General features: G+C 40.2%; 2 long non-coding RNA genes across 3 annotated transcripts; both read right to left on the minus strand.

Annotated features, from left to right (window-relative positions):
* Positions 1-1,469: 1,469 nt before the first annotated feature.
* Positions 1,470-13,109, minus strand: LOC119243757 (uncharacterized). Its single transcript, XR_005124811.2, has 5 exons — positions 13,008-13,109; positions 11,950-12,043; positions 2,743-2,948; positions 2,295-2,448; positions 1,470-1,696 (listed from the first exon to the last, which is right to left on the minus strand). It is a non-coding gene; the product is annotated as an uncharacterized LOC119243757 (long non-coding RNA).
* Positions 13,110-41,351: 28,242 nt separating this feature from the next.
* On the minus strand, positions 41,352-49,937 carry LOC119243758 (uncharacterized). 2 transcript variants are annotated; one of them, XR_008551337.1, is made up of 3 exons: positions 49,788-49,937; positions 49,112-49,198; positions 41,352-41,385 (listed from the first exon to the last, which is right to left on the minus strand). It is a non-coding gene; the product is annotated as an uncharacterized LOC119243758 (long non-coding RNA). The 2 variants fall into 2 exon arrangements; XR_005124812.2 differs by lacking the exon at positions 41,352-41,385 and adding an exon at positions 46,366-46,456.
* Between the last annotated feature and the right edge of the window lie 22,152 nt (positions 49,938-72,089).

Raw genomic sequence — 72,089 nt, forward strand, 5'->3', positions numbered from 1 at the left:
GTTTCCAAATAATGGAAAAGATACATTCTCAAACTCTTGTAAGATTTATTATGAATTGATTAATTATCATGGTTATTTTATTTTATTTTATTTTATTTTTTTTAATAGAGGCATGCTTTATTTATTTGTTTGCTGGTTTGTTTGTTTGTTTTGTTTATACATGCACTGGGTACAGTCAGAAGCGCGGGAGGGTGAGAGAATTCACCAGAGCCAGAGCGGGGAGCAGACCAGGCAGAAGGACTGAAGTACACTGCTGAGGGGAGCAGCGGGCGGCAGGAGAGGTCTGCGCGCCATGTGGGACCCTCCTCTGGTGGCCGGGGAGCAGCCGGGGATCAAACCGGCGCCGCAAAGGCCGCGGGCAGCTTCGCAACCCAGCGCTCAACCGCTTCGCCACCGGGGAGGCCCTATCATGGTTATTTTAAAACAAAAAAAATATTTAGAATGATCTACCTTCATAACTGGGAAATGTGTGTGTTGGGGAGAGTAAGGGAGGGAGAGAGAGAGATTATTTATAATAGAGTCCAGGATTTATGAAATGGAGGGGAAATAATATGCTGAATTGAAGCACACAAATTAGCCGTGACCCACGTACTTTCTCTTTAGTCACCCCTCTATCCAAAGCAACGTTCCAGAAGGGAGACTAGAGACAGGTCAAGCTGCAAGAGCAGTTAAGCCAAGTATGATTTGTCTATGCCTGAGAAGCTTCTCATAGGATATTAACAATCATTACATAGGCATCGCAGCCACTTATTTTGGAAAACTCCTATAAAAAAGCAAGCCAATATGCAAAAAGTAGATTCAAAGTATCTCATGACAGAGTCCAGATCTGTCCTTCAGTACACATTCCTGGGGTGATTCTTCTCCCAGTCACATCTGAACTTATCCTAACTCCTTAAAAAAGTTTGTAAACAGATTTTTTTTATGGATTTTTTTCTGTATATTTTCTTGTCATCAATTCTTTACCCTGTGCCTAGAATAGTCTGTTTTAGATTTCCTAAAATCCTAGTGTATTTGGACTTTCTGTAAATGTTCTCAAAGTAACTCTCCCAGTCACAACTTCCTAAGAGTGATTTAAAGACGCCTACATCTAAAGAAAATCTGAAAATAAAGAATACAGTGGGAAACAAAAGTATACAAACTCTCAACTGCGAAATGTTGTCTCATTTTGCTTGCTGTTGATTTGTCTTTCTTACTTACAGTTGTACCTGGACCTTAAAGTTAGTTGTCATGAATGGAGGCATTTTCTTTTTCTCCAAGGCTCTCAAAACATCATGAGGTTTGCTTCCTTCCACTTCCAGGGTTGCAGCGAGTCTAAAAATGTTTCAATGGTATGCTAATCCAACTCACTGCAGAGCAGGGTGGTAGCAAGTTCAACAGAGTCTTCCACCTGCCTCATGCTGATGACTCAGGAACCTTCCAGTTGGGTTCACTCAAACACCACGCAGGACCAACCATACAAACTATTTCCATTTGACAGCCAGAAATACATATGATTCCACACAGTTAATTTTAGAATGTAATTCGTGGGGCTCTTTCCAGATCCCTCAGCACAGCATCTGTTCAGAGCTGGTCCATATGACATAGTCTGACAGTTTTTATTGCTTTCCCAAGAGAATCTCTTAATGATATCAACTTCTCCGTTGTCTTTTGAACAGATAAGCGCTGTCTCTGATGTCAAGCCTTGGAATTCCGGTTTCTGAATAATATTACACAAATACTTATCATCAGTTCTATTTTGTAAGACATTTATTCAACAAATGTTTGCTGGGGGTATACCTTTGCCTGGTGCCATCCTTTTGATTTTGAATAAAAGAAACAGAAAAAAAAAAAAAACATAGTTTCAGCCCCCATGAAAATTTAGACTGGTGGAGCTCAGAATTTTTAAAATGTGGAAAGTGGCCCACAAGTTCAGTATTTCAATCTTTGCAGGAGGTTATTCAGATTCACCTAGATCTGCTACTTTCCTAACATTATACAATAACCCAGGGACAGAACATGAGTAGAGCACAGCCTCATTTCCAGTGCCCTTTCTTTTACACAGCTGGCAATAAAATATATTCAACTACCAGGTAAATAAAAGTTTTTCTACTTTCATCCTGGTGTCAGACATCCTTAAGATGAAGAGACATAATACTTGTAAATAAAAAAAGACTGTGTAAAAAGAAATTTTATATATATATATATGTCTATATATGTGTGTGTGCACACACAGGCACACACTTTTTGTTTATGAACCAGAAAGCTCAGTTACTCAGAAGAAAACTGCAGACACACCTGTCCTCTAAGGAACTCACCATATTTTACAGATAATGTTCAGTTCTTCCTTGCAATATTCCTATGATGCATCGTTATGAGATTACTTGTATTATGTATAGCACCTTTCCTCTTTGGACCTTGAAGGTGCCTTTTACAGAATCCGACATAAAAGAAGGTAATTCTCATAGTGCTCTGGGGAGATGGAAAAAATATATTAAAAACCATAGAAAGACCAAATTACTATCGGTGACTAGGGAAATAAGAGTCACTGAGAGTTAAGGGGCTACATAACAACTATGGAGAAGAAAACCTTTGTTCCTACTTTTTTAAAGCAACAGATCCTCCTCCAGCATAGAGAGGCGACTGCGCACGGGGAGATGACAGGGCAGGGAAGCGGCTAAGGGGAAAGAGATGCGTGTATGGATGCAAAGACCTTGGGAGTCAGCACGAGCAGGGGAAGCGAGACACGTGCCCTGTGGCTCTCACCTTTGTCCGTGTATCATTCACAACTTCGTAAGTCTTTTCAGTGCATTGTGATAGAAAAGGAGGAGGCCAGAATGGAGTGTGATGGGGCCGGGAGGTCTTCAGATCTGCAAGTGCACAACCTTCTGTAACACGGTGACAACAAAGATCATGTGAATTGCACATCTGCAGTGATGTTTGCATCTGTGTCCTCGGTACCTGGAGGTTCGCTGTGGGCAATGCAAGAAATATTTCTGAATCAATGAAAAAGCCAGGCTGCTGAAAAGCCCTGATGAACTCCATTACGATTGAGAATTTAGTTTTCAATTTATGGAGATTTTTTTGTAACTTCACACACACAAACACACAAAACATGTGCCGTTTTGTAGATAGGAAAACAATTTTTAAAAACTTGCTCAAATTCACACAGGAAGTAGGGAGGAGACTTAGCTCAGCAAGATGGTGCCATCCCCATGGTTAGAGATTTCTGCACTAGAAGCAGTGATTGCAGAGTAAGACCTCTGTGCTCCTGTTTGTGCCCCTGCTCCCTGTGAATGGTCACTGGGTCAGTGTTTCCTTTTTTTTTTAAGGTTTATTCATTTATTTTACATGAGAACCGGGGTACAGGCCAGATTCACGGGAGGGTGAGAGGATTCACCAGAGACGGAGTGGGGAACAGAACAGGCAGACTGACTGATATACACTGCTGAGGGGAGCAGTGGGTACAACAGGAGAGGTCTGCCGCGCTATGTGGGACCCTCGCTGGCCGGCAGGGATCAAACCCGCGCTGCAGAGGCTGCAGACAGCTTCACAGCGTGGCGCCAACTGCCTGCGCCACCAGGGGAGGCCCAGGTCAGTGTATCTTATCAGAGTTATCGCAGACCACAAACAGGGCTTCTGGGCCATTGGCAGTTGTAGCTCTGCTCTTTCCCTCGTGCCTTCACATCTTCCATTCCTGCAGACAGAATGAACCATCACATCCATCTTCTTCCATGGAGCCCATCTAATTAGTGTCTGATGAGTCTTGGTGTCTTGGTGATATTTCATGCACTTAGGCACTGAGAATTTTAATTGATTTTCAGATCTGCAGTCTCCTTCTTTTTAATATATATTGGCTAGAAATGATTTCTTCTATTTTTTTTTTTGTCTTTCAGTCTTTCCTAATACATACCTGTCTTGTAGTTGCCACTGGGATTTATACAGTAAATCTCTTCCTTCTGTAACGGTTCTCACTTTGGCAAAGATAAATATTAACCTTCCTTCTGAAGCAACACTGCACAGCCATAGTATGTGAATTTCAAGGAAAAAAAATGTATCTTCAGACATTATCATTCCTAAACATATGGAAAATATAGTCACAGTACAGAAAAAAAGTGTCTGAGAATCTGTCAAAAACTTGTTCACAGAGGACTTATGGTCCAAGGAACTATTTTAAAATTTATGTTTTATATCACTGGTCCTGTTAATTCCTTTCATTTTTGAGGAATGAAAATAAATAACAGTTGAGGAAGAAAATAGCAAACCAACCATAAGGCCAGAGAAGACAGATGGGTCACCAGTACCATCTGAGTAGCTGGGGCAGCAAATGTCCATGTTGAACTTCCTTTAAGAAAACTTAAATGAAAAAATTTGCATAGATGTCTTATGAAAGAATGTTTGCCACAGTCTCTACATAAAGGATAAATACCATGTGCGATGGTTAATGTTATGTGTCTACCTGACTAGGTCATAGGGTACCCAGGTTTCTGAGTCAGTATTACTTCCAGGTGTGTCAGTGTGGATGTTTCTAGAAGAGATGACTGTTTGTTTGTTTGTTTTTTAAAATATTTATTTATTTATGCCTACATAGGCCAGAGGTAGGGGAAGGTGAGCGGATTCACCAGAGACACAGTGGGGAGCAGAACAGGCAGACTGACTGAAATACACTGCTGAGGGGAGCAGCAGGCGAGACAGGAGAGGTCTGCTGTGCAATGTGGGTCACCACCCTGGCCAGGGATCAAACTTGTACCACAGTGTCTGGGGATAGTGTCATAGTGCTGCAACTTAAACCCTTGTGCCTCCAGGATGTCCCGAAGAAATGACCTTTTGGAGTGGTCAACTGAATAAAGCAGAGGGCCTTCCCTAAGAGATGGGCATCGTCTCTCCTCCTGAGGGCCTCCAAAGAATAGAAGGGCAGGGTGAGTACACACACTGCCTCACTGTGAGCTGGGACATCTCTCTTTGCCTCATGTTTTCTCGTCCCTGGGCCTGCAGACTCAGACTGAAATCCACACCATCAGCTCCCCAGTTCTCAGGCCTTTGAGCTGCACTCGTGGCTTCCTTGCCCCCCCACCCAACTTGTAGATGCAGATAGAGGATGTCAGGATCCATATTCATAGGAGCCAATACTTTAATAAACATCTTTCTGTATCTCTTAATTCTGTTTCTCTAGAGAGCCCTGACTAATACAATAGGATTCAAGCTGTAAGAATAGATCTCTGTATTATTTCACTTTAGGAAGATTATCTGGGGAAAAACAGCAAACAGACCATAATAGCAGTCGAAACTCATGCATCTGTTTTGCATCTAGCAAACCTTATAGTAATAAAGCAAAACAAAGATAAATTGTGTGAGGTGTTTGAGTGTGTGTGTCTGTGTGTGTGTGTGTATTTGTAAGGGGTTGGGGGGAGAGAGAGGTTGATTAGAGATGACCAATGACATATTACAAATCTACTTGCAGTACAGGACATTTGTGTTAATTTCAATATGAAATGACTGTGAAAGCGGGATTCTAAAATAAAACATCTGTCCACAAACAGCTTTTTTGACAAAAGAAGAGGCACCTGGATATTGCTTAGTTACCTCTATTTCACAAGTATGTGTGTGGAAAGCATGTATGTGATTAAAAATACATATATGTTATCACAGAGATGACATTTCTGACAGTATAGAATAGAACGGGATCTTTCACTGGCATAGACTCAGGAGAGAGCACTGATGTGAAAAAATACAAGTACGCACAGTGGGAATGAAAATCGATGTTGCCAAATGTTATTTCTGAGGTAAGCTTATTGAAGACCTGGCAATAAAGATAGGAAGCTATAACCAATGTCAGATAAATAACTGGCTGCGTAGGAACCTGCATGGAGAAAGGGAAGAAGGAGTTTATGTCAGGAAGAAGGAAAAAGTGTGTTGGGAAGGAAATGAGTGAAACAGTGAATACTTAGAGTAATCCCTCCTCCCCACTCACAGCCCTATTTTTAAAGGACACATGGGACAGGTGAAGCCACTCTCTAAAGAGGGAGTTGGTACTTGAAAATCACAGATGATGAGACTAATCTGATGAGGAACAGTTGTCAAACTTTGGTGAAAAGGGTATTCACCAATCTCCTGAGGAGATGGGCAACAAAGCCAGACCCTCAGGGCCCCTAGCTGAGATTTACCTCAGACCTGGAACATTCTAGAGAGGGGAATAGATCCGGTCCCAGCAGTTAGTGTGTCCATGGTTTCGTGAGACCCGGTGGTGATCCCGTACATACTCTCCCACGTAGGAAAGCAGGCAGGGATTGAAGTTTGTTAAAGTCACACATTCCATAGTAGCAGGTTAGTGAGGTCTAATTGGCACACAGTAGCTGCACACGTTTGCAGCCATGGGACCACAAGACCCATCAAAATAGCATCCATCCCCCAATCATTACTCCATGGCCCATTGTAGTCCCCCCTCCAACTCCTCTGACCCTAAGTCCCCCTGAACCTACATTTTTTTTTCAATTCAGATTAGTTTGCATATTCTAGAATTTTGTAGACTCACACAATCTTTATTGGTTTTGGTCTGGCTTTTTTCACTCAGTTTAATAATTTTGGGACTGTTCACATTGTATCTGCAGTTTATTCCATTTTTCCTGCTCATTCAGTAGAGATTTATTGATTTTATTGACTTCCTCACAGAGGTAGCTTTATTGTGTTATTTGAGTCGTTATCGTAGGGTTTAACTTACTATCCTTAACTTAGCACAGCCCACATGCTGTCAAGCTAGTGGAAGAAACTTTCAGGAGTTCACGTCCCCTCCTGGCCTCTGTTCTCTGTGGTCAAACATTGTCCGTTCACATACAGTAAATAAAAATTGAGTTATGATCATTTGAAAAGTGACAAAGAATGTCTTCATATTTCTCCATGGTCACAGTTTCCATCTTGGATCCTTTCACTTTTGCTTGAGGGTTAGAGCTTTACAAGCTCTTACAGAGTGATAAATTCTTTCAGCTTTTGGGTGTCTGAGAAAAAGTTTTTATGTCACCTTCATTTTAAAGAAATTTCCCTGGATTATAAATTCTGAAGTAAAAGATTTTCCCCACGTTCATTACTTAAACATGTAGTCATACTTCCTTCTCACTCACGTGGCTTCCAATGGGAAAACTACTCTCCTCCTTGCTGAATCGAATGTGTTCTTTCCAGCTGCTTGGAGGCTTTTCCCCTTTTCACCGTTTCAAGGGATTTGATTGTAATGGGCACTGATCTGGGGGTTGACAGTTTAATCACATTTGGAACATTCTCACACTATTTCCTTTCTTTCCATTTTTGGAGATTTCTAGTGCACATATATTTAGCCTCTGAACTGGTCTCTCTGTTCATTGCTGCTTGGTTGATTGTTTTAGTCTTATTTTCTCTCTGTATTTTCATTTTCCATGGTGCCTGCTACTGTCTTTTAGAGTTCACACTTGTTTTTTCTTCTGATAGTCTGGTATTCCATGGTAATGTCCTCAGTGTGCTTTTAATCCTTAATCTTGAACTTTTCATTTCTAGAAATTCTATTTGGACCTTTTAAAAATTGGACATACCTCTTGCTCTCATGTTCAGCCTTTCTTCTAGCTTCTTGAATATATGGAATACACTCATAATTACTGTTGAAATGTTTTTGGCTACTAATTCTACCAGGGCTCAGTTTTGATTGATGGTTTGCTCTTCATTATGAATAGTGTTGCTCTGCCTTTTTATATCCCTCAGTATTTTTAAATGGCTAAAACCTTTTATATTTCTAAAATTGTTCCCGGTGTTTCTTTTGTAACATGGTTAAGTGACGTGGAAACAATTTGATCTTTCAGGTCTTGCTTTTAAGATTTGGTAGGTGGGGATTCAGGCAGCGTTCGGTCTAGGATTAAATTACCCATTACTGAAGAAAGACGTTCCTCAGTACTTTACCCTATGTCCTGTGAATTATGAGGTTTCAGTCTGGCTTCCGAGAACAGGCCCTGCCTGGGCGCCTGCTCCCTCCATTGCACCCTAGAAACATCTCCAACAGGAAGCAGGGGTAATCAGAGGGCTCACCTCATTTGTTTCTCTCAAGGATCACTGTCCTTTTTACTTGATGTCCAATTTCTTGAGAGCTATTGATTCATCTATTTTGTCCTCTTCATTAGTTGTTTTGGGTACTAGAATAAATCTTATCCTTCTTATTCTACCTCGACCAAAACTAGAAGCCCTGAGAGCTATACTTTTAGCTTTGATTTTATTTCATTGATTTTTCTTTGAAGAAAATTATATATTAGCCTTGGTACTTTTGCTGCTATTTGTAAAATGTCCTTCATAACAGACCATGACCTACCATATGCTACGGGAACACAAAACATGTATTGAATTAATATATCCTCCTGGGAGAAAACAGAGAGGTCAAGAGTGTCTCAGCACAAGTCAATTTTCATAGGGACATTAACACTGTAAGACTGAAAACAGAATTCTGATGGACAAGGCTACAATTTCTTGGAGGACTAAGAATCTTAAGGGCAGGGATGGATGAGTTGTCACCAAGGGACAGCTTCGCAAAGTCTCCCTGAATATATTTTGTTTCACCCTCTAAAGGTTTTGATTCTTTGTAGGCATGTTCACAAGGTGTTCTTGCAGGTTGCAGAGCAGGGGGAGCTTATGGGATGTGCAATTGGGCAGCCCAAGGCAAATCAAATATTCAAGTAGAATGGAAAACCATAACAACAGAGGAGGGGCATTCCAGAACTCTCCTGAGCAGTAGAATCTTTCCCAGACAGAACAATATTCTGTGTCCTTCCCACTCCAGCCTGAGGACCAGAGGTTACCTCAGAGAGCTCTTCAAGAAGGAAGGAGGGGAAATTTCAGTCAGTGATGAAGATGAGGCTAAGACTATGTCATCATGGCATCCCGTGGACTTTTCCTAAATGACTTCTAAGCAACAGAGCTGACTTCAGGGCGACGGTCTCCGGTTAGGGACAGGAAATGGTTAGTCTGTCATTTGCAGCCTGTGACCTCAGTGAGGACTGCTAACAAGATAGGCAGCAGATCCTTCAGGGATGCCTCTTTCTTGGGGACAGTTTCTCCATCTCACCCTCCTGCGTGGCTTTTAGGAAGTCCTGTTTCAGGCTTAGAGAGGGGTGGGTAGACAGCCCTGACGTGCCATACAACTTCTGGAGACAAGTCTTTGTCATAAAGAATTTGTATGAAGAGTTCTCCAGAGAGATCACAGGCTTGAAGACAGCTGAGCCACCTCCTTGAATTGATCTGAAGTGTAAACCCCACTAACGTAAGAGAGTTGGGAGTGAGCTTGCAAGTCATTGCAATGGAAAGGAAGAAAATAAAGAGACAAAAGCTACAATGTAAATTAAAGATTTTTGAAGGAAACCAAACTATTTCTGAAAGGAATTAGTCTCTGAAAATATGCTTTGCGGAGAATAAAATTGATCATAAAAAGAAGGATTAGGGTCAAAATAAGGGGGGGTGCAATTGTATGGGGAATATAACCAAAATGAAAATGCATATGTTGTGCAAAAATGAAAGATGATGTAAGAATTATATAAAATAAAATATTTAAAAAAAGAGTTAAGACAATGAATCCTGGTTCCCAGATTAGCAAATAAGTCTGTACAAGACAACTTTCACCATACAGGCCAGGCCAGGCCCACCTCCTCAACCCAGCTCCTTTGTTAGTAAAGGATATTTTGAATTAGAACTTTGGTCCTTGACTGAACCCCATTCCTGTACTTTTTATTGGAGTGATTGGTCAGCTGTGATGTAAAATATATCACAGAAATCTTGCTGCCATCTATTGTCTCTCTTCCCCTGGGAAAGAAGCACACAAAAAATTAAAATAAAAATAAATAACCACAAAACATCCAGCCAGGAAACCTTTCCCAGTCTTATTGACAAGATATGTGTGGACAACATCAGGCAGTTTTTGTGGTTTTGGCTTTTGGGTTTTTTTTTTTTTTTCCCAGAAAGAAAGAACTGACTTAATGGCAGGAGTGTCCTTTGCTTCACTTGCTGCTTCTCACCTACTTCCTGGAATGCTGATGTGATGAATGGTGTTCAAGCAGCCATCTTGAATCATGCAGCAGTCTTGAAGATTTGCTGATGATTACAGAGCCAAAAATGAATGGAGCCCTGTCTCTGACAATGCCATAAAGTTTCTGTGAGAACACTAGATTGCTTGCTTATTCTCTGATCTCAATTATGAAATAAACCCTTGGCTGTTCTTATTGCTTTTCTCCTTGGGCAGTTAAACCTATTCATGAATGATCCAAAGTACAGTGCAAGAGGAGGTCAATTGTCAAATTGCTGGAAAAGTACATATGACATAGTGAACCCAACTGACCAGAACAGAACAGAGCTATGCTGTGGCCAAGATTCCAGACCATGGTGAACAGATAATTTGGGCAGGTCCAGGATATAGGCCACTGCCCAAGGAATAACCTAGAATCAAAGGTGCAGAGAAGACCATGAAAAGAGTCCAAGAAAAACATGTTTTTGATCTGACTATTTAGAAGAATTTCAGATGAATATTAGTGGGAGCCCTGTGATCCATTTTCAGACAGGCAGTTCTGCCCTTAGGGCACAATTTAACCTGCTTTAAAAATCTTGATATTCTGAATCCAATATCTATGTTAAACTAAAAAAAAAAAAAAAAAAAAGAGAAAGAAAAAGAAAAAATTGAAACATTTTTTTCCTTACAGCAATGATATGCATAGTGAATAAATAAAGAAAAACATTAAGTTCTATGAATAAAAGCAATACCATACTTCTGCAGTGTGAATAAATGAAAGTGTGTGTGTGGACATGTGTGTGCCCTTGTGCAAGTGTGTTTCATTGTCAAGGTGATGTCAGAGGTGTTAAGAAACCCTAAGAATGGTCTGAAAATAGAAATGAAAATGAACAAAACCTCTATGGACAAGGCCAAGGCAGAAGCAGTAATAAGGCTGCTCATTAGCGGATTGGGAGCCAAGGAGTGGAATGTGGATGCAGGACGTAATGCAGGGAGAGGCTCAGTCAGGAGAATGGTGAGCTGAAACCATGACCTTGGCCAGGGCTGTGGTGGGGGTAATGGTTTTTCTTCACTATGCTAGTTAGAAGGTCTTTCAAAGCATAACATCCCTTATTTCAGGATTGTCTTTCCTCTGTGACAGGGGAACAGCAGCTGAAGAAAGCTGTACTGCCTCTTTACCTGCCCTTCCTCTGTGTGTGTGTGTGTGAGAGAGAGAGAGAGAGAGAGAGAGAGAGAGAGAGAGAGAGAGAGGAGCCATTATGTGATGGAGGGGCTGAAACATTGCCTTTGTTCTCAGAGGGTAGGTTTTTGTAGCCACCAGAACCCAAATAGTCCAGAAAACCACACCTCCTGATTTATGTTCTACATTTTTATCATAACCCTTTGAAAATGGATTGAAGATGGACATTGGCAACAATGTGTTCTTTTCTAAAATTAAAAAGAAGAAGCACATATTTGTTTATCTAGAATTCCTCAACGCTGTCCTCCTAAATCTGTAATCATTCAGCATTTATTAACTAAAGAAAAGACAGAGGCAAAACTAAAGGAAACGAAAGAAATATACTTGTTAGAGGAGTCCAGGGTGCTTGGCTACTCAACCAGCCAAAATTCGAGAGACAAGAATTAATGGAAGGAAATCAAGTTTAAGGAGGTTGTAGCTTAACCCTTGACTTACTTCTACCTCCATCTGGGTTTCAGCCAGTTTTGCCTGGTTTTCTGATTCTGTCAGCAAGAAAAGATAAATAGGAACCAAACAAGGAAGAATAGTGCAAAGTCAAGGAGCTCATGGCTACCAGGCTGGCGACGTACTGACTCTATTCCATTTTGAAAATTTTCTGAAGCTAATTGAACATCTAAAACTGGCTACTAAATATGGCAGATGGAAGGCAGGAGGTAGAGAGGGAGTGTGGGAGTAAGAGTAAGAACAAAGGAAAAACAGAAAAAAACCCTCAGACTTGCCCCATGGAACACACCTGGTAAATTCAGTTTCATCAACTTAGAAAGGAAAAGCCTGGCCATTCATTCAGTCGTCTGGTACATTCTTGACACAGTTGTACTTTGAGGCAACTGAAAAATTGTGAAAGAAAGAAGAAATCACAGAAATGCAATAATTTAAAATGTGAGTTGCAAATTATTGATAGAGTGCAAAGGTGGAAATGAATTTATAGAATTTTTTATCTGAAAAGAATGGAACATTTAATTGATATAATTTGTAGTGGGCACATGATCATATAACTGTCTGAATTATAATCATAATATACAGAAACTCTAAAAGTAGAATAGAGGACTATGATCCCTGATGTTTTTAACATTTCTGGGTCTATAGAAGTTGAGCAGAGAAAAAAAAAAATCAAATAGTAATCCATAGTTAAAACTTCCTTAGTAGATAAAAATTATTACTCTGGGCCATAAAAGCTAGGTTTTGGATAATAGAAGAGATTTAGCTATGGAAATGCAGGAAGCCATCATATTTTTTCCTTATGGTAAATTTTACTTTTTACTGAAATGATGGAAGAGAGACAGGATTCAGGAAACCAAAAGCCATATAATTGCAGTAAATTATTAACCATGCACCAGTACCAGTCTCATAAATTAATTAAAACATTCACATTCATCTTATTATAAGAACCCACTTTTCCTCCTAACAGACCATTTATTATTTTTCTAACTACAAGAATAAAAAAGCTTGAAATTACATTGAAAGGATTTTCACCTTCATAAAATACATCACTTTGTAGACTAAATGGTAAATTGGAGAAAATTTCACCTAATATAAAATCACCTGCTAATATTCTTATTCTATATTTCTTAATAAAACCAGGGACAATAGTCTATCGTCCAACAACCTCTTGCCTCAGAGTTCTGGGTGAAACAATAAGTTATCCAACTCATTTCAAATGATTTGTTCTATTTGAATTACTGCCTTCTGAGTCCCCAAACCTACACATAAATAGTAAATGACACCCAGGCATTGAGAGGGAAAAAGTCATGTCCGCATCTGCTCCCGTATTTGAGTCTCAATATTAGCTACCTGTGGAATGTGGCCAGGGAAAGGAAGAAAGGACTCCGTCACCTGTTTTTCCTAACAAAGATGAGAATTTTATGAGCTCTATGCTCCCCTTCCACCCCAAAGCGCACATGATTTAGCGGCCTGTGTGACATCAGCAAGATCAACATTCTCTGCTGGAGGCAGACAATTTCATAGCTGAGTAAGAACCCAGAAACTCAAGCTCAAGGGAGAGAAGCCCCTGGAAAAAAACAAAAAGAAACAAAAAACCTTGAAGGACCATCTCACTGAAAAGACAAAGAGAAAATATCGGTGCAGGAAATGACGCCTCCACGCACCGAGCGGCAGATGTCTGGACGGGATGTGATTGTGCAGGACTGGGCGTCTCTCAAGTCACCACCCACCTGGCCCACTTCCAGGCCTCTACAGGAGCAGCGCCTGTGACTGACCACACCGCCCCAATTTGCGTGGCTCCAGGGTTGCAGTCACCATCTGCAAGTGGCCTGACAGAGGATTAGCCGCTTGGAAAAGACTCCTCCTGCCCTGGCGCCCTCCCTCACCAAGAACCAGAGAACAATCACTCTTATCTCTGAACTACAGGGAGAGAAGTTGGGATGACTTCTGTGTTATTGTGAAAAGGTTGAGGGCTCCCGCAGAGATTTCAAGATGGGGCGCTGAGTAGAGTTTGGAGAGTTTTCCCTGTGAGGACATGGAGATTTTGTTACTTAATCTTTACTCTCTCTGCTTGATGGGGTTCAGATGTGGAGGTTCAGTGAGTACTTTGGGGCCCTCTGAGAAAGATTTCAACAGAGTTTCCCCTTCAGAGGCACAGGGCAAGTTTATTTAGGAGAAATACATCTGCATAAACACAGAGAGGCAAAGCCTGCATTTTAAAGGATTATTAGGAAGAAGGACACCTACATAGACACAGCCCGTAAAGAGCTGCACTGGGAAGGAGCAGGTTTAAGAAAGAGTCACCTGCACAGATGCAGGAGGGCAGCCTTAAGGAACAAGATAAGATGTGTGTTTGCCAGAGCAAGGGGTGTTCTTTTGTAGTGTTCATTGGGGGAAATTCCTTTGTGGAATTTTATATCTTTGGTGTCAGCTTGAGTTGGTTTTCTGTAACAGATAATCCTTTCTAAACGTGCCGCAGATTCCTGCAAAATTCCATAGCCTGTTTACCAGTGGGTTAGCTCAACATGGCTTCATGTTGTCCCTGTGAGATCTTCAGTCCTAAATAGCCTGCTCTAAGCTTCCATCATGCTCATTGCCTTCTGTCCCTTGACTTAACTCTATGCCAGCCTCCCACTCTCTCTCTAAAGGTGACAGGGAAATGAGAAGGGAGTCACTTCCTCAACATTCTTGCCTAGAACATCTGAATGTCCACAAAGGACCTAGCCCCACCCACACACAGTTTTAATTCATGCACACTGAGCATAATTTAACTTTGGGGGTCATAATCTTTGGGACAAAACTGTTCTGGCAAAGATCAGCCCAACCTAGTCCTGGCATCCTCTTGACAGGCACCGGCCTCTCATGATCAAAACGCACCTCATCTCTATGAAGCTCCCTGTGTCATGTTTATCATCATCCACGGAAATCAGGACACACATCTAAGTGTTTCAGAGCACATACTTAGGCTTTTATTTTTTTTTTAAATTCTGATACACATGAGTGTTCCTTTGTCTCCCTAAATCTCAGTGTTTGCAAACATATCAGTTCAGATACCAACACCAACTGTCCATGACCTGAACAACGGTGCAGTCTAGCAAGGCAAATGCAGCATGCACATGAGCAACTCTAAGACAGTACGGGATGTGTAAGCACATGGGAGATTTGTCTGCAAAATGCCATTATAATATAGAAGCTGCTAAAGTTGTGTCATCTTGAGGCTGAGGGAGCATGCCAAAAAAAGAAAGAAAAAGACTGGCAAAGAAACAAGTAGCATTTGAGGGCCTCCCTGGTGGTGCAAGGGGTTAAGTTACTGCAGCACTAGTTCAATCCCCAGCCAGGGAGCTGCCTACATGGCGCAGCAGACCTCTCCTGACTTGCCTGCTGCTCCCCTCAGCAGTGTATTTCAGTACAACTGCCTGTTCTGCTCCCCGCTCTATCCCTGGTGAATCTTCTCACCTTCCTGCACCTCTGGCCTACATCCCAGCTCTTGTATGCATAAATAAATAACTCTTAAAAAAAGAAAAAGAAACAAGTAGCATTTGAGCAAAGTCAGTGGTTTTTCAACCCTGTTAAGTGTTAAAAGCTGTGAAAAGATGCTAAAACCTAGACCCAGCCTCTGATTCCACTGGGTTATTATGCACAAAATCACTAGTTACAAGTGTGAATTGTAACTATTGTAAGTTTTCATTTTCAAATAAGATGAAAATATTTCTTCTCCAAAAAAATTATGGCATTTCAATATTTTTGGCTATTGTAAATCAAAAGAATCTGTTTTATTCCTTGACAGCTAGCTGAAATCAGCTCTATGACCATGAAAATAAAATGGGAAAAAATGGGAAAATAAAAAAAAATAGAGAGATTGCTGCATTTTGATAAAAAACATTTTCATATATTAAATAAAGTGTTTATTTTGTTAAAAAATACAGCCCCTGTTCTTTCAGAAATACAAATCCCAATAATAAATCAAAGTGAACACATTGCTTTAAGCAATCATATAGGCACATGTTTATCTACATACATATGCAGGCACAGATATGTCTATGTATATATAGATATATGAATTTCAGTTAAGTTTATGTGAATGCTTTTTAAAAAAAAGATATCAAGTGATTTTATGTAAACAAATCAAATGGATTTAAAGCATATTTGCTATGATGTCAATGCCTCTTTGAGATGTCAGTGCCATGGAAATTTAAGCTAAATCATACCCTTAGCATGGAGCATGCACATATTTTTTTAAAAATAAATAGTAATAGATGATGGAAGAAACACAAAGCGTTTAAGTGTTCTGAAAGTCAAGGAATTTGAACTATCATGTACTTAAAAAGCGTTAGCAAATAAAAGACAAATAGGGTCAATAACTTGTCTTTGAGCAGTTTTCTGACATCTTCTGTTATTTCCTCAGCTGAAGCTCAGTGGCTATTCAGTCCCTGTCTTTTTTAGAGGCATTTTAATCTTTCTGACCTGTTCTTTCCTTGTGCGAGGACAGCCAGGGAGTAGAAATTGTTTTTATTTTTCTGCAGAAAAAAAATCTCTGTCCCAGAAGACCTCCACTCGGCAAACCACATCATTTCCTGACCCGATCACATCTGAAGGGGTGTGGGGCGCAGTGGAGCATCTACACAAGCGGCTGGCATCGCCCTAATCCCAGTCACTGGGGCTCGCGGTGACAGAACCATGCTGCTACTAATCAGTTTCACACCAGGGAGAAGCATGGTGGAAACATGCAAATCAAGAACAGCACCAAAGTAGCTTGGAAATGTTTGAAAAACAGAGGTATCCAGCATCACTTTTCTGTGCCAAAAAAGCAGAAACATATGCTTCTCCCTTTTTCTTTTAAATTGGAGAATTTAGCTCCTGTTACACTGTTGTCTTCCCCGAGATCAGTGTCACTGGGTAACAGTGTTGAGTATTGCCGTTTCTAAGGAAAATTAAGAGAGAAGGAGACAACATCAGTCTATTGCTTATTACCAAAGCATATGAGAAAGTGTTCTCCGCCCTGGTTTCTTTCCTTCTTAAAATATACAGCTTTAGAATTAAACCAGCTCTCTGAATTATTGCAATTACTGACCTAAACTTATGCTGCTATTTTAGTTCCTAATAAAAAGATGCGTGCGGGAGGTGAAATGTTGTATCTCACAGTCAAGATGGAAAGCTGCATCTGTAGGATTTCTAGGCTAAATTGGTATCAATTTCATGTAACATGAAGAATTCAGGTCTTGGTTAGCTTCATTTACATGGATAAACATTAAGATCCCCCAAACCATTAGTCAAGATCAAACTGTAGTATTTGATCTGAGTTTAATATTTCAAGTAATTAATAAAATGAGAAGTCGGCAGACATGAGCTTCAGCATTTTTCAGGTGACTTTTTGGCAAAAAATTAGGGTAGAGCATCAGATTCACTTCTGTGCATTTATACCTAATCTGAAGATTCATTTTTCAGGGTATGGGAGGGTGAAAACTGAAATTAATGCCAAAGATATTCCACACACAAGACCAAAAATAGCCTGAAATAGCCACAAGCAGATATTTTCACCCAGGTGCAGCAGTAAGACAGGAAATGTGTATACCAGTATCAGTGAAATCAAAATCATCTAAGTCATCTCATTTAAAAAAGTAATGATATAATAGGCAAATCTCAATTGTGGGGTTTGATTTTCTTGGATGGTCTCCATCAAATAAATCAACAACAGTTTAATTATCCAATCTAGGAAGGAATAACCATCATGCACTAGGGTGCTGACAATGGTCTGATTAAGAAATAGATTCATCTCTTTGTCAGGGAATCACCAAGGACTGACCGCAGGAACTAACAAGGAGAGATCAGTTTCTCGCCACCCTATGTTACTGTCTATGCATGTGAATATCTACTTGACCGGACACTACAACTCATTGCTAGGTTTGAGTAGGGAGTAATAGGCAAGAGTGGCAACATAACTGCCTTTCTTCTTTCCAGGTAACTTTACCTGAGGTTACAGTCAGCATTTATGCCATGAAAACTATCCGGACTATTTTGAGAATCAAACTAGTAAAGTTAGGAATAGATCCTCTTCCTTGACACTTCCAGAAATTAATTTCCCCCTATCAAAACACAGGGGAGCATGTCCTGTTAGCCCCTGCTACTCTTGTTGAACCTCTATGTGCTATAGCAGTGCAAATCACAGCCCTTTTTTCCCACTGTATTTCAGAGTTTCCAGTGCCATGCACCCTCCATTCCAGAGACTTGTCACCCATCTAATCAATGCAGTGACTTCCAAGTCCATCTCTTTCTGCTACTGTGGGTGAGTCATTTGTGCTAAAGACAGAAAGATGTTGAATAGTTAGGAAATGTTTTCCCTGGACATCAGGAGAGTCCTTCATAGTTGTCATGGGAGAGGTGTAGTTGTCTACTGCCAGATAAATAATCTAATACAGAAATAGTAGTAACCTCTGGTCTTAATAATCCTTGAAATTGGATTTAAATGGACCATCAGTTACTTTGTTTTGTTTCATAGCAATTAAAAAAATGAATCCAGGAGACCAAAAATTATCTTGACTCTCATTGCTCAAGCAATTACTTTAAATAAAAATTGAAGTATATCCTTAAATTCCATAAAAAAGCAAAAGTTAAGACAACTCATTCAAGAATAATAATTCTGTCCCATCAGATTGAAAACCTTGTTTTCTACTTCATACAAAAGCATTTTGTCCTAACAGTTTCATAAATGCTCAAGATGTACCTGCTATTACTATGTGCCAGGGTCTCTAAATAGGTATAAAGGAGTAAGATTTGGTTGAGGACGGGTGATGATTTATTTGCAAAAATATTAATGGCTAAATCAAAGGAATTCATTTTATTCAGTGACTGTGCTTTTGAAAAGCTATGTCAGCAGATAGAATTTTAAAATGAGATTATAGTTCTGGCTTATCTTTCCTTAAAGAGTGGTGTGTGGGAGGAAGGATTTGCATCATAGAATAAGTAACTGAGAGTTATTCCCCTTCAGCCTTCAATTCCACAAGCTAACCATGGATCCCGTAAACACCATGTCAGATCTAGGATTACTAAGTAGCTACATACAGGCCCCTTGAATAATTTTTATTTTATTTTATCTTATTATTGATGAGTTAGGTCATCTTATGTTACATGCTGGGGGGTTTCCAATAAATTTACTGAACATATATTTAAATAAATTTCACTCCAAATTGTGTTATCGTCAGTTTGAATAGAAAAAAATGTTGTGATTCCAAAGTGTTAAAACACACAATAAGCTCTTGATTTGGGAATGGTATTTTCAGGGACATTGATCTTAAGTACTGTTAATGGAAATGTTATCTAAATCTCATTCATGTAATGAAAATTTCTCCAGCTGTTAAACCACTGAATCTTCTGTCACTTTGATATAGAGGTTAGACAACAAAATGGATTGCCTTGTCCATCAAATGTGCTAGGAGAGAATATTGTAGTCACATTTGGGAGAGGAATGACACTGAAATATGGCGCAAAGGTCACAAGGAATTTGAGGAATTCAGGAAAATTCTAATCACTTGTGAAGGGGAGAGAATAAGGACAATTTGATACTAAAGGCTCTGCTAGAATTTTAAAGAGAAAAATGATATAGGGTTGAGCTTTAACTCCAATACGATTTGTTGACTATGAGATGATAACGTTAAATTCTTTGGGGTATCTTTTATTCACTATTCAGTTAGAAATACCTGAGATTCTCTAAATTCAGAAATGGATCTGCCTAGCTTCCAGGGTGGATATCTATGAGCTCTTTTTGATATTGCTTGGATCTCAACATCATTGTCCAACTCTTGCTAGAGTTTTGTTCGCAAGGCAGTAAAAAAATGTAGGACAGTAGTCTCTTTAACAGAGACTGTGCCTACGGGAAGTTGAAAGCAAAGCTGGGGAGGATAAGTTTGTCCCTCATTTTTACAGAAATATGCAATGTCAATTTTCTCACCATGTAAGAGGTTAAGTTATTTTAAAGGACACCAATATAAAAGTATTTTCTCTGAAGGAAGAGGAAACAGTACTCTTTGCTTCCTCCTTTATGTAGATAATTAAAATGAAATGCTTTATAATTTTGTTTATATACATATATATGTATAATTTCTGGAGTTTTTCCAATTGATTATCCATTTTCTTTACTAAGAAAAGTTCTGTTTTCTCCCCTGAAGCTCTCTAACCACCCCATACACCTCGGAAGTTTGCAGATTCCAAAGGAAACTCATCTTTCTTCCCAATTACAGTTGGCCCTTGAACAACACCAAGTTAGGGAAGCTGACCCCCCTGCAATTGAGAGCCCATGTGAACTTTTCACTCCCCCAAATTCAAATTCTAATAGCCTGATATTGACTAGAGATTACCAATAACATAAACAGTCAATCGATACGTATTCTGTGTATATTCTATACTGTATTCTTTAAATAAAGGAAACCAGAGAAAAGAAAATGTTATTAAGAAAATCACAAGTGAATCACCATTATAAAGGTCTTTATCCTCATCTTGTTCATGCTGAGTATGTAAAGGGGAGGGGGAGAAGAGAGGTCCAGAGAAACTCATGTATACATCAGCCCATGCAGTTCAGACACTGTCGCCGAAGGGTGACGTGTACAGGAGCAGAGCGTGTCAGCTGAGTTAGGAACTGCTGCTTTTGCTCCTTCCAGCCACACCACATTGCTGTGAAAGCCTGGTCCCCTCCTGGGGTCACAGGGAACCACCATCGCATCTCCTTTATTTTTCATACCATACTCACCCATTGCTTCCCCAATGAGACAAGGCACTTCCATTTATTTCCCTCTGATTAGTTCAGTGACATCCATAGGGCTATTAGCTAGAATGAATATATATATTTTTTGAGACTAGAAAGCCAAAGTACTAAACAAGGAACACTGCACTTTCCTTTTTCAGGTAATACTTGGAAGGATTTGCACTTTGTAGAAAGGGGGAAAGTGAATAAGAATATTGTAGTGTGAGTATATAAGGATGGTGGCTTTAAAATACTTCTAAGTATTTCTTCCAGTATTAGAAAACCTAGCACTAGAATGCATTTGTTTTAAATATGAGACATAAAGTAAATTAAATTCAAAACAATAGCAGTACTATAAGGAAAAGTTGACAATTTATTATGTTTAGAGACTGTGTGTGCTATTAAACATAACCAGAAATAACTTTCCTCCACCAAAAGCCAAACCCCCAGGTACTTGTATTAATCTTGTTCCCTCAGCCCAGACCTCCCCCCTTCTTCCTTAGTGAGCTTTCCCCTGGAGTCCTTGGTGTGCTTTCCTTCACAGAGTTCTTAGTTCTTGTGAAAATAAGTTTTCAGGCCTACTCAACTAGCTTCACGAGATCAGGATTTGTAATTCTTCGATGTCAGGTGGGAAGTTTGAGGATCTTTGTACTAAATGTGGAGATGCAAATATATGTCCTTCTTAGGAAGGACTCGCTGCCAGCTCCAGCCCAGTTAGCAGATGGCCTCCAGCGCTTCCTGCTTCAGGATCTGTCCCAGGAGCAAGAGGCCACCTTGACCAAGGTCTCACCTGCCTGGAGCAGCCCCTTCTTGATGTCAGAGCCAAGCTGCAGTAATAAGATCAGACCACTTCAGGTGCCCCAATGGGAAGTGTTTTGTCCAATACTCCCTCTGGGGTTAGAGGAGACTTTGTCAGGCTGGCATAGAAGTTTACCTTCTTTATCAGCCTAGCCCTTCTTCCTTCCTCTATTATACATGTTAGCCCCTAATAATAGCTTGCACCCCAACTCTGTCTTCACGTCCAACTTTAGAGATGTTAGTCTGTGCCAGTTTTGCATTTTTCTGTCCCAGAAAAGAACATCCTTTGAAAATCGGTCTATCTCTCCTCTAACACTGTACATATGCATAGTCGTTGGCTGGGAATTCCCTAAGCAACTTACAAATGGTTGTATTTTAGCTTCCCTTGAGAGACCTATAAGCCATATCTAAAGGAAGAAATTCAAGTGACTCTCCTCTGATCAAAATATATGTTCCAAATGACATGTGAGATACAATTATGAAGAGAAGTAACTGCCATAATTCCTTTTAATTCTACATCATTGGATACACCATTATACGTAGTATAAAATAAACTCACTGTAAGTTGATGGGTGACCATAGAAAAGAATGGGAAACCTAAAAATATTTTACCAAAGTAGAAAATAATTCTAGTCTTCAAACTACATGTTGATTAAAAAATAAGTAGTTTTTAATGAGTGCCTACTCTGTAAAAATATTTTGCCCACATTGTTACCTATTTTTAAAGTTAATTGAGCTTAAGAAATATCCTCATGAGTACTTAACTAAATAAATGACCCAACTGGATTTAGTACCTGGGTCTGGTGCACATAGAAGCTCAATTCCTTGGCCATTTCTAATTCAAGTTCCTGGATTTGTAAACCTGTTCCTTCTCCTCTGCTTCTCTTCGCCTCCGGGCTCCTTGATATCAGTGAAACAGCTACAATAAGGAAAGAACTCAAAACAAAAAGCAGCTAGATATAAAGAAAACAAGCATACTGCAAACCCATATTATGGGTAACTAACAGGGAATTATTCATAAGCTTTAAGCACAAACATACCTTGTGTCTCAGAGTAGAGGTAAGTCACTAGAAAGTCTCTTTTATGTATTCTTCTTTTGTCCTGCTCAGGATTCTTCCCCAGTGACCTAAAATACTCTCTTGAACCTTGGAAGGGCTCTTTTCCAATGTTGTCAAACCATTGTCCTTCAGAAATGACTTCCTTGGAGACAATTTGTTTGGCTTGAATTAAAGGGTGTCACAGTGGCCAGATGGAAAGCTCAATTTACATTTAATTTTGTTTTCACTGATTTGTCAACTGTTCCATTGACAAAGAGAGGTGTGACTTCATGGAGTGAGAAAATGCTATTTTCTGCTCATAGTTATATTAAAAAAAAAAAATCAAACCACAGCATGTTCAAAGTTAGCGTTTGACAAAGCTTTTTAATCATGGGTGTCTGTCTTGTGAACACCTCCCTCCCCGGGTTCTAGCAGTTCATAGAAGGCGAATCCTGTTTGTAATTCATTATGTGACAATCTGCATGAGGGAGAAAAGAAAAAGAAAATCCTTCCTCTGTGTTTTCCCTGGATTGTAGAAAGAGATAGTTCTGTAAGGTGTGCTTAAATCCACATAATAGCTTTTCAACTTCTGCATTCCTTTCCTTCATTTCCCATAGTTCCCTAAGTTGAGCAGGTTGGGGAAAATCAAAACTGATTTCAAGGAAAAATGAAAAAATAACTCTATTTCAAAAAAAGCAAGTAATTCTCTGGCCAAAGAGTAGAATTTGCTACACATCTGAATAGGGTACTTGTATAACTTGCATCTTATTGAGTACACAAAGAGGTCCGAATGGCTCTGCAAGTTTTGAACTTTACATGATGTTCAAGATCTTAGGATTTTGGAAAGGAATCTAAAGTTTATTCAGAATGTGCTATGTATTAACAAATAAATACAATTAGGAGACATTACTAATAAGGAAGTTAATACTATTGAAGCTTAAATATTGTGCCTGCATTTTCACAGCTATTAAATGATAGAATAAGGTTTTGAACTTTAGATTCTGGTTTCAAAATCTGCACCTTTTCCATTGTACTGTATTGCTCAATAAAGAAGCTTTTGCCTCACCCTATAAAAACTGACGTGGATAATCTGGAACATGAAAGTTTAGGAAAGGAAAGACAAGGCTATATCTAGAGTCTGATCAGAATTTACTCTGAGGTGTCACTTCCTAAATAGAATTCCTACAAGAAGGTACAGGGTTGATTGTAAATACTTAGGTTTTTGAAATATGAATTTGAGGAATGTGGTTGCAGTAAAAAATATATATATATATAGATTCTCAATCTTAAATCCCCATGTAAAAAAGAAAGAGTAATTAGGTAACAAAGTCACAAATCTATGGCCAACATTTACATTGACACTAGGTTGCAAAGCTATCCATAGAAATCACAAAATTGAATAATAAATCAATTCCATATAATAGCAGGATACAAAATCAATTTGCAAAAATCAATTGCGTTTCTAAATGCAAACAAGATAGAAGAGAAAGTAATCAAGAAGACAATCCCATTCACTATCACAGCAAAATAGAATCAAATACCTTGGAGTAAACTTAACAAAGGAAGTAAAGGACCTATACAATGAAAACTTTAAGATTATTAAAAGATGGGCCTTCCCTGGTGGCGCAGGTGGTTGAGCGCAGCGCTTTGAAACTGTCTGCAGCCTCTGCAGCGTGGGTTCGATCCCAGCTGACCTGTGAGAATCCCACATGGTGCGGCAGACCTCTCCTGTCTCTCCCGCTGCTCCCCTCAGCAGTGTATTTCAGTCAGTCTGCCTGTTCTGTTCCCCACTCTGTCTCTGGTAAATCCTCTCACCATCTCGCACATCTGGCCTGTACCCCAGTTCTTGTATGTATGAATAAATAAATATTTTTTAAAAAAGAAAAAAAGATTATTAAAAGAAATAGAAGATTCCCAAAAAAATATGGAAAGCTATCTCTTTTTATAGATTGGAAGAATTAACATTATTAAAATGGCCATCTTATCCAAAGCAATATTTAGAGTCAATTAAAACCCTAACAAAACTCCAATAATATTCTTCAAAAAAATAGAACAAACAATACTGAAATTCACAAAAGAACCATATTAAATAGCCAAAATAATCCCAACCAAAAAAGAGGAAGAGTGGTGGTATCACACTCCCAGACTTCAAACTCTACTGCAAAGCTGTAGTAGTCAGAATGGTATGGTACTAGAACAAAAACAGACACACAGACCAATGGGATAAAATTGAGAGTCCAGAAATAAACCTGCACATCTTTGGACAGTTAACCAATGAAAAGGGAGCCATGAGTATGCACGAGAGTTTCTTCAACAAATGGTGTTGGGGTAATTGGACAGTCACATGCCAAAGAATGAAACTAAATCACCTTCTCATACCTTAGACAAAAAGTAACTCAAAATGGATGAAAACCATAGACATTAAAACCAAAGTGAAACACTACGTGATTTGCACATCAAAGACATCTTTACAGACACATCACCCAAAGCAGTGATAGTGAAGGCAAAGATAAACAGCTGGGACTACATCAAATTAAAGAGCTTTTGCACAGCAAAAGAGACAATAACAAAAACAAAGAGAAACCCCACCAACTGGGAGAACATTTTTGCACCCAACACTAATGATAAAGGACTGATCACAAAAATCTGCAAAGAGCTGATGAGACTCAACAACAACAAAGAAAATAATCCAGTCAAAAAATGGGCAGAAGAGCTTAAAAGAAACTTCTCTGAAGAGGAAATGCAAATGGCCAACAGGCATATGAAAAAATGTTCAACATCACTTGTCATCAGGGAAATGCAAATCAAAACTACCATGAGATACCATCTTACACCAGTGAGAATGGCACATATTAAAAAAACTAGCAACAACAAATGTTGGCGAGGGTGTGGAGAAAAAGGAACTCTTCTGCACTGTTGGTGGGAGTGCAAACTGGTCCAACCACTGTGGAAAGCTGTATGGAGATTTCTGGACCTACTAAACATAGAGCTTCCATATGATCCAGCAATTCCACTCCTAGGTATTTACCCAAAGGACACAGAAACATCAATTCCAAAGAACACCTGCACCCCTATGTTTATAGCAGCACTATTTACAATAGCTAAGCTTTGGAAACAACCCAAATGCCCAAAAATAGATGACTGGATCAAGAAGATGTGGTACATATATACCATGGAATATTACTCAGCATTCAAAAAAGATAAACACATGCAATTTGCAGCAACATGGATGGCGCTGGAAGGGATCATGCTCAGCGAAATAAGCCAAAAAGAAAAAGAAAAATACCGGATGGTCTCACTCATAGCAGGAATCTAGAAAACTTAAATAAGGGACCAGGAAAATGAATAACTACAAGAAAGTGAAAATCAAAATCAACAAAAAACTATGAACCAGAGACACTTTTAGGGGGGCGGGGTGGGAGGGGAGGGATTGGGGTCAGAATGGGGGGGCTGCAATTGTATGGGGAATATAACAATAAAATTTATTAAAAAAAATAAAAAAAAAAAATAAAAGTGTAAAGAAAAAAAAAAAAAACAAACCTGCAAAACCACAAAAAAAAAAAAAAAAAAAAAAAAACCAAAGTCATAAAATACATTGAAGAAAAATAGGTACAACACTCCATGACACTGGCTTCAGAGATATCTTTGGGGATTCACCTGCAACAGCAAGAAAAGCAAGAGAAAATGTAAACGTATGAATTACACCAAACTAAAAAGCTTCTGGAGAACAAAAGTAACTATCAGTAAAACAAAAAGACACCCCACTGATGGGAGAAAATATTTGCACACCGTACATCTGACACAAGGCTGCTGTCCAAAATATATTAAAAACTCACACAACTTGATTAAAAAATGGGCAGAAGAGCTAAATAGATACTTCTCTGAAGAACAAATGTAGATGGTCAATATGTACCTGAAAAAATGCCCATCATCACTTATGATAAGAGAAATACAGATCAAAACTGCAATGAGATACCACCTCACACCAGTGAGAATGAGCCATATCAAAAGGCCAGAAGCAAGTGTTGATAAGGACATGGAGAAAAAGGAATCCTTGCACTGATTCAAAGAAATATGCACTCCTATGTTCATTAAAGCCCTATTTACAACAGCCCAGTTATGGAAACAACCTAATTGCCCAAGTACTGAGGAGTGAAACAGAAAATTGTGGCATATATAAACAATGGAATACAACACAGCTATAAAAGAAAGTGAACTTTTGTCATTTGTGACAACATAGATGAACTGGAGAGAATAACAGAAAGCAAAATAAGTCAGGAGAAAGATAAATACAGAATGGGGTCTCTATGTGGAATATAGAAAAACAGAGGGTCTGAAAGAACCAAAACAATATCAAATCCTTGACATCTGACTGCAAAACTGAGGCAACGAGGAGAGGGTGTTGGGTGGAGCAGGGAAGAAGGACCCAGTGGAGCATGGTGGAGGGTTATAGGGACTTTGGTAGTGGGCATGGTGTGAAAATATGCATTTGTGAAGGGTTGAGCCTGTAGCCCCTAAAATGAAAAACATGTAAAATAAAACCAAGAAAACTAAGTAAATCCTTGCTCCCCACTTAATATCTGTGAGATTGACAAGTTCATATCTGAGCATTGGCTTCCTCTTTAATAAAATGTGAATAAAAATAGGTACACCCACCCTTTTGAGTTGTCCTAAGGAGGAAAGGTAGCACAAGTTTTACCAGAATCATCACTCCCTTCTCCCCCACACCCACCACATAATTCTCATTTTGCTTTGATATGTAGTTACCACCTATTACTGATACTTTTGTTTAACTGGACAATAAGCTCAGATACTGGCATAAATTGCATGCTTCCGCAGGCCTATTCTAAGTACCCAAGATCAGTCCTACCAATTGCAGCTAGGCCCCAAAGCATTGACTGGCGCCCTCATCACGGGGCAGGTTTCATACCCACTGTCAAATCCCAGAGCACTTCATAATAGGCAGTGACTCATAATTCTGCTTAAAAATAACAATGATGATTAATATTTTGTGGGGCAATAGGTGATAATTAAGTTTTTAATGATGGCATGCCATTTATCATAAACTGCATGTTCCTTCTATTGAGTAGGTACTCAATATGTTTTTTAAATGATTGATTATGTAGACTTGACTTTAATAGCCTCTTAGTATTGATGGAAGCAGTCTGATATAGAAGGTGATGTGAGCATAATTGGGGGAAGTTTTCTGCTCAGTGTCTCCCACTTATAAACTTATTCATCCTTGCAGTGACCCTGGGAGATGACTGTGTCCCCATCTTACAGATGGAGAAACAGCCTCGCAGAGATGGTCACTAGTAAAATAAAGGCCACACAATCTAGTAGAGTGGGGAGCTGGGAAATCATAGGCAATTTGGTCTGACTCTAAACTCTTAGATGTAATGAAGTGACCTCTGTGATCCCTTCCAATATGAACATTTTGTCATTCATGAAATCTCTTCTCCCAATGAATTTTTCATGAGCTATGAACCCAGCAGCTGCCTCCAGTGATACATGTCTTCTCTGGTTTTGTTTATTTCCTCTGCAAGTATCAAGATCAGAAAATCTCACTCAGGCTAGTCCTGGGAGAAGAAGGTCTCACCCACAGCCACAACATGCCACCACCAATGAGGGCGCAGGAACCTGACAAGCATGTTTATTCTCTAACTAGAGAACTTTCTCAAGCCCCTTTCTGTTTCTCAAAAATCAGGCTCTTTTTGAACTGGACTGTAATTTTTATACTGTTTACTTAAAAAAATGAAATATAAAGTATATTGCAGGAAGACAGAACAACAATTATATTTTAAATTAGTCACAGGCTGATCAGCTCATGCAACTTCTTGTAATGGAAAAATAACCCAGAGGACACTGTCATGTAACATTAGGATGACAGACTTTGAGCAAGTGACATGTTTACACTGCATGACAGAACTGTTTGATTTTCTTCATTATTTTCTGCATGGCCCTTTTGAACTTACCTGGAATTATTCTATCCAGCTTATGAGAAGGTCTCATATTTCTGTCTCCTGCTATCTAATAAAACCCTTATTTTCAGGGGTCAGGTCCTTATTACCACTTGCCTGAACTTTTAAAGTCTCTTAGCTGATAGTCTTCCTTCAACTTCCTTCAAACCTATTTTCTCCCTGATCCATCCAACTCATTACTGCCAAAGTTACCTGCCTGAGGAACAACTCTAACTGAGCCACCTGATAGAAAAACTTACAAAGTTTTTAGCAATAAAATTTCACAGTTACTAGTAGGGTCTTTAGAGTAACCTTGTCTGGGTTCAAACTCCCTTTCAGCCTTAGTTTTTCTTTACTACCTTCATGCAAGAGAGACCAAGTTGGCCAAATCTCTTGTATTAAAGTCAAACTTAGAGAGTTGCCACTATCCTCTCTTATGCTGTGATTTTGCCACATCTGCAAAAGCCAAAGCTCTATGCTTCTCTCGGAGCCTTGATCAATTTCCAAAATTACTGCATATGAGAAACCTCTGGGATTTGCAAAAAAATGTCAGCACAAATGCATTGGCCCATTACCACGTGTGTGAGAGCGCCGGTGATGTGGCCTGTGGGCTGTGAGTCACACCGACTTTGGTGAGATGATTCTGAACATCAGCCTAGAAAAGAGGGGCGTGACCTTGGACCATGGAAACCACAGCATTGGGCAATGACCCTGAAGAAGAGGGACCGCCATGATGTCTTGACTATACACAGGAAGGTCCACAGGTAACAGGCAAATTTACTGGACATTATTCCTGCCAACAAGCTTTCTTGCCTACATCTAAGAAGAAAGAAAAAAAAGATTAAACAAATAAGAATAGCATGCCATTTTTAGATGGTAAAAAAGAAAAGAAAATGAGAATATGATTCTTTAAGTCAGAGAGCAAAAGAGCTACAAAATAATCGTAATGTTCAACCATTTCTAGGTTCAGGACTGCTGTATAAATGATTCTTCTGAACTTAATTTCAATGACAGCATCTCCCCATTTTCTCAAGTCCTGTAGTCCATTTTTAAAAATAATTTTCTTCAAACATCATTGAACATAGGTGAGTGAAAGAAACATATCCACCTCCAAAACTTTACGTAGCTCTGGTTGCTTTCCAAGTTAGTTGTGTGGAACAATGTGGAAAGGAACCAACATGTCCTTGGAGCCCTTTGAGCATTTTTTAGAAGCAAGAGGTAAATAATACTGCTGTGAGGCCCCCAGCACACAGCATCCTGGGTCTGACATGGCTTTAATAATGTATTGCAAAAACATGGTGTGGGCCTAGGAGAAGCAATGGAGAGGGGGCATTTTTTAAGTGCAAAAAAAAAAAAGAAGATTTATAGATAAGTCACTAAAGAAGAGTTATAGTGAATCATGAGTTTGCTAACAAAAGGTGTTGAGAATATTTTTTTCTCTGCTTTGTCAACATATAATGCCCATTTATCTCCGTTACACGATTCATACATAGTTACAGTCACGCTATAAATTCATCACTGTGGATTGTAAAGCTTAAAACAAGGGCAGAAAGCTCAAAAAAAGGCGTCAGTGATCTGTCCCAAGAGGGCTGAGGAACATTCGCAGCAGTAACCTGGCGCGCAGGGACCTAGTTTCCATTACGAAAGTGACCAACCATCAGTCATCATCGCAGTAGGTCATCTGAAAAAAATGCCATGAACTTGGAATCGCTAGGAAAAAACACTTCACAGATCAAAACTGCTGGGCCAGAAAACAGTAGCTTCTAAAATGTGCTGGAACCCTGTGTGTGGGATTCCCAGGAGACTCCTAAGATGGGTTCCCGAGAGGACAGAGACCGGAGAAGCATTGTGGCTGCCAGCTGCCAGCTGTGTGGCCAGGCAGCACTTCAGAATGGGCTGCCCTTGTCTTTGTTTCCCATGGCCAGCATTATAACCTTCGGATGTAGCTCCACACTCTGTGACTTATGTTGCCGAAAAGTGTTTTCTAACGGTCTTATTGCTGAGGTCATTTTGCAAGATCAACAAACACCATTTTAACACATGGCATAAGATCCAGGACTCGATTTCAGATTTAATTTTCAAATTACATAACTTCAAAGCTTATCCCAAACCCCTATGGATTGTTCTTGGGCAGGATAAGTAATCAAAACAGCATCAGACAGGTTAGCAAAGGGGAAAATAATTTAATAACATGCATATGGAGAATTCACATGGTTGTAAATGCTAAAGCATAATGGAGCAGACCAGGAATGTTTATCCTGCGCTTTGAGACCTGAGGCATCAAAGACAGAGAGGAGGGAACTTCATATGACAGACTCTCTGAGAGTGAAGGTGAGATTCTTAGAGAGAACCTAGAACTGGATAAGACCCCCAAACTACATTCTTCTAGGTCATAAAAGAGAGACCAGTGATTCCTTTCTTCAGTTAGCAATAGGGCAGAAGCTTAGGACATATTGACTTCATGGTTAGGGAGGGGCAAAGGACTTAGGCAAGACCAGAAGTTTCTCTTAGACTTCAGTGTTCTCACTGTTCTCACAGGAAACAATCTGCTTGCTTTTATTATTTATTTATTTATTTATTTTTACATCATTGTTCATTTGTAAACAATATTTGCTTCCCACCACCCCCTCAGGTGTAGTCCCCATAGAGTTTCCTTCCCCAGTGCACCCGTGCACCATCACCTTAGTCCCCTGTGCTCCTCCCTCCCTCCCTCTGATCCCTCTCCCTCCTCCTCCCTGCAGGATGTCTCTGATTTATAATCAGAAGGAAAAAGAAAAATATCGGATGGTTTCGCTTATCGCAGGAGTATAGGGGAAGCCAATAAGACATCAGTGTAAAAAAATAGTAACACTGCAAAACACAACAAAGCAAAAACAGACAATTATAAAACAACCTGCTTTCTTTAAGGGATGGTCACGGACCTCTCCAGGCTCAAAGGGCTGTGACTGACCTCTAGTTCTCACACCTGCATCACAAGAGGCCTACTCAGTTCCTTTTGAGAAAGCCTATGTGACCCTTTGGGGGGATACTGAATCCACAGCCCCAAACTATGATCGTGATCCTTGCCATATTGTGATTTACGGGCAATACATATATATGTGGGTGAAGACCAAAAATATTTGGTCTTATACATTTGGTCTTCAACCACAGTTCCTGTCTCACAGCTTCCTCCAAACCATAGAATGTTCTTAGGGTTTCCAGGGAAGAAGTGTCTCCTGTTTTGTAAAGGAAGTGACTTTTGGAAAGCAGCTGAGAAAGGCAACTGATTGCCAGGGAAATCAACATGAACGGGGGGTAGGACTTTGCCATACCCCGTTTCCTGGGAGGAGGTGAGGGACTCGAGGTTGCGTTCAATTGTCAATGGCCAATGAATTAATCCATCACACCTGGATAATAAAGCCTCCATAAAAACCCGAGGGGAGAGGGCTTTAGAGATCATCCAGGCTGGTGAACACATGGAGATTAGGGAGAGGACAAGATAGCTCCACACCTTTCCCCCACACCTTGCCCGATGCATCTCTTCCATCAGACTGTTGTTTGTAGCCTCTGTCGTAAACAGCCATCTAGTTAGTAAAAGGTTTTCCTGAGTTCTGTTGTTCTAGCAAATTAATCCAACATCAGGAGGGTGTCCGAGGAGCCTCTGGTTTATAGCCAGTGAGTCAGGAGCACAGATAATAACCTCAGCTTGCAACAGGCACCTGAAGTCTGAGGAGGGGGTGGTAGGAACCTCCTTTCTATCACTGGTTGGTCAGAAGCCCTTTGGCAGCCTGGGCTTGTAGCCAGCAGCTGAGGAGCAAGGCAATCTTAGTGTGCTGAGCCGTTACCTCTGGGATCTGGCTGTCTTCAGGTAGATTGTGTCAGAATTGAGTTGAATTCTCAACACCAGCAGGGACCCAGCTGGACACCCTGCTGGTATCAGAAAATTGTGTTTTGGTCTGTGGAGGCCTCGCCACGCACACCCCTGCTGGGAACGGGGCTCAGGACACAACAAATACAGCCCTTTGTCTTTATTCTACACTGAGATGAAACAAGCTTTGCTCGAATTTTAAGTGGAAGGAAAATTAAATTCCACATCCAGATAGGATAGCAGCCGTCAAAGCCAGCCATTCATTGAGTGTCTCAGAAGGCCCTTTGGTGGTTACTTTTTCGGGGGCCTCATGTTCTGTCTCCTTTCTGCTACCTCCAGTCTCTCAACAAGACTATCTCATCTCCCCCTCCAATCCATTTTAAGAGCACCCCCAAAAAAGTCAGTTTCTGGGTCTCACTCAGTTAAAATCAACTAAATAATCAGTAATCACCACATCCAGAAAAAACAGTCATTTTACATTAATGTGCAGAAAAGTTTTATTACTGTTTTGTCCAGGATTTTCTCTTTTTCATACTTTTACCAGTGGCCCTTCTATATATCTTCTCCAAGTCAAAATCTCTAAAAGAAAGTGAATTCAAGTTTTTACGTATCAGTAGATGAAGAAGCAGCATCACCTTAGAAACAGTTCATCCAACTATTTCAGGATGAGTTCAAGGACCAGGCAGAGGTCTGATGAAGGAAACTGTTGCCGTCATCATACTGTTCTCTGAGTGAAGGAGAGTGATTTGGGGAGAGAAAGGGAAAAAAATGATTTCCTCTCTTCCACAACAAGTCTTATGGCTAAGTGTGTGTGTGTGTGTGTGTGTGTGTGTGTGTGTATCCCAGCTTTGCAAATGAGCCTTACTGTGTACATTAATTCTTTTATTCAGTATATTTATTGCACATCTATTTTATGTCAAGCGCCGTCTTAGCAGGATATAATAGTAAAGTAATAGAAAGAGGCAAGGGACATATTTTACATGACCTTGTAGATGATGTACACTGATACATGCTATAACATGGATGAACCTCAAGGACATTATACTAAATAAAACTCTTTATGAAAGACCATGTTATATGAGTCCATGGGTATGAGATGGTGAAAACAGGTAAAGTTCCAGAGACAGGATGAAAATTAATTATTAATTTATTGGTTTTATGGTTAGAAGAAAGGTGTACAACAGGTTAGTGAGTATAGAGTTTCTTTGGTCATGATGAAAATATTCTAAATTTAAATATTATGGCTGACTAAACAACTCTGTAATATACTAAGCACCACAGAATTGTACGTTTTATTTTTTTAATTTACTTTATTTATTCATGCATACAAGAGCTGAGTGTAGGTAGGCTGGAGGTGGGGGGTGGGGGAAAATGAGAGGATTCACCAATAACAGAGTGGGGAGTACAACAGGTGGATCTACTGAAATACACTGCTGAGGGGGGCAGCAGGTGAGACGGGAGAGTTCTGCTGCACCATGTGGGTCAGCTCCCTGGCCAGAGATCGAACTCAGGCCTCTGTCGCTGTGGATAGCTTCATAATGCTGAGACTTAACCCTTGAGCCAGCAGGGAGGGAGGCCCAGATTTGTGTGTTTGAAAGGGATGCGTTATATCATAGAGGGGTTATATCTCAATAAATTTGTTATCTTAAAAAGCATTCATAGTGGAGTTTAAAGAAAGAACTACATGTAAATTAGATTTCTAATCTCTCAAAATAAAAAAAAAAATGGAACAGAAAAACTCTTCTCACCATCTGTAAAGAAAAACTCATTTAAGTTAATATCATAGCTTTGTATTTTATCCTTTAATATAAAAGACATAGAGCCATTCATATGGAGTAAAAAGAAAATGAAAATATTCTGCTTAACAATGAAAAAGGAAAATAGGTAAGAGATTAGTACAATATCAAAATGGACCATCAACCATTTTTTCAACAGCTTCAAACTGCAGGAAATCTGGCAAGGACCATGAGCCATTTCAGAAAATATTGGTAATGTGTAGCAGAATATAACCAGGTCTGTATCCTTGAAAATGTATCATAATCCACACTTGTTTAGTGGGTGAGACACCATCTGTACATCGCTAATGTGTCATTAACTGTCAGGCTATAATAAATTACACAATTAAACAGTTTTGTCCAATGTAGTTTTGCTAAAAATGATCTCCACTGAGGAGGCCTAAAGATGCTACAGGATTGATTTTGGCAGGTGTTCTCAATGTTGATGAGCCCAGGCACAAAACAGCTCCCTCCTCCGTACTCTGGGTAGGCTGGGGTGAGGAAAACAAGAACCAAGGCCAGGTCTTGAAAAGACAAGCAGGAGATTCCGTGCTCCCTACTATACTCCAGTGTATAGAATCAGACTCCCCAATTATCCTCTATCCACCCAACGTAGCATCAGACTTATGTTCCAGCGCTAGGAGGAGAAAAACAACAGCATCAACCACTTACACACATTGAATCTAATGTTGCCCTTACTGGATTTATAATAAATTTGGTCAACTCTGGATTTCAACCCAGTTGTATCAGCATTCCTGCCTCTCTCCCACAGTGCTAATTTCTAAGCAGATGGGTAAAAGGAAGTCTCACTTAACACCTTGGCATTGCCTGTGGGGTCTCTGGCCTAAGTGACATCTTAGAGTTCTCACTGGCCTCCTTGGAGATAGAACTGTTCCCACCTAGTCCTGAGCATCTAAGAACCTCTGCCTCTACCTAGCGATCTGTCTTAGGTCTTTGTTCTTGGCACAAGCAATCTGCTGTAGCTCAAGGGCCACCCCCTCCCCACCAACCCTGACCTGACCAAACCTTCTCTGGTCTTGCTGTTATGATCCTCTAAGATCAGTTCTAGATTATAAGGGGTCCACACATGTGCCACCCAGTCCGCAGTCTCTCCATGGGACTCCCTCGTCCCTTCCCCCTCAACCAAGGTAGCCTAAGCGAGCACACCAGCACCAACATTCTCATCTATATTCTTGTTTCTCTGGTTGTGTGTGTATCTGGAAGGATTGGAAGGGCAAAGGATTCAGAAAACATAAGAAATGCTTTATCTTTTCCCATCCTGCAGAAATGAAGCAGCACATGATTGTGGCAGTGAACCACACTCTCAACCTGAGAGCAGAAAGGGTCCTGGTTTTACCCGGTAGCTTACTATGGTGGGGCATGGGTGGAACTACCCCAGCACATGCACAGAAGGGTTGCATACTTCATACATCACATCTCATTAGGATCTTGAGTCTCCACCCAAGGCTGTGCATTTTAGCATGGTCATGAGACCTGGGTCACTTCTTGGTCAGTCTTCTGCCATCTACAGCTGGGCTGTCATCAAGTCTCTGATGGTTCTGGTACCGTAGCCAGATGACAGGAAGTTTAGGCAGGGCGTAAAGTCTGATTCTCACTGGGACTTGGCTGAATTCCTTTTAGCCCGAGGACCCAATAACAAAGGTCAGGCATTGAAGACTAGATCCATGGGTCCTGTAACACTACCTGTTCTGGTCTACAGTAGTTAGTTGCCACAAGTTAACAAGGGAATTTTCAGAAAGTTATCTCGTATCAGAGTTGTCCATTAATTGATTTTGTTTTATATTAGTCCTGTTGTCTCCAAAATGCCAAAACACATAGGATCTCTCAAGATGCCAAATGTTGGGGAAAGAGTAACAAGATTAGCAGATAATAGGAACTAAATATTTTGTATTTTAACATAAAATCATGATATATTCTATTATACCTATCATTGCCTTGCAATTACTATTTTCATCATTATATTTGTTACTTCATGTTCTCATCTATCTCCTTCCCAGCCTGTAAACTGCCAGGTTAATCCACACAGACTCATTTCAGGGGTCATTAGTTCCCAGTGACACAGGGTGAGGAAGGACAGGGGCACTCACTGGCCACCCCTACTCTGTGAGAAACCGGATAGAGATAGGACACCAAGTCCTACATGGATGGGGAAAAAATAACCCCAATAGAGGGCTAAGTTAAAATAGTAACACTTGACTTACCTAAAGGTCGCATTTTGAAACTAGACAAAATAGAAAAAAAAATTTCTGTATGTGTGAAAAAAAGAGTCCATGAATTTTGCTCACAAGAAAATTGAAGTTCACCCCAGAAAAGGGATTTTGGGTTACTCACAATCATACTTCCCTTATCACATGATTTTCTCAAGGTTACAGAGGACAGTGAAAGATAGGTCTTGTGTTCTTCTAGGGTTCTTCAAACCTCCAACACGGCTGTTGGAATATGTTAAGTGTTTAGAAAATGTCCATGGTTTTGATTTTAATTGCATTTGAAACTTGGCAAGTTACACATAAGCATAGAAAGAGATAGAATATAGAAAACTCATTAACAGGAGACATTTAGGCCAAAGCCTTTTAATGTTGGAGGAAGCGGTTGTTCATAGTTTATACCATGTCATAGGCCTGTGCGGTAACTCACATCCATGGCCCTACTTGTGAGTCATCGAGAAAAAGCACAAATGACTGAGCTCTGAAGGGCAAGAGTGCATGAGAGAGTTTTCAAAGGTTCTTTGTTGTCATGGGTTTTAAATATACAGTGGCGAAAATAAAAAGGTTCAATTTCTGCAAGGCATGCTGTAGCTTTATGGAAATTGTATTTATGTGTGACAGTTCATTCTCCGAATAGACTAGATAAATGGAATCCAATAGTGTTTATCTGGAAGGTAATGCTAACACAAGTGGGAAATATTTTTTAAGAAACTCCCTTTTATAAGAACACTGATGACAATAGGTTTCCATGCCGTGCATAAGTCAACTACTTTAAATAAGCAATATTTTGTCATTTGTTCCTAACGAAGCACAATTCTGGTAGCTGCATGTACAGGAGGAAAAAAATTCCTTCTCTTTCACCACTTTGGCAAATAAACCTGGAGCTCTCAGATGCAGAGAGGGAGATGAATTACAAGTTTATGATTTTAACAAATTGAAACATATGGATGGTAAGTTCCAGTGTGAAATACAAAGGACGTATCACACACAAACTATCCACATATGTTTGTCAATGATCAGGAGATTGATGAACAAAATCAGAAACCAGCCAGGATTTTGTGATTCTCTGGAATATACATTAGATGACAAAAAGAACCTGGATGCTTTTCCTAAGATCATTAAAACAATTTAGCTTCATTTGCATATTAATGATTTTCATACATGTGCATTTGGTGCTGGCCTGTGATGGGCACCATATGTGGTGCTGCATACAAAACAGTGTACGAGACAGACATGGCCCATGACTACAGGACATCTAGACCACCTGACTGTCCCACGGGCATCAATTTGACAAGTGCCCGGAGTCCGAAGTACAGTAGATATCCCAAAGGAGGATTCTGGAGATTCTTAATAAGTCTCCAATGACTCAAAGTATGATTCAAATAAAGGAAAATGATCAATCCTGCAAATCAATCCGTGAGGCAAGACACGGGCATCCTCGCAGGCCTCCCAAATTTGCTAATATTATTTCTTCTTGCTACCAAGTTTGTTCCTCATTTTCTACTTGGCAAAGCCAACTAATCCTCCAAGGCTCTAATCAGCTGTCATTTCTTTCTGAAACCCTCCCCAGCACCCCCTTAACCAGAATTAATCACATCCTAATATACCTTCTTACAATATCCTGGATGTACCTTTATGAAAGCACTTAACAAATTACAATTATTGGATATTTGTTTATATTACATATAAGTTCATAGAAATTAAAAAGAGTGTCTTTTGTTCATTTCCATGTCACCAGCCACAAGAAAGAGTCCAGCTAATAAGAGATTCTCGATGATACTGAATCGAGTTGTAAGAATACTTCTCACCAGGGAACAGAGGCATCTGCTTAACTGAGTCAGTTCAAATTCTTTTCCCAGGTGCTCGATGTGATCAGCTTCACCTTGTTATCAGAGGATTGAACAGAGCCCCAAGGGTGATACGCTCTTCAGTAGGCAGGCGAGGGCTAGAAAAAGGCTATTTTGCCCTTGACCTACCCATATCCGTAAGACCCATAGAAAACCTCAGCATATGACAGATGTGAGTCTGAACACAGGGAGAGCTGTTCAACAGACTCTGAGGGCTCAGTGAGAGAGGAGCCCTAAGTCTTTGGATGTGAAAAGGTTGTGAGACTCAACAGGATGGGGCTCTGGCTGAAGAAAGGCACTTTGACCCCAAGTCCCTCTGTGCCATGTTGGACCGAGTGGTACAGAGAGACAAGCACCACAATTGTAGTCAACTCAAATATTAACAATTTTTAAAAATTTGTTTCAAATCCTTTTTTTTTTTTGTAATTTATTTTATAAGTAGTTGGGGCAGATCATTTCCATCTCAAAGACTTATTTTCTCTCAAAACTGTTAAGGATCATAGGCATGATTTTTGTAAGTATTAAATTAATATGTCTGAATATTCTTGGTGTGCACACACAGTAATAATACAATGCATGTTGGTTGGAGCTGAGTGAATTGAAATGATGAGAATTTTTTTTAAAAAAATCATATGGAGACCATATTAAAATGAACATCAATTCCAAAGAACACCTGCACCCCTATGTTTATAGCAGCACTGTTTACAATAGCTAAGCTTTGGAAACAACCCAAATGCCCAAAAATAGATGACTGGATCAAGAAGATGTGGTACATATATACCATGGAATATTACTCAGCATTCAAAAAAGATAAACACATGCAATTTGCAGCAACATGGATGGCGCTGGAAGGGATCATGCTCAGCGAAATAAGCCAAAAAGAAAAAGAAAAATACCGGATGGTCTCACTCATAGCAGGAATCTAGAAAACTTAAATAAGAGACCAGGAAAATGAATAACTATAAGAAAGTGAAAATCAAAATCAACAAAAAACTATGAACCAGAGACACTTTTAGGGGGGCAGGGGCGGGAGGGGAGGGACTGGGGTCAGAATGGGGGGCTGCAATTGTATGGGGAATATAACAATAAAATTTATAAAAAAAATAAATAAATAAATAAATAAAAAATAAAATAAAATGAGAGAACCAGAAACTTAGGAAAGAATTTAAAATGCCTCCCGAGACCTTGAAGCGAGCCAGGTCTTCAGAGTCAGGTAACACCACACAGAGTAAAAGCCAGAGCACAGAGCAATCTTGAAGATGATGTGGCCCCTACTTAGTTGATGCTAACTAATCTTTTATTTTAAATATAACTAAAGAAACAGTTACTGAGAGCATCCAGTTCTTTGCAGTGATCTGCTTTCACCACTTTATGATGAGATTAGCCAGCCATGTCCCCTGTCTTTCTCTCTTGCTGTTGGAAATGTTCCTAAAATACATTAGTCCTCTTTTTAGCCTTAGCAGATGCTGTCCAACAAATATAATTGAATCTTTCTGTGATGAGTGAGCATCTTACACTGCCTTGGGGAGATCATTTGGAGTCTCCGGAATTGAGGTACAGTGTTGTAGTTGTAAATATAAAGAATAAAGGTTGGTCTGAGTCACTTTGACCTCAGGACACACCTTAAAAAATACCTTCTTACAGCTTCTTGTGAGTGTCCTCCTAACTAAAATTAATCACAGAAAAAGACACTCCTAGTTAGTTGAAGCTTTATTCGATTCCATTGATGGGTATCTTAATGTACCTTATTTTTTGAATTATATATTTGGATGAGACTGTGGATAACCATCTTGAAAATGAACCCCTGCATTCTTTATCACAGGAAGAAATTTCATATAAACCTTTTGCACTAACTCTTAAAGGCTTGGAAACATAAAGTTGCTGTAGTTTTGATGAACATCTCTCTCAAATGTTTCTGCAAATCCCTTGTCTTCTATAAAGGGAAGCATCTTCTCCTTGTTCAGAAATTCTTTGCTTCAGAATATGAAACTGCCTACCCACACTTCATTTATCTCAGCCTATTGTCTACTAAGTGTGACTTGATAATTGGAAAGCTCTTGATCTTTAATGATTAGTCTGATACCTTATGTGCTTCACACATCCCCTCTGAGCTCACCGCAGTCCAGAAAGCATTAAATATAAGCAGCAGGGCTATTTTAATAGAAATGCTTTGCTACAGTGGTTTTGTAATGTGAACACATTTTTACTTAAAAAACGAGGCAGTTCAAAATGATTGCATTTGCCTGAAAATGAATCTGGCATGTACAGTGTTCCACAGTTTCAGCGCTGCAATTAGTAAATATAAGTCTGGCATCTCTTCCATGGTGACAGGTAACCACCATTTTGATTGATTGATTGATTGGTTGATTGATTGATTTGCTACACAGAAAGAATCTAGATAAGAGTTCTAGAAACTACATTAACTTTAAGTACTGTACCCCCACCTGATCCTCCTCATGAATCATTTAGTTTGCTAATGGTTATGCACTTGATTAAATTATGCACTTGATTAAATGCTATTCTCTAGGTCTGAAAGTTTTAATACAAAAGTGCCTAACTTGCTGGAACACAACTTTCTCAAACAAAAATAAGACTCTGACCTCAGCTATCACTCCCATTGAGGAGGATGCTAATCTCCTCCTACCCTTCCAGGTCCTTAAGGCTAGAAAATAATTAAAATGACACAAGACAGATTAAAGGTAGAAAAAAAGACCAAATTTAATTTCATGCGCATGGAGGTGCCATTATGGATATGCAACTACTGAATGACTGAAACAGCCAGTTTATGTAGCTTTTAGATAAAGAAGCAATAAATCTATGAAGAACAGATAGGACCAAGGAATTTTTAAAAGTTTGATTTTAGACACTAAATTAGCAGGAAACAAGCCTAAAAACTAGAGATATAATGATATCTCCTCCCCTCCTGGTACAGTAAGTCTTCACTTAATTCATCCATAGTTTCTTGGAAACTAACTTTAAGTGAAACGAACTAGAAGGAAATCCATGTGACCTTAGACTAATAGATGGAAACAAGAATTAAGTTCCTATGGCATCTTTCTGGTCACAAAGTATCACCGAACTTCTAAATAAGGACCCCAAACATTTCTAATGTGGACGTCACTTATAATTATTCCTTCATCCATTCATTTCCCAAACTGCTTATTCTGTCCTGGCAGTTCAGGGCATGAGGTGGGACCCTCCCTGAATGGGACATTCCTCTATCCCTGTGTACATCACAGACACACCCACACTCACTGTGATGGGATGATCAAGACATACCAGTGGACCCAGAATGCACATCTTTGAGGTGTGTGGAGAAACCAGGGTCCCCAGGGAAAACCCAAGCAGACGTCGGAGAATGTGCCAGCTCCACGCAGACAGGGACCATGGCCAAGAAGGAAATCAAGTGCTTTTCTTCATGCACATTATAATAAAAGAGTTTCACAAAATGATGTCACTGGAGGACTTGGTGTACAGGAGAGCACTTGTCATCAAGATTCATTTCCTGGGAAACACAGGGAGAGGTCAGAAATAATCTCTGCTTTTAGGGGGAAGGGAGATTATGAGTATCATTTATTCATCATAGGTTGCTTTAAGTCAAAATAATCAATAGACCATTTTGTCACCTCTTGGGGTACTTGATCTGGTGCCTGACACTCCACTAAAACATAATGCATTAGATGCTCCTTCTGGATCTTTCCTGGCATCAGAAAGAGGGACTCTGTTGTTAAAATTCTACTGAACATGGTGCTGCCACTTTGTGCCTTCACTTCACTCATGTCCCATTAGGGGATGTATTTAACTCACATTCCTGGAATAAGGGTTATTTTCTGAAATCCTGATTCCTCCCAAGGTAGGTCTGGCCTGGTAGGCTCAGAGGGAGGTTCCACAAAAGGCTGATGGTGTATGGTGCACTTAGGTGAGTTCCTTTGCACACATCACGCACAGGAGGGGTCCCGTGTAGAGAGGTGGAAATCTGACCTGCTTTCCAGCCACTTCTTCATGACTCCATGTGTTAGCACCCCCAAGTGAAAGAGCGATTGTATCATACACTGGCCCCAAATCGCCTCACTCCCCTGCTACCTCACAAGAGGTATGTCATGGTGGATGACTGCCCCCATCCCCAGAGCAATCAGAATTAATTAGCAGCTCTTTGGAACTGTTGAAATTCTAGATTTCCCTACTATTTCCCACTCATAAAATAGGAACAGTGGGGAAATGTGGCATTTGGTAGCGTTTTTAGGCCACTGGCTATTTTAAGAGTTTAGGATAGTCAACCGTTGTATGAAAACTTACCTCCTTCCACAGCAGGTTACTTACAAAAGGAGAAGACTTTCGTCTCAGAATCAAAGCTAAGATTATCAGAGTGAGAAAGAACATTCTTCCTGCAGTCAGATTTTACTCACTATTCTAGATCTTGAGTTGGCAAAGGGCCCTGTGAGGTTTGTTCTGTGATGAACCCTTTTGTGAAGGCGCAGGTAAATTAAAAGAGGATTAATTGCCAAGTGAAAATTTTCCATATCAACCTGGCCTTCGACGTAGCCTAGGGCCGTGGTTCTCAAAGAATGGGGCCACAGTCCAGTCGCAGGATTAGCATCCCATAGGAATTGGCAGAAGGCCACAGACCAATAGATTTTTAAATGCTGGAGGTGGGTCCTAGTGATGCACGTTTAACAAGCTCTCCAGGGGCTTCCAAAGTAAGCTAAAGTGGCAGAGCCAAAGGCCTGGTGAAAATTCTTTGCAATGTTCTATAGCAACGCTGCTCATTTAGCTTTAGGGAAGACCATCAGGATCCTCAGCTCCCTGAAGTGCCCCGTTGAGGAGATTTAGAGGATTCTCTAACAGATGAGTTGTTGACAAGCTGTTGCCTTAAAAGGCTTAGGGGGCGTGTAGAGAATTAAGTTCAACGTCTGCAAGTAGGAGTAACTAATTTAAATTTAAGACTATTGTTTTCTCTAAGAAGGATGAAAATAAAATAAAGATATCACAAATTCAGAATTAAATCAAATACATCTTTTTACATTGTCGTGAACCATATCTATGTACTATTTCTTCCAGTAGAGATATTTAGAGAAATGTTGAGCTAGGTGAGAAAGTAAGTGCTTTCCTTTGAAATGCCCTAACTAATAATCTTACCTATGTAGAGTGATTCCAAAATGACTTCAGTATGGGGAATTTGAGTCCCCTTGGGAGTCTCTTCTTGATATAATAGAGACTAGAGAATGTTCTGGCTTTAATTCGAGCCTGTGGAACAAAATTTCTAAGAAGTCATTTTATATTCTAGAACTCTGAATTCTTCCTTGAATTTATTTCATCTGGTGAAAAGCTCTCTCTTCACAACTCTTATAATCTGTTCCTTGATTATAATCACAACGCATCTAAGTGCAACGAAACTTTGGAGAAAGGACCAATTACTATTAAATCTGAAAATTGTGTTAAAATTAAGAGTTTAATCTGAGAGATTAGATCTTGTGTAGAATGTCAGGAGCCTTTGCCTGTTGGAGAAAACAAATGCATACAACCACAGTGCTCTAATTGTTCATGCATCATTAAAGAAATATTTATTGATAATTGACTTTGGGAAGCTGTTTTAGCCCTCAAAACACAGCAGTAAACAAAACAGATATATTCTCCAACCTCTTGGAAGTTAATTCTAGTGAGTAAATGCATAATATGATATCAACGAGTGATGAATATGTTAGCATGCATCCAAGGACCGTACCCAGGGACCCCAAAGGGTTGATTTGAAGTGGAGTCCATGAGGCCAAAAAGCTTGGCACAAGTCAAAGGCACCTTCTGGTGGAAAACTATAGAGAAGGAGGGAAAGTGGCCAAGCAAGTCTAAGATGAAAGGAGTGAAATTAAAGTGCAAAGCGCGTGTCAGCCTCCCTACTGGCCCCTCACCCACGTGTCTTCCCCATAGAGCGTTCAAATGTCTCTGCGTCACTCTTCCACGTATCTCCTTCCATGTCTCCTTTCCAGCAGTACCAGGGTACCAGTCAGGCAGCAGCAGCAAGAGCTCTTTTTCTCACCTACTTTCTGTGTTATTGTAGCCACTGGCCACTCAGCTCTATCCCCTAGCTCCCAGTAGCTAGTCCAAGGTGGCTGCCTGTAAGTGGGGGCAGTTAACTTGGCACCTCTCCCTTTTATGGTGATGTTTCTGTAACAATCCCCGCTTTTCATTTTTGCCACCATTTTCTGATTTGGGCACTGTCATCCTTAACTTTCATTTTACTCTCATCACACTGGAATAACCTCTATGTCTATACTCGCCACCTGCTGTATTTCAATGCATTCTCCTGTGTTATTAGTCTCATATTTCCTGTTCTCGGTGTAATTCCTAGAAGATAGTAGGTGCTTAATAAATGCATGTTGAATATATTGAAATCTATTTAAAATAGATTGAATTAAATGTGGAGTTTGCTATTTTTTTTAATAAAGATTATCTCTTTCATTTTCCATTTTTTCTCTCAAAATGGAAAAGTGGAAGCATTGGGTTAGTATCTAAATGCACTGGGGTGTTTACAGTAAATATTCCAAATAGGAACTGTGGTTGGAATAAAGAATTGTTTTAGGCTGCTCGATGCAAATTGTTGTCTAGCTTTTATATTCCTCTATATTCTTTATTTCCTCTACCTCCTTCATTTACCTGCACATATTTTAAAGGTACTTACATTTCTCACAAGATGAGCCCTGATATTTATGCAGTGGATATGCTAAAATTAGATTTAGAAACAATTTCTCCAACACTGGAGTAGAGTAGTGCCAATATATAAGGCATAGAAATGGGAACCAAAGCAAAAAAATACTACACTGCAATCATCCGATTTAGGAACCAGATAGCACAGGAAGAGAAAAGGACTGTAACCTTTCTCTAAAAGAGAATAACCTCTTACATTCACACCTTTCCTTAAATTTCAGAACAAATGCAGTATAGCTTTCCCTTGTAATTTTCTCAAAAAACGTTATATAGAGAAAAACCATCTGCGTACTGGATGACATTCTTTTTAGGGACCAATGTGCATTAGAAAACATAAACTAATAGAAGTGGGTGTTTTTCATGACTATTTCTAGATTCTTGGGTTACAAATTGTTGGCAATATTTAGCATGGATCCCACACAATGCACGTGTGTCAGGAGCAGGAAGCCACAACGCTGTGTCCCACGACTTCTGATGTGAGCTGCTACAGGGACAGAAGGCAACTGAATGCCAATCGCAAGGCCTGCATTTAACCTGCATGTGGGAACCACACCCATCCCAAAGGCACAGGGATTTTGATAAGTTCCAGTTGGTGATGTTTCATTAATACATTTTCAACTGAATGACATAGATAATGCCGGATGGGGATTTCACAAGATTGCCATTTAAAAGTGGTAGTTTTACTCATGCCAATGTAAAAGTAGCCTGCAGATGCTTCCCACTATTAGCCTTTCTTAAGGGTTACCTCTTGCAGATGTGCATTTTCAGTATGTCAAATCCATCTCCCCCACCTCGCCTCCCCTGCTAGGTGGTGGAGACTATGAGGATGTAGAACGCCGCCCATTGGAACCGGAGAGCTCATGATAACAACAGAGCTGATTATATTCTCTGATTCCTAGACTCATTCTCTTCTATAGGATGAGTGATTGCAAAGGATGAGAATGTGAAGAGATAGTCTATGCTGAGCTGAGCAGTAACAACCAAGGTTAGATGCCCCCGGTTCTGTGTCACCACCTCCTCTCTAATTTCTGCTCCAGATATACATTGGAGTAATACCTGCATGGACGAGACAGTCCAACAAAAAGTCAAAGCTACAGTCACCATAACAAGTGCATGGACTTATTATGAGCTGAATTATGTTCCTCTAAAATCCATAAATTAGAGACCTAACCCTCCATGTGACTGTGTTTGGAGATAGGGCCTTTATGGGGGTAATTAAGATGAAGTAAGTCAGATGGGCAGGGCCCTGATCCAATAGGACCCAGGTCATAAGAAGAAGAAGAAACACAAGGGACATGTGTGCACAGAGAAAACACCAGGTGAGGACTCAGTGAGAAGACGACCTTCTGCTAGCCAAGGAGGGAGACCTAAGACAAACCAAACCTGTGGACACTGGACACCTTTACCTTGGCTTTCCAGGCTCCAGAACTATGGAAAATAGAATTGTCTAGGCCACCTAAGCTGTGATATTTGGTTATGGCTGTCCAAGCCAACTGTTGCATACCCAGCCCTCTTCTCCACCATGATGACACTCTTGTTGCTTCAGAAACTCCTCAAATTCCTGGCTCTTCTTGTCATTGCTCATTTCCTCACCCCTATTCCCCCTGCTACAGGCTTGCTAACTCTGCTAACTCTTGCCACTGTCTCTTCTCTGCCAGTCAGCCCCCACTCCATGCCAGCCTTCCCAACCTGGTGCCTTATCTTGGCTTCTAAGTTTGCTCTGTAGACAAAGACCTGCAACGCTCTGAGTAGAACTCAAGAAATTATTTTTTTTTTCCTCCTTCTTCAACTTTCCTCAATTAGTCATTTCCATATTCAGTTGATGCTGCTGAAGTGGATACAACTTCACAGTGTCTGTCCATGTAAGTTTAGGAGCCCTAAAATAAGAAGTAAGATCTATTAAATTACTGATCTGTATGCAAACTATTTTAGGAGAATACCTATATTAAGTCTCTGGGTCCTGGTAAGCATCCCATGATGTACATGATTGATCAACATGGAAAAGTAAAGCACAAAGAAGTTAAGTACTTTGCCCAAAGTCACACAGCAAGGAAGATCCCTGACAGTCGGGAAACTATGTACAAGACCTGCTCCTAGTCTGGAATCATCTCTTGCTAAAACCTAAATCTAGATTTTAACCACCATTTTAACTTGTGCTAGGAAGATCTATGACCTGCAGGAACAGCATATATTACACTTGAAAGGCTTAATTCTGAGTATCAGTTTTATTCCTTATTATTTATCAAATCTTAGGGGAAAGCAAAGAGGTATTACTTGTAAATAGACTTATGTAAAACTTCCCTGGGAGTTGCTCAAAGATGAATAATAACAGAGTTCAAGAGCAAAATATAGGTATTTCTGCATGAAACCAAATCTGAATGTCTGTCCTCTCTTTCTAGGTTACTCTTCACAATTAAAATTGGTAGAGTTGAATTGAACTGCTTGCTGACTATTTTATGTAATTTTGCTCTATCTAATAAATACCTTGAAGATTAACACCAAAGCCCTTGATAACTCTGGCATAATTGTGAAAACATAAGTCATCAATTCAATATTCTCAAAATTTCAGTTGTCAAAATCTGAGCTGCAACTTAATACTCAGTTGTGTAGGTACCTGATCACTCATAGCTGCTAGTGAGAAATCTAATATCTATAAAATCTTTCTTTTTTTTTTTACTGCAACAAACTGTAAGAAAGGTCACAACAGTGACAGACAAGCAGAAAGTTTCTAGCAAATCACAAAAAAAAAAAAAAAAAAGGAAAAAGCTTTCAAGGATATTTCTATCATTAAAAAATCCCCAAGGGGAAAGGAACCCCACTTTCATGTTTCAGAGCAAACACTCAAAAGACAAAGCAAAATACACATAAAATGCTTTTAAATCATTACGTAGACCTGATAAGTATTCCAAATGCAATTTAATAACAGAGTTTCCAGAAGAAAAATCCTATTTTCAAGCAAATTCTATTTGTGCCTATTGATGGCAGATCTGATCATCGTGGAGTTAAGCAAGTGACAAGTGATGGTAAAATGGACAGAGGCTCGCAATTGAGCCAGAATCGCTTCATAGCTACAAGTGCGGCATTAGGCAATAAAATAGATTTAAGTGCATCTTAACATGTCTTTATTGTAAATTCATTCCCTTCTCTTTTGCCAATTAACAAAGCAATGAACTTTGTGCCCCCTGGTGAGCTTGGTGAAGACAATTGGGACAGGTCTAGTCATAAGGTGTTTGCAATAGTGACAGTTCTCTCATGGTGTGTTTTACTTTCTATAAAGACAGGTACATAAATTCACATAAAAATAATGGTGAAGGCCTATATGCCTTACTACACAATGGACTCACATACCTACAGGTATATCTTTCTTTTCCCTTAGGAATATAGCACATTGGGAAGCTGAGATTCAAGTAAGGCTGAAAATGAAGGTTATTTTTTTCCACCTTTTCAACTAGGACAGTAAAAGTATTAGTGAATATTTCCTATTAAAAAGCATCAGAGTCTAGCACTTACAATTTATCCACTTTCAGCTTGGTTTGGAACTAATTTCACTCTCCTGTGATGACAAAAAGATCCTAATTTTAAATCAGTGTACAGTTAAGAGAGAGGCATTCTTATTTTTGTGGAGGGAATTCTGAGTCCAAGAAGAAAAATGACTTTCCTGTTTGTAAGCTAACCCTCAAGAGCACTCAGGGTGTAAACTAAAACCTTCCTTTAGCCCAACCCAGTCCCTAAACCCCTGCTATTCAGAGTTCTCCTAGCCAGTTCCCTTAAGCAATGATGCCTTTACAACTGCCTTATTTTCTGCTTCTGAACACACAGATTTTCTAAAATGAAGACCTTTCCCCCCTTGGCAGTAATTCCTCTGGTTTTAACGATAGGGATTCTCCAGGATCAGAACACTCTTGGGAGATTCAGGCAGATTGGGACTCTGGCTGCAGCTCTGCTCTTGCTTTTATGGCTTCTTGCAAGTTGCAGTTGAATATCGACAGGAAATACATCCTCGTTCTGTGGTCCCTACTGTAATATGCCCTTTTACATCGGAAATCAAATACTTGAATTTCCTGCACAAATCACAGCTGTGTTCTGAAAGTCGGTCTTCCTTCTGGATATTATCAATTGAAGTTACAAGCCCTCAATAAGATAAAGTCAAGTGTTATTTAGAATAGTGTAATTTCAAACACTATGTTGCCTTAAATATTGTGTTAAATAGACCTCTATTTTTAGAAATGGAACTTCGCAACCATTATGTTTAAAGATAGACTGACAGTTGGGATGTGACTGTATGTTTGTGAAGTTTGCATTGTCTGTCCACATATAAATTTACCAATATACACATTTTGTATAAACATATTGATGCCCTGTCACTGACTCCACGGGGCAAGCTTAAGCTCGCCTTTACTTTGACATCGGTGAATATCCAGATCTCGTCCTGGCAGGGCTGCCTCTAATTGGAACAACAACCTTAGAAATTTAACTTAGAGCATTTACCTTTGTTTCTTTGAGTAGCTAGTGGGGGTGCAAAGTGAACTTACCTCAATGTCTTCTGTGGCCAAGGACCGTATGGAATTTTTTTCTTTCTCCAGGGAGGGAAGATCCATAATCCTCAAATACAGAGAAACCTCAAAGTGAAATAATTTGTAAATTTCAGCCACCGTCACTGTAAAAACATTTTTCTTGCCCATTTATCTCGCTCTTCATAGACACGTGTTTTCCTGTTCCGTTTTATTTCAAGTCAAATCCAAATAAATTATTGAAGGGAGAAATGTTTGGAAATTTGGGTTCCTATTAACTCTGGCAATGTCTGGCTTGTCACTGTGTCTTTCTTGGTGGTCAATAGAAATGAGAATCTTAAAAATTAATGAAAGTCCAAGACCTGAATCTGTACTAGGTCCTCTAGCATGCCCCTAATTTTGAACAACAATCACAGAGGAAATGATTGGTGAGTTCCCTCCTGTGTATATGGAGATAGTGCTGTAAAAACACAAAGCCAGAGTTGTCTACCTAGGACAGTTTTTTTGGAATGAAAGGCCAGTCTCCAGAGGACTCATGATGACAGTGTCTGGCACAGCCCCTCCTCCTGCATGGTCACTTGTGTTCATACCCAAAAGACCACTGACCCAATACAGAGGTTTGAGGACCATGAACACCCTGTTCATTTGAGGAGAATCCGTCGCTCTGGAGAATCGATATCAGGCCAACATCACTTACCTTCAGGGGCTGCTTTCTGGACACTCAGTCGAGGGGCAGAGACTCTGCCGGGCCTGGTCGGGGTTCTGCAGTACTTTCCTTATACATCGACTAATTCTGAGCCTCTTGTCACACCTCACCACACGGATAGACCTGTAGAAGTACTTGTTCCCACAGAAACTGAAATCCCTGACAGAATAAAGGCAAATAAAAAACATAATTGATTATTTAAACCATTCTCACCATTGCAAGAAAGTTCTCTCCCTATTATGAAATCAGTTCCTCAAACTAAGAGAGATGGCAGTAGCCACTGCTTGGCTGCAAGGTGTCTACCTTGACAGCCTCATCCAGAGTCCTTAGTGGACTGTCTGCCTTCTCCTAACCATTAAGAATGTGCTAATAGGGGGAGATGGGATGACTTGGAAACTAGGAAATATGGCATGGTTTAAATCCACCCAGGTTATTACCGAATGAAAAGTTTCATCATCTGACAACTGTTAAGGAGTTTAAAAAGAGCTAGTGGCTGCTTTCCAAGTCAAATATTATTGAGAATACATACAGAAATGTCAGCCTAATGGAATTTCTAAGGACAGTCTTAGTGCAATATAGCTCCAGGCCATGAGTGCAGGTCCCTGATGATGCAATAATGGGTGCTGCAAACACTGCCAATCAAGCCAGACCCCAGTTCTTCTCGCAGTGCCACCCAGAGGCTGGGTCCACCCCCAGACCCAGGATCCTGTGGGTGGGTGAATCCAAGCATCCTCCACCACATTGTGGGTAGGAAGCCAGCCCATGTGCGTCCGCCGACCACACTTACTGTTGATCTGAGGCAGAAGTAGGTGCCAGAGTGGATGCAGCTTTCCCTGCAGGCCTCTGGTATTACTCTGGGAAGGCAGAATATATGACTTCAGAACCTCTGGGTTCACAAATAACTTCTCAGTCCTTGCTGCTTCTAAAGGTTTGACCAGATGCCTCTACAAAGCCTAGTTCCAGATGCCCATAAACCTTGCAGATCTCTGGCCAGTGTCCCATCTGGTTTTTTGGTTCTATCCTGAGAGCAGGGCAGCTGCTTCTGAACAAGCATTCTGGTAGGCAAATACCCCTCTGCAGATATTTAAAATAAGTTCTCTCTTTATAAATAATGGGAATCTGTGGCCTAGTGGATAGTAGGTTTGTGTTGCTCACACATGAAGCCTCAAGTCCTCAAAGGCAGAGTTAGCACATCCACAATCTCAAACATTCTTAAACCCTCCCAGCACTTGGTACAATGTTCTGGCCCAAGAGGTGCCTGACGCACGAGTCCATGCTTTATGTGCCTACCTGCCCCAATGACTAGATCTGGTGGTATATCCCCAAAATTAGCATGAAGTTAGATTAGGTTAGCAGTCAACTATATGGGGGAAGCCACTAGTCTAGATAATGTGAGAAAACAAATGAACTTATTCAGCCAGCCTTCTGAAAACATAAGAGGACTCTAGGTTTTTTCCCCAGCTGTGATTTAGCCTCCAGAACAGTCTTACACTGAGAGCTAATCATTCAAACATAGGTGGACAGTCCCCAGCCCCTCAGAGGATTCATCAACACTGTCATCATTTTAAGCCATACGTAATAAACCCTTCCAGAGTGTACCCACCCACCCCACCAGCGTTATTTGAGAAGAGTATCTCTTCTGTTCTCTAGAGCTTCTGATGTGTTTCCAAAGTGGTTCAACCAAACCATCAGTTTTAATCAAAGATTGAACCTTGAAACAAACAAAAGCTGTGTCATGTTCACATTTGACACTCAGTCAAGAGAAAACGAGAGGGGTGTGGTGTGACTTTGGAGAAAAATGTGTGTATTGTATGCTTTTCTCCAGTATTAAAAGAAAACGGGTCATAAAATAGTCATGAGTCGCTGATGATCTGAAACCCCGCAGCCCCCCGTGACCCAGGAAAGAGAAACATCGAATTTGCATGTTATCCTAAACTCTGCTTTGTTCATCCACATAGGAAAATGCTTTTGAATGCATCGTCGCCAGTGATTGGCAGAGAATAATTATATCGTCCCTGTACAGTTCTGAAAGATTAAAAGGTAGATTAAAAAATAATTTAAAGGTAATAGTGTGCACAGTTATTTCTCTTCCATTTGTGTAAATAATCAGTAATCAGAATAGGAAAAAAAGCAAAAAAAAAATCTCTTTGAAAATATGCATTGTTATGCAGAGTGGCTGTCATCTCAGCATAATCAGATGAATTTTTGTTTGCAAATTATAAATTATTCAGAAAGCTGCTTATTACAGTTATGTGGCTGTTTACCGTGGGAGGGAGGGAGACCGCACTTCATTTTCCTCATGTACACTCTAAAAACGGAGACCAAAATAAAGTGTTTGGCACATTTAGTGGGAGTGCCTGGTCCAGGGCAAACACAAAGGGAAGACAGGACTGCAATTGCTGAGTTGCATTCGGGAATCCAAAATATAATTGCATTTGGGGATTTTGCAGCAGCTTCTTCACGTGTAACAGTCTTCGCAGCACAGACTCCAGGCTGGTGTGTCACATACTCTGAGCTTGCTGGTGAGTGTCCTTATTGAAGGTCACAATAGGAATCTGACAGGAACAAGTACGGTGTCCAAAGCGAACTGCTACTTTGAGAAGCAATCAGGCTGTCTCCACCGGGCTGATTGCCTCCAACTCCACCTCAAGGCATTTAGCAAAGCGGCAGCCAGGCCTTGATTAATCAGCAGAGGCGCTAATGAACCAGCCTTGCCTGAGGTGTCCCGAGCCCTCTGATTCCTAGCTGCCTCTGTAGTGGGTGGCTCAGCCCCACTTCTGCTGGGCACAGACATTTGATGACAGAGAAAAAGTCCCGCTAAGGGATGCATTCATGTGGGTGGCTGTGTCTCAGTGCTTCGATGTAAATATTTTGTACTTGGAGGGTGAGATGCAGGGAGATTGGAGTCAGATTTGGGCTGAGATCTTGACCTGAGTGAGTCCCATAGTGGCAGAACTTAGGGGTCAGAAGCACTGTATGTGCAGTGCTGTCTGGGCCCCCAAAAGGCACCCAGGGTGTGAGAGCGAGCACCTCAGTGCACCTTCACCCCTTTCTGAACCTGACAAGGCTACAGAGTGCAGAGGGCTGATGACTCAGACTGGACACTCCAGGAGCCCGGTCTGGTGCAACATTCATGTATAGTGTGTATTTTTTTTTAATATTTATTTATTTGTACAAGAGCTGGGGTACAGGTCAGAGGCGTGGGAGGGTGAGAGGATTCACCAGAGTGGAGAGCAGAACAGGCAGACGGACCGAAAGCACTGCTGAAGGGAGCAGCGGGCAAGACAGGAGAGGTCTGCCGTGCCATGTGGGAATCTGCCTGGCCGGCTGGGAATCGAACCCGAGCTGCAGAGGCTGTGGACAGCTTCACAGTGCTGCGCTCAACCTGCTGTGCCTCGGGGGCGGCCCCCTCATGTCCAGTGTGTATTTGAGAATCTGGTCCCCAAAGCCTTAGGAAAGGAGCGGGGAAGGGAGACGGAGGGAAAGTTTGCATCATCAACCCAGTGTCTCTGGAGACACTGAAGCTTAAGCACACTGGGAAGCTTAGAACTCTGGGGGGGGAGGGGAGGGGCCGGGAATGCCCTGCACAATGTTCCCCAAATGCACGACTGCAGGGGCTGGTTGCCTGGGGGAAGAGGCAGGGATCCATCTCTTCACCTGCGGGTCTGCCATATGCATGGGCCATGCAGGCTCTGTCACCAGAGCAAGACCTCCGGCAAAACGTCACAGATGCTGGGAGTTGAGCAGCACAAGGGGATACAGGCACAAACCCATCTGCTTCACCTACAAAGCCAACATGCCCGCATTGCAAAAATGTGTATGTCTCAATATTTCCCAACCCCTTGGGCTAGAATTCTTAATTAGTTTGCATCCCCTGAATGCTCTCTGAGTGGTAACCAGGTCCATGGTCCAGGAGCCTACTGGGTGGGCAGAGCAAGTCGTATGTTATTTAAAAAACCTTCCTTGGCTATTCCACAAAGTAGACTCCTGCCCCCAGGTACGAGAGACAGATGACGAGGGCTTCTGTATCCTGCCGCGTCTTACTGGTGCTGGTACTGGCCTCCACAGATCACTTTCTGGTAGAGGGGCCCAGGCCAAGTCTACATAAGCCAATAGGTTCTCCCAGCTGGACTCAGACCTCTTGGTCTCTGCTTAGACCCGACATGCATAAGGGTCGTGGTGGACAGACCTGAACCTTCCATGGACACAGCCGTGTCCAGCCAGACAAAAGCAACCACAAGTGCAGCCTCCCTGTGCAGATGAACACTTCAAGTATCAGTGATGAAGAGACCCCCCAAGTTCTCAGCCAGCATCCTATTGCTTGCCATAGTTGTTCCTTATTTATCAAATTATTTCTCTTTAACCTGGTGAAAGATTTCACAGGAAACCATAACTTGCTGTCATTCCAGACATACTATAGTATTTTCTACTGCATCACATTTTACAAACAATGCTCATGCTGTACACTTAGTGTCAAAGCTGTGCATTGAAATAAATTACAAGATGCACAACGAATAGCCAACTGATGTCAGTCATCAGAACCCCCAGAAGATGCAGAAATGAGCAAAGCCTCATATGGAGAAGCTTCTCATTTTTTTTTTGCCTTTGCAGTTGCAATTAGACTCAGTACTTTTCACTTCCTGTTCTTAATCGTTGTTTAGCGTTGCCGAGGGCAACTGAAGAGCTCTGGCTTTTCATCCTAGAAGAGGCTGGATTTGGTGGCAGTTAAAATGTCAGGATCCCTTAAACAAAGAGCTTCCTGTTTGGGTCCCATCAGGACACTATCCCGAGTCTAAATCTATAAAGATCTTGGTGGTGGATATCCTAGCTGCCTAATTGACTATCTCTCTCCATATGCTGCAGGCAAATAATTAGAACAAACAAAACATGTAATGTTTTTACCTCTAAGCCACCTGCTTTCTGAGCCTCCCCAAGTCTTCCTAGAGCAGTTGGATATAAGAAATACTGAGAAATTGAGGGCTTTCCAGGATCAAAGAGGTTAAAAAAGTTCCTGCCACAAAGGCTAAAAGGAGAACTAGGGCTATTTTCTCAACCATTTAGGCACCCCCTACTTCTGCCTAAATTGTCCATGTAAATTACTTACAAAATGGGGTTGCTTTGTACCTCCCTTGGAACTGTTTAGATAAAAGGTGGATTTCTCAGAAAATGTGTACCTCAAACAGTCTTCATTTCCTCTCTTAAAGGGCTCATGAGTACAGATGTGTCATATATTCTGCAGCTCTCCCAACCCTGATGTTCGGGGCGCCCACCTGCCTCGCTCATGAAAAGTTCAGTCTTTTGCAGGTTTTCTCTTCCCAGATGTTGCTATGGGTTCCAAGAGCAGGGTCCAGGGAAGTAACTGAATGTCTCAAGGCATTCAGAGAATGCACACATATTGTGTGCAGAGAATGCTCTCACCCCTAGGGAAGCGCTTCTCCCATGCAGTCATCCTAGATTTATCCATGTTCCCACAGAGAGCAGTCTAGTGTTGTGAAGGACTCATTTGTACTACTAGTGGGATATGCTGTGGGCTCTGGGTTTGTTGAAATGTTCTTTGTCCTGTGTGTGGCTGGCTCTAGATCCCAGTTCTCACCATAGACTCTTGAAGTGTCCAGGTGTGTTTCCCAAATATTCTTACTTGAAAATAAGTGTGTGACCTTATTTAGAAATAAGATGTTTGCAGCTGTAATTAGAGGTTGAGATGCGGTGATACTGAGCTCTAAATCAAATAGCTGGTGTCCTTATATGAGGAAAGGACATGGAAGGAAGAAAGCCATGTAAAAATGAAGGCAAAGTCTGGAGCATTGCATCCACCAGCCAAAGAATCGAAGGCAGGCCCAGGAGCTACTGGAAGCATCTAGAGGCAAAGATCAATTCTTTGCCTCCAGGGAGCAAGACTTGAACACATTTAATTGGGAGTTTCTAGACTCCAAGAGCCTCTCAGTTTCTAGTCATTCTTAGGAGATTGAATAATATAAAAGAATTTATCATAACCAAATTGCTGTTATTTTTCTTACGCAGTAATCTTTTGAAAAAGTACAGAAAAGCCAAGAGTTTGCAATAATTCAAGATAGATAAAAGCAAAGAAAAAGACAAAACAAAATAGACAAATGCTGAACGTCTAGATTCCTTTTCAATGAGAGTCAAATATCCACATCGATTAAGGATAATCAATAGAATAGAATACTGACAATCTGGTGAATTTATTTTCATTTTCTTACTTTGGTGGGGAAAGCCCAAAAGACCACCATCATGTTCCACCAAGTGACCTCTTGGGTTCCAACTTTTGTGCTTCTGCTGCTCTTTCAAGAGAAGAAACTAGCAGGCCTTTCACATTTTTTGAAGGCTGCATCAGCCAGGGTCCATAGAAGAAGTAATGGCTTAGAAACCTTGATGAATGCTAGTTCTCCTAGGGCATATCAACTCTAAGTGCGCCTGTGTGTGCACGGGGAAAATGGCAGATTTGGATAAACATCCTGAAACATTTTGGTAGAGTTCCAGGATCCATTGTCTAGCCACATTTATTTATCTCAAGTTTTATTTGTGCTTGGTCTAGCTCTTCCACAAAGACGTTAACCCTTTAACTCACTGTGTAAAAAGAAAAGTCTCCGTATCACAATGTCCCAATTACGTTCATTCAAAAATGACTTATTCGGTCCTTCCTTTGTGCAAATCATGACATAGACCCAGAAGTGGATGCAGAAATTATTCCCTGCTCTCCATGACTTTATATAGTGACAAAAAAGACACATATACACACAATAAATCATAACGGAGTGCTACAAGGAGTCAGAAAGTAAGCCTGAGGGCAGCCCACTTTTCGTGGATGCCTGGACTTAAGTTGAAGACCAGAGGACGGTTTTGCCAGGAATGTAGTCACATGTGTGGCTGAGAAGCATTTAGCAAAGTAACTCAAATCTCAGGGAAAGGGGTCAAAACATAGCAACTTGATCTGAGAACAAAGCCTGAGGATCAATTTATTTTGAGAAAAGCTCAAAGAATGTGGTTCAAATGATCACGCAGTCTGTTCCCTATGAACTTGTGCCTGATCTTAGGGTCAGAGGAACTGTTACCAAAAATTGAAAGACTTACAGTACCTGATTCTTTCTGAAGGACTCGAGTCTTCTGGAAGCAGAGGTTACAAGTTCAGGCACTGTTGCCTTTAGAGAGAGTAAAACAGAGATGGGCAAGCTTCAGCAGGCGACCACGAGAAGAACTCCTTTACAATATAGCAAAGATGTCATCAGACAGCACCCGGAGCAGTACTGATGGGGAGTTTGCTGCTTTGCATTATCTTCAGATCCTCCATTCCATATCTCTGCAGACTTGATGGCCAAGACAAAAAGGGGTGGCTGCTGCAGGGATGGCAGAGATTATTTATAGGAATGGATATTGGGCAGCCTCATGTCTTCCAGAAATGTTGGAAGAGAGGAAATTTCAAAGGGCTAGAGATGCTACAATTGCAATAAGCATAGAGTCACATGGATTTTCTGTGGCTCTGTTATTGTAGTCATGGCCTGGAAACAATGATCACGACTGATATAAACATAGTGAACTACCACAAGCTGGAATCGCCATCAACAGCATACTGAATTGAGCCATTGGTCATTCCCAATGGATGACACAATGGTTGAAGACTCTTTTTCAGTGCAGATGTGCAGGAAGTAAAATTTCAAGACACAGAATATATAGCTCTGTAGAAATGCCTGGGGCTATATAGACCTAGAGGCTCAGTTACAATTATTCCCTCATTTGCTTGCTGTCTGACATTTGAAAAGTTCCTTAAACAATCTGTTTTCTTATCAATAAAATGGAATACTTTCTAGACTAGCAGTTATTGGATAGATTATGTAATCTATTGTTTGCAAAACCCTTAACCCAGTCCTTCTCATTGAATAATACAAAACTAAATGGCTATGATTGTTGTTATGTATTTATTTATTTACTTAGAGATCCTTGTGGTGGTCATAAATAAGTAAATATATTATAATACAGTGATAAAGAGAAAAATGCTTAGGGAAACAATTACAAGAGGAGGGGAAAATTTATCCTAAGTAAAGCATTGATTTTTTTTAACATTTGTAGTTTTACGGTACTCAACAGAATATTAAATTGAATTAATATTTATTTAAATATTTAATATTTAAATATTTAAAATATTTAAATATTTTGGTCACTGAAAAATATCTTTCTATATATTCTTCTTTTATTTTTAAACTCAGTTTGATTTCAGCCATTGTCCTGTTGTGCACAATTTATAAGATTGAAAATATGAAACAAGGGAAATGCAAATCAAAACTACCATGAGATACCATCTCACACCAGTGAGAATGGCACATATTAAAAAAACTAGCAACAACAAATGTTGGTGAGGGTGTGGAGAAAAAGGAACTCTCCTGCACTGTTGGTGGGAGTGCAGACTGGTCCAACCACTATGGAGAGCTGTGTGGAGATTTCTGGACCTACTAAACATAGAGCTTCCATATGATCCAGCAATTCCACTCCTAGGTATTTACCCAAAGGACACAGAAACATCAATTCCAAAGAGCACCTGCACCCCTATGTTTATAGCAGCACTGTTTACAATAGCTAAGCTTTGGAAACAACCCAAATGCCCAAAAATAGATGACTGGATCAAGAAGATGTGGTACATATATACCATGGAATATTACTCAGCATTCAAAAAAGATAAACACATGCAATTTGCAGCAACATGGATGGCGCTGGAAGGGATCATGCTCAGCGAAATAAGCCAAAAAGAAAAAGAAAAATACCGGATGGTCTCACTCATAGCAGGAATCTAGAAAACTTAAATAAGGGACCAGGAAAATGAATATAAGAAAGTGAAAATCAAAATCAACAAAAAACTATGAACCAGAGACACTTTTTGGGGGGGGGGGCGGGAGGGGAAGGATTGGGGTCAGAATGGGGCGTTTGCAATTGTATGGGGGAATATAAAAATAAAATTTATTATTTAAAAAAAAATGAACACTGATGTAAAAAAATGTAAAAAAATAAAAAAATAATAAAAAAATAAACTTTAAAAAATTAATAAAAGAGTGTTACCCAATGGAAAGAAAAAAAAAAAAAAAAAGAAAATATGAAACACCTCAACTTTCAACAAAATTTAATTATTTGGATCAAATAATATTGGATCAAAAATATATGAATTGCTCATGCAAAATATGAAATACTACACAGCAACATGTCTAGAATAATTTAATTTTTGAACACCTGCATGTACACCATTTGTCCATCCCTTTGTGCTAATATGGTAAGTCTGTCCATTTCTCTTAGAACCCAAACAGAGAAAAGAGGAATAAGTGTGACTTGGCATATTTTCATGTTTTACTTTTGCGTATTTATATTAACATTTTTTTCTAGTAAATATTTTGTATCTGTTTCAAAAAAAAGTAAGCTTTTAAATTACCTTTTTTGGGCCTCCCCTGGTGGCGCAGCGGTTGAGTGCTGGGCTGCAAGGCTGCCTGCAGCCTCTGCAGTGCCAGTTCCATCCCCGGCCGCAGGGCGAGGGTCCCACATGGCGCGACAGACCTCTCCTGCCACCCTCTGCTCCCCTCAGCAGTGTACTTCGTCAGTCTGCCTGTTCTGTTCCCCACTCTGGCTCTGGTGAATTCTCTCACCCTCCCGTGCTTCTGACTGTACCCAGTGCTTGTATAAATAAATAAATAAATTACCTTTTTGGACAAAATTATAGTGACTGTTTAATACCCCATTATATAAACGTTTCATACTTTATGCGAACCTTAGCCTATTGAAGGCTTTAGATTGTGCATTTTCTTTTTTGGCAACCTTACTTATCATCTCCATCGATTCTCCATCTTGGACTCTTTTTGTCTTATTTTCTCATTCATCTACTGTATTAGTTCTTTAATGTCATAAATTGCTAGACCAGGTTCAACTTAAGCCAAGAATACTCAGCCTCAGCTAGTGAAGGAATTAACATCTAATGAATAAGAAATCCCAGTACAGACCCTGAGGGCACCATTAAGAGACAGGACTTCAATAACAACTTCAGTAAGTCTATGCTATATAAAGATCAAGTTGGACTAATGTCCATAAACAGCAAAGAGCATTAATTTGAGTCTCATTTGTACTTACCACAAAGAATAACCATTTATCAGCTTAAGTAAAAGAGTCTGTGACTTGCCAGCTATTTTCTTTGTGTGATCACATTGAACATGGCAGGCATTTGAAAAGAAAGAGCTACAAAAAAAAAAAAAAAAAAAAAAGAGTGAACAATTCATTTAACATGAATTTCAAAACCTTTATTTAGCATTTCTTTCCACTAAGCCCTGGGCTTCATGCAGAGGGCATCAAGAAACAAATGAACCAGACAGGTCTCACCTATCAAAGGGAGACAGTCACCAACACAATGTGCTATTGAGAAAAAATAGCACATGCGTACCTTCTGTGTTTCAGCTGTTGGCCTATGTGCCTGGGAGATGCAGGCCTGTTCAGTTTAACTCAGGAGACAATCTTCAAGGAGAAAACAACCTATAGATACATAGGGACACTGGTGTCTCTCTATGTTGGTATGACAGTGATACTGATGGATGAAGTGTTGTATGTATTAACACTGTAATGGCTCCAACTGATGGAAAGGTAGGGACAATTGAGATAGTAGGATTAAGGTCAGCAATTAAAAAGCAACTATTACAGGGCAAGGTGAGAGGCACCCCAGAGTCCCCCATCCTGCGTGTTCTAAATGGGTTCTACCATCCACCGCATCAAGAGAAAACATACTCTAGTGCATAAGATCTTCAATGGGAAGGAATTTTAATACAATTAATATGCAATAAAGAGAAAGGAAAAAATAGATAGTTTTCACAGGAAACACCCAAAGTTACCCATCCTCTGATGGGCAAATAACGCAAAACAGTATCGCTAAGGACCAAAAGTTTGTCACAAGTAAGCGGCACCTTCTGGTGGTGACCCATGAAAAGGGGGTCAAAGGGCCAGACAAGTCTGGAAGTAGAAGAACAAAATCAAGATAAAGGCTGCCATTGTTAGCCTCCCCATGGGTCTCTCACCCATGTCTCTGTCTCTTTCAAGTGCCCCCTTCCATGTCCTCCAAGTCCCCAGCACAAGTCCAAGGCACAGAGGCCAGCACAACTTCTTCACATGTCTCTCAGCCTCCTGTGCTCCTCCAGGTCTTCTCAATCTCCTACTTCCTCCTCCCAGTCTTCTCTAGCTCTGCTCCCTGCTCAGCTCTACCCTCCCTAGGGTAGGTCAGGGAACCTGCAATCTCCCCTTTTCCTGTGGATTAAAGGCACCAGGTACTGAAGGGTTTCATGTAAAGAACAGACTCAAAAACAGAAGCAGCAGGAAACCTTATTCCTACTCACATTGTGACTGCCCCTATGGCAAAGTTCTAGATAGTAAAAGATTAGCAGCATTTAACCAAGGAAAGAGCATAGACCTTAAGTTCACAACATGAGAATCTGAATCCCAGTTCAGCCATTTTTTAGATTGTAATCTAGATGATTCTAGTAGCAATTCCAATTTGTATAGGGTTTCCCCCCCACGGCCCAGCAATTCTCTGATGATGGATGCCCTACCATTCAGTTCAACTTTGAGACTATGTACAGGAGAAACATCAGATCCCATGGTGAAGGGCTCAGCCCCACAAGGCTGCCCCTTCAGATGCCAGTGCCAGTCCAGGTGGTTACTGTGCTTCTGACTACAGAGACAAGGTTCTAACTATCTCAACCTTGGGTCCAGTTAATTTGCTGGCTCGACTCATTGGACTCAGAAAAGCAGTTTGCTCACTAGATTACTAGTTTATACCAAAGGATTACTAGTTTGTATCAAGGATTACTAGTTTATTTCAAAGGTTCTGAATCAATAGACAGCTGGAAGAAATCCAGACGCACCATACTCCCCAGATCTCCATGTGACCACCTGGAAGCTCTCTGAACAGTCCTTTGGGTGTTATGGAGACCCCATTCCATTGTGATGACTGATGAATTACTGGCCTTTATCACCCATCCATACTCCCTCCCCTTCTAGCCTTAAAAGTCACCTCATTAACATAATAAATGGCAGGTTTGTTATTCTCATCACTGAGGAAATTCTAGGGACTTGGGGAGCTCTATGCCAGACTCAGAGCCAAGATGAAGTACATATTTCTTATTATAAATCACAACATCACACCACCTTTGAGCAAACCGCTTGATCTCTCTAGGCCTCTGTCGCCACCTATGAAAATGGTCATTTTTATTAGGATTAAATTAAATAAATATATTTAGAAAGCACTTTGAAAACTATACGGAATTGTTATTATAATTTATGATGTATATATGCATTTTCTATGAAGATTCATGAAATATACATATACCAAACACACACTTATCTTTCTAATCCCACATTATAAAAATATACACCATAACCAAACCAACTCACATAAAATAATCTCAGCCTGGCATGTGACTGCCCCTCTAATGGACTATCCATTATTAAGTAGGAAGCAGCCAGTGAAGAAAATGAAAAGATCTTGATCCAGCAGTTCTGTGCTCTGTACAGACCCCTGCTGGTTCCTCACTGCGCCTTGCATTTGCTCTTTTCACCACTCATTAGCTCTCCAGTCAAAGGAAGAGCAGGCTGTTTCCAAGGCTTGTGTTAGCCTCACCATCTCCCAATTGTTTGCACTCTTTCCTTTGATACAATCCAGAATCTACTGTCTGGAAACTTTTGGGCAAAGCACAACCATAACTCACTGTCTTGTTTCCAAGGTTAGACTTTCAGCTTTGACCGTTTTCCTTCTGCTTCAGTAGGAGTGAAACTTTGGATTCTGTCTAAATCTTCAGTCAGCAGCTTAGACTAGCAAAAAGGCTCTAGAGTTTCCTCTCCTGCTCCTTAAACAACTGTGTGTGTGCTTGTGTGTGTGTGTGTTGATCAGCACTGGCCTTAATTCTATGATTACTGCTCTTTTTAGTTCATTCAATGTTTGGAATCATTTACACAAGTGCTAATATACCAATGAATAAAAACATGAGTGCTTTAGGCTGTGTTGCTCCTCCCAAATTCATATGTTGAAATCCAGTCCCCAGTGCAATATTAGGAGGAGATTAGATCTTGAGGATGGAGCCCTGGGGGATGGGGCTCATGTTCTTAACTAAGAGGCCTCTGAGAGTTCCATTGTCTCTTCTGCCTGGTGAGGATGGGTAACAAAGACAGCCTTCTAGGGAGCAGGAAGCAAGTCCTTCCAGAAAGGGAATCTGCCAGCCCTGGACCTTGGAATCCCACACTCTAGAGTTGTGAGAAATACATTTCTGTTGTTCATAAGCCACCTTGCCTGTGGTGGTTTTGTTACAGCAGCATGACCTGACAAATGAGTGCATATTAATGTAGGGTTGAAACTGAGCTTCTGAAATATTTTTGCTATTTTATTATCATTCTACCTTCACATTAAAATGTTTTTGGCCCATTCAGTAACCCAAGACAGGAGAGTGGAAGAGGAAAAGCAGGACAGCTTTGCCTTTCCCCAGACAGAGGGAGTGAATGAGGAAATGACTGACGAAAATGATTTTCTGGTCTAGAACATCTCAGACTTGCCTGATTGTTGGACTCAGCTGTGATTATTGTTAAGATGGCGGACTCCCAGGTCCCTGCTTCTCTCCTTAATAACCTAATAAATCATAACCTCTGGTGGATGAACCTGGACTGTTGTGTCTTGTTTCAGTTTGTTTAGATTTTTAACAAGTATCCTGGGTGATTCTCCAATCAGACAAATTCAGGAAACTGCTCTAATCCAAAAGAGGAAGACTGCTCGAAACTTCACCTGCAGTGGCAATACCGAATGTATTGTGTACATAGTTTTAACCAATCTAGAGCAAGCGCGGGTGGCTCTGTTTGCACCGCTAACTGCAGGGAGGAGAACTGGAGGAAGGGGACTGGTAAATCCAGGAAAACTGCTGAGACTCTCGTGCCAAAATCCTAAGAGCAGAGACATGGCATGAACGGTGGGGGCTTCTCTTGACACCTGAGTTTAGACAGTGCCCATGGAGAAATGGATTCCACATTCTCATGTGTAAAGAGCTCCCTCAGAGAGCAGAAGAGGTACCCACCACCAAAACTAAACAGAGGAGACAGATTGGAGTGTGGCTGTGTGTTGGCACTTTGCACTCACTGCTCCCCTTATAGCACTTTGTGGAAGTTAGAGAATTTTCTTGAAAGGCAAGATATTGAAAAAAAAAATTGCTTACCTTTGAAAAAGCCAGAACTGCCCTCCCAGGGACACTGAGCTCTGCTGATTGGCCACCGCTTTGTGGGGAGGGAAGGAATCCTGGATGCCCACCAGACACACCATTCATTTCTACCAGGAATTTCTTGGAACTGTCACCATTGTCAGCCAAAAATTGCCCAGGAAACTGCTGCCAATACAAGTGAGAAGAACTGCTGAGAGGATCCCCCCGGGCTGCTGAGTAACTGCCAACTGCCAAGGGGTGTCTCCAGAAGCTTCCACTGTGGTACATTACTGAGCCCTTGAAACTCAGGCTACAGTTGGAAGATGCACACAAAAACTCAGACCAAAAGAGTATTAACTAGTACTTTCTGGTCTTTTCCCATATCATGCCAAGTAATTCTGGGCATCCTGAAGAAATTAAAGATTCAGGATGAAATTAAAGAGTAGTGTATATTTCCACACATTCAGGCATTCATCATTCTTCAATCATCAAATATCTATAGAGCTTCTAGATGTTGCCAGAACATTTTCTGGGTGGCACAGAGAGAGAGTGTGTCAGGAAGGAAGTGGAGGATGGAGTTTAACAAGGATGGAGTTTCTTCCAGACAAGTATGAGAGAGTGAGAGAGAAAGTAATTGTAACCTGAAGTGGACGAGGTCATAGGTGTGGACCAGAGGCATAACTACTGATTAGAAAAAAAAAATTTAGGAGCAATGCAGTGACTTTTTTGGAAAGCAGTAACTAGAGAAAGCTAAAGGGATGGGAGGTGATGTCATCCAGTGGGATACTTACAAAGAAGCTCTGGAAGTCCTTGTAATTAGCCAGGATGTGACCTTGTTGAGTGGACAGAGTGTGGGAAAAATGATTTACTGAAAGAAAAGAGGTGAAGGAATAAAGAGACCAGAAAGGTGGCTAGACTATGGGTAATAGCTATGCCTCCATAGGCAGCCTGAGTGCATGCTGGGTATCTGGAGCTCTCTGTTACAGCCTTGATCCATATCTGCCATGCTCCAGGTGCTAGTGTGATATGGAAAAGTCATAGATCTGAAAATTATGAGCTACAGTCTAGAAGTTACTCTAAGGTTAGTATATATGTTTGTTAGAATGTGCAAGTGCCTGTCTCTTGAAATCTATTTTCGGCCCCTCTACAGAAACATCTGAAATTCTCACCATTGAAGTTCTCCTTCAGATAAAGTTATTCTATCTCCAGAGGACTTGCTACAAAGCAAGCATATTATCCAGCATGGGAAGAATAAATTAGGACTCTAATCACAGGAGGTGAAGTGATGACAGTTTACCAGATTGAATAGTTGTCACCTCGTCTGGAGCAAGACTCAAGAAAATGAAGTAACTGGCAAAGCAAGGAGGAGAAGAAGGCAAAAAAAGCTTTTGAGGGATGGCAGCTTACGCTCAGAGAACCTGTTACATCCAGGGTAGAAGGAAGTCCTGGGAAACAGTGTAGCGGGGAGTGTATGGATCATACGTGTAGTAGAGATGGTGTCTTCAAACCCAGTGTATGAGGTTGATGTGAAATAACATGTCAACTATCTCATGTGCATGAGATGTTGGTAGTCATTGGCTTTCTTGCTCACCTGCTCTTCTTAAAGGCATGCTCATGTTCTGAGGTGATTTTGCATGTACGTGCGCACGCACACACACTCATGTTACTCTGAAAACACAGACAAGACAATCACTTTCATGCACCTGTTGTTTAACCATTCATTTGACTGGGTCCTTAGGGTTAAATATTATTCATCTTTCAACTCACTTTTGAAAGCTCCTCTGTCTTCAAATAAAATATTTTGCCACAACATGTTAAAGGAAAGGAAACATACAAAAATGAGGAAAGAGTGCATGATTCCATTTATAAGAAGTTCTAAAAACAGCTACTACAATCTATGATGGAAAATAGCAGAAGAGCAGTTGCTTTGGGGGGTGAGTAGAGAATGAATGGAAAAGAGCACAAGAGAACATTCTGAGATGAGGGTAAAGCTCTAGATCTCTAGGGGTATGAGTTGCAAAATCCAATCAACATATATTTGAAATGTGAGAATTTCATTATCAAAAGAAAAACTATAAGCAGTTATTGAACTAAGTTCACAATATACATGCTGAAGTATTTGGGAGAAATGAATGTTGACAATTTACTTTGAAATGTAACCAAGAAAAGATGGATCGATGAATAGATAAAAGGTATATGGATATATAATAGAACAATTCAAGTAAAAATTATTGGTGAAATTCAGATGGTGAATATGAAGGTGCCCCAATAAAATGCTTTCAACTTTTCTATGTACTTGAACTTATACATATTAAAATAGGGAAAAAATATTTCCTCTTTTGTGCTTTCCTAGTTTTTGTTCCATTTTTTGAGCAATAATTTGAGATTCTTTCCTTACAACACTTACTGATGAACATCTTACAAATGGCTCCATCTAAGTTTGAAACAAAGGCATTTTCATCAATAGACGCATACATTCAACCCTTAGGTGGTGTGTGTGAAAAAACATTTAATATTGCACGACTTCTTGTTACTTCTCAATAGTTGTCAACCTGTCAGCTCCACATCTCAAGTGCTTGGCAAACTGTAATTTCTAGAGCTCTCTGACTGAGAGCGTAGAAACCTGTACAACCGACCTCACACAAATATTAAAGAAATCTGCCTTACAGAAAAAACTAAACAGATTCAAGAAGATTAATATTTCAGTTGTTCAGATTTTAGATGGTTAATATTTTAGATGGTCAGATTTCACCAGTCCTGGAAATGCATTACATTTATGTAAATATAGAAACCCACCTCGCACAACCAGTTTTTGACCAAGAAGTCTGGTCACATATTTTCAAAATATTCTATATAATAATTTCCATTACTTATTTATAATAATTCCATTACTTATTATTATAATATTCCATTATAATAATCTTCCATTACTTCCCAGAAGTTTTGAATTGAACACTCTGTCTTTTAAAGATAAAAATGGGAAGAAGTAATGTGTGACACCAGCATGGAATCGTAACCCCTTCCCCTCATGACACCCTTTCCTGATTTTCCTCCTGAGCACTCTGCTTTCTTACTTTGGGAGTCCTCCAGGGTTCAATTTTGGAGTCTTTTCCTTCTCCTGTTCAACCCAGATCTCTATTCTAATTTCCAGATTCATATATTTAGTAGTCTGCTGGATCCATCCAATTGCATGCCTAATAGTCACATCAAACTTGGTGTGTTGAAACTAAGCTGCTGATCTCCACCCCCAAAATTTGCTTCTGCTAAGATCTCTTCCCCTTTTACATGAAAAGTAGATCCAACCTTCCAGAGGCACAGACACAAATCTTTGGATGCATCTTTTACACGTTCTTTCTTACATATATCACATCATGTGTCATCCAATTCTGCACGCTGCCTTAAGTAGTTTGCAGTTTTGCGACTCTCTGACATATTAATTCACGTCTTGTAAAAAGGTGGTTTCATAAGTAGGTATTGGCTTCTTGTAAACAAGAAGAGCAGGCCTTACGGTTGGAAGGGGAATTAGAGTCGTGCTGGCAGAGGAATTAGTCACCCAGCACCAAGAAGTTCTTGACCTCCGCGGCTGGACTAATGGAGCAGAGGAAGCACCGTCGAGCTCACTGGATTTCATGCAGTATTTATTCACGGGCAGTGCGTGTGCTGTTTTAACATCTAACAGATCATATCACCTGTCTTTAAACATCACTGCTTCTATCAATCTAAAGGCAAACAGCCACGTAACATTGTTAATACAGATAAGGTTAACTTTTTCAGTATATTTACACACCTTATCACTCAACTAGAAGTCAGCACAAATACAATAAATGTATCACTTGGAAGAGATGTATCCTAAGATTTAATCAAGCTCGATAAAAGTATCCCCATTCAAATTTTTTCATCTAAGTAAATAAATAGATAGATAGATGGATAGATAACTAATTTCTTCTCAAAACTTCATGTATACCAAAGGCACACAAAAGCTGCTTGGGATCAGAGTCAATTTTGATGGAAGAAAAAGGACTGTGTTAAAATTATCCATATATGGGCAACCCAACCTTGCTTTTTACACATATTGGTCTTATCCCCACTGACCCCAACAGGCATTTGAGTCCATGACTTCTAGCTTTGTAGTGAGAGTATGGAGCAAAACCAGGGTTAGAATCTCAAGAGCTACCTCTGGTATTATTTTTTTACACTGATGTCTTATTGGGTTCCCCTATAGTCATGCTATAAGTGAAACCATCCGATATTTTTTCTTTTTCCATTATTATTTCACTCAGCATCATTCCTTCTAGCTCCCTCCCCATTGCTGCGAATGGCATGAGTTTATCTTTTATGATTGATGAATAAATACTCCATTTTGTGTGTAACAGTACAAAACACAACAAAGCAAAACAGACAATTACAAACCAGAGCCATCCTGCAGGGAGGAGGCAGGAGAGAGATCAGAGGGAGGGAGGGAGCAGCACAGCGGACTGAGGTGATGGTGCACGGGGGCCTTGGGGAAGGAAACTCTATGGGGACTACACCTGAGGGGGTGGGAGGAAGCAAATATTGTTTAAAAATAAACAATGATGTAAAAAATACATAAATAAATAAATATGAGGGGATATTGTAAAATGGACTGTTTAAGCTCTCTGTTTGACATGTCATGCTGTAATCTTCACATATTGCTATGTATTATGTAAAAGATGAAATTTTCATTTTAAATTATACATAATAAACTTATGAATATGCTTGTAAAAAAAAAAAGAGCTACCTCTGGGGCCTGGGGTGAGTTCTCCGCCTCTCTCTGGTCCAGTTTTCTCACTGATATTAGGGGAGAATGACAAGAACACCTAACTCAGTGTGGTCTGCGAAGACTTTGAGGGGGAGCACTTAGAATATTCTCTCCTATGTTAACATCTGTTGAGGTTTAACAAATCATCAGGTACTGCATTAAGCAATTTACATGAGTATCTCATTTAAAAGGTAAATGTTATCATCTCCATTTTCACACAAGGAAACTGAAGCTTCAGTTTGGTATTAGTTTGCCAAAATTTGCACAATTAGTAAGTAGTGGGGCTCATCTGACATCAAAAGCCCATTCTTAAGCAACAGAGGCTGCCGAGCCCTCAGTTCATTTCACTTCACATTCATGTTCTTGGCATGATTGTTCAAACCCATCTATATTTCCCAGGCATCTGGCTTTGGTTTTTGTATATTTTTCTATGACAAGCAATAGCTGCATTTTTATATGAATCTACCTGAAAGCTATTATTTTTCTCTCACACTTTGTTCCATGTAGAGCAGCTGATAACCAAAAAAATTCCATCTGATTTTCAAAAGTCATCATTTTTTCTGCATGATTTTCTTCTTTAAGAACTATGTAGGTAATGGGGAAATATGTGCATTTAGGTGTAAGGAATACATTAAGGCACGTTATTTTCATTGCAGTCTTCAGATTTATAAAGTTTTCATCCACAGAACATAGCAATTTATCTCTTCTGCAATTCACTTAAATTGAGAATCCAAGGAAATGACCACACTGGGTCATATAGAATTTGAGTCCAAGAGCAAGAAAAATATCTTGTAAGGAAGATTGTTATTAGGCAAGCCTCTGGAATTTCCTTTAGCAGTAGCACAGCTGAGTGTATGAAGGAAATTTTGAAATAAGATGAATAACATACCTGGACAAGCTTTAAGAACTATCATTTATACTTCATGATGCTTTGACTTATAATGTTTTGTAACTCAGGGAGTCTATGGTGTCATTATGTAAAGAATTTAGGGTTGTCTTTGTTATTTCCAAATTATAAAATATTATTTTTACACATTTTAAATAAAACACTTACCAGTGATTTGCAACTATGTAATAATGTTATAGCTGGAAGGGCAAAAGTCTTACATGTTATTTACAAACCGGAGCATTTATAAATCAGAGCTTTCCCACTGCATATTCTTTATAAGGCTGGCAAAGAGTTAGTTCCCTTCTAACTAATGGTCTTTTGGCTTGTCTCATGGAGTATCTTTGGCTTTCTAAAGGCAGCCTCAGAGTTTCCTTTAGTGGAAAAGCTCATTTCAGCCTCTTCCCTGCTTGCAGAGTTCAGTCTGGCATGTGCTAAACCCAGAGCAGAAGTAAGCATGCCCACTGTGCTGCAAAATAGCTTTCCATGCGATCAAATTTCTCTCTGCATCTAGATTCTTAGGAATTCTCTGCAACCAAAAGGAAGGCAGAAAGGTAGACGTCATGTGAGGTTCTGATGCTTCCTGATACAAAAGGTCACCCAATGGGCTCCCCGCTGGTGCAGGCGGTTGAGCGCAGCGCTGTGAAGCTGTCCACAGTCTTTGCAGAGTTGGTTCGATCCCTTCGATCCCGGCTGGCCAGGGAGATACCCACATAGCGAGGCAGACCTCTCCTGGGTCGCCCACTGCTCCCCTCAACAGTGTATTTCGTCAGTCTGCCTGTTTGTTCCCCGCTCTGTCTCTGGTAAATCCTCTCACCCTCCTGCACATCTGGCCTGTACCCTGGTTCTTGTATAAAAATTTAAAAAAATAAATCTTTAAAAAAAAAAAAAAAGATGTCCCAAGCACAACACAGGGGGTAATTGCACGACTCATGTCCTGTGTCTTCTCATTTAGCAAATTTCTAGGAAATAGGAGCAAAACAAGCAAATAGAAGTGAAACAAATTCACAGAGCAAAGCAGCCAAGACACCACAGGAGATCCTGGCCCTTCGGGTAAGCAAAACGGCTCTCAGGACACTGCAGAAATTAACCAGCTAGTTGAAGGTTATATGGGGAGCATCCAGTCAAGCAAATTGGAACCTGCATTTCCCAAATATGTTTCTTCCCCCACCCCTTGCCCACGTGACAGATCGCACAGAGCTTTAGCATATGGTCTCTCCCACTATGTGCTGATCAGTCACTTGCAACAGCTCTCCGTGTCAGCAATGTCAGTAAACCCAACTCCACAGTGAAGTCCTGGCGTGTGTTCTGCCTATAATTGGCAACGAGTTCCAAATGTATATAGGCACGAACAGGGAAGCTCTTTTTGCACTACCAAATAACATAGATTTAAAATACATTATGTTGCTAAAACATTTTTGCAACTGTCAACATTTAAAAAATAATTTCAGGGTGTTTGGAAGACAAAGCAGCATGATCCACATGGAATGGCTTCCAAAACTCATAGAAAGTTCTTTACGATGTTCTGAGACCACCTGCTGTTCAGGTGTTATTTGTGATCTTGGAGACAGATTTGTCTCTTCACTTCCACCAGGGTATTGCTATTCCTGTGCAGACAGTGGAAGCTAATATCTGCCTCCCCCGTGAAATAGTGGAGGGGTGCTAAGCCAATTTCACAACATATATTTTGATTTTCATCAAGGTATTTTATTATTGTGATGATGATGGTCATGGTGATGATGACATTTGTGGATGCTTCATACACATTAAAAAATCTCGGAAGCCAAAAGTAAATAAAATGACATATTATTATATTTTAAGAAAGAACATCTTTTACCATTAGACAAAGTGACTTGGGCCACCTTTGTACATTTCTCACTTTTTTTTGTTATGGGTATTTATTACTTAGATGTACATTAAGTCCCTACTGTACTTTTGAAATCTGTGAGCCTAAGCTTTCACATATTTCCATGTATGCTTACTCTTTACCAAGCATCTAACGACGCACTCTAGTTTTCTGCGATGACATTATCCTCATGAAGAAAATATCCTTTCTACATTATTTGTTGCTTTAAAGAGTTCTCATCCTTGTCGTAGCTTTTGATATATTATCACTTGACTCAAAATGCTTAATATTCTACTTTGACCCTGCTCTTTATGAGTTCAAACAATATGTGATTATTCTATTTTTACAAGTGTTTTTTGCCCTATCCAGAATAAAGTGTAATTATAAAGTTAAAAATATTGAACTCTCACTTCAGTTTGATAGTCAAAATCCTCTCTTGACATCCTGACACTTTGGAACAAATAAAGGTTAGAACTGTGATGTACGCCCTACAACAACCCCCCATACATCAGGGGAATGAAGCATGGAAGGCTTCAGAGTCACCAAGCCCATGACTGGCTTTTACATGATCTTA

This window comes from Talpa occidentalis, unplaced genomic scaffold (genome assembly GCF_014898055.3).
Source record: "Talpa occidentalis isolate TD23 unplaced genomic scaffold, MPIMG_talOcc4v2.1 talOcc4.13, whole genome shotgun sequence".
Lineage (NCBI taxonomy): Eukaryota > Metazoa > Chordata > Mammalia > Eulipotyphla > Talpidae > Talpa > Talpa occidentalis.